The following is a 72089-nucleotide window of genomic DNA, read 5'->3' as shown; positions in this document are numbered from 1 at the left end:
AAATTTCACTTACTGATCAATCGATTTCTACCCACAGTACTTTCTTCACTTGAAGTTGTAGTCATATTGCATCTCTCTTCCTTATGAAATATTAAATATGGTACTGGCTTCAATAAAAACCCACTTTATAAATGTAATTGAGGGCAAGTAATGATACCAACCATGAAAACTATGATGAAATGAGGTATGGAGATCTGTGCATGGCCATATATCGGGAGGAAATGAGCTAGAGTGTCACATGATCAACAACAGATAGATGTTATCACCTGTCAAAACTTTCTTCTTGAGAAACCTTGATGGTGACGTGACGTGACAGGATGGCCACTGTGGATGTCACTCATTTGAAATGCACTGCAGAATGTTTTGATGGGACAGGTCATATGTGACATGATCCAATGGCCAGTGTGAATCCGTCTTTATGTGAACTTTAAAACATTGGTAATTTACAGACTAACATAGATTTAATATTACTGTTTGTGTTTTTCTACGGTTAAATCTGCATGCTTTCCTATTTTTTTGGATATTAACAATAGTATTTAACATATCACATATTCTGAAGAATGCCACCGACATTGTCAGTCAACGATATCATCTGGTACTATAAACGAAGTACCAATTGACACATGAGATGATAAAAATATATTACGAGGGTTGACTGAAAAGTAATGCCTCCACCTTTGTAACTATTCAACAGTTGGCAGCATTGGTATGCAGCAGGTATTAGCTTGTTCCGTAGCCTTTTCCCTACAGCTCCAATTGGCGGGAAGCCTTAGCAGTGAACGGTTGTGTTGTTACAGTGTAAAGTAGGGAAACCTGCACAGAACATCGGTCAATGCGATTTAAGCAATGTGCAGTCATTGAATTCTTGACAGCAAAAGGTGCCACCGCAAAAGAGATTCATCAGAGAATGAAAGCAGTTTATGGTGATTGTGGTGATGTGAGTACTGTGTCTCGTTGGGTGAGTAAGTTTAAAGACGATGAGGTGGGAACATCTGACCTGTGTGACAAACAAAGAGTTAGACGTCCCATGAAAGCAACCACCGAGTTTCACAAGCAAAATGTTGACAGATTTATTCAGGATGATCGTCGTATCACTCAGAGAGAAACTGCAAGCACAATCAGCATTTCACAAGAACATGTGGGTCACATTATTGCTTTGCTTGGCTATCGGAAGATCTGTGCATGATGGGTACCCCGGATGCTGACTCCTGAAATAAAAGTGCATAGACTTCAAAACTCTGAAACAACAGCTAACAAGAGTCTGAAAGGAAAAGGGAAATGTTTTCCTGCAGCATGACAGTGCCAAACCACACACTTCACGTGCCACCACAGCAGAACTCCAGAGAGTGAATCTCATCACCGTACAGCAGAATGAAAGCAGTCCAGATTTAGCACTGTCTGGCTTCCATCTGTTCCCAATAATGAAAGACGGTCTGCGGGGACATCATTATGCTTCTGATGAAGACTTTGAGAGAACTGTGGGGGTGTGGTTGTGGAAACAGAGTGTCAACTTCTTCCATGACGGCTTCAGAAAACTTGTTCATCGTTGGCAAAAATGTATCCAATTGGTTGGTGATTATGTGGAAAAGTGAATACTGGTAATTAAAGATCACATTCTACACATTATTTCTGCATTTGATTTATTAAAATATTCCCATCCAAACCCAATTAATGAAGGTGGAGGCATTAATTTTCATTCAACCCTCGTATTAAATCTATTCATTACAGCAAGCTGTGTGAGTCAGATGCATGTGATTTGTATGTAGTAACTTTAAAGGTACCGGCATAATGCTACTGAATAATGAGTGCTAAAGCTGACTCATTAACGTCAAAGTAGAAAAAGAGAATACGGAAAAGAGATTGTGTGAAATGAGGAAAAAATCAAGAAAACAATTATTCTCTGCAAAATAGGTGAATGAAGACTTTTTAAGACATGGTTACAACCAGTTAGTGATGACAATATGAAAGCAAGATGCAAGGCATGTAATAAGTGCTGGGAACAAAGGTGAGTTGGGGAATCACATTAGTAGCCAGACACATAAGATGAAAGTGAAAGCTAAGGAATATTTCTCGCATAAGAAAATGTCTTTTTTTAAAATGCAAACAATGGAAAATCTAGGATGGAATGCAACAAAATTGTGAAAAGGAAAGTTGCTACTCACAATATAATTGAGATGCTGAGTCGCAGATAGGCACGACAAAAAGACTCTCACAAATAATTGCTTTCAGCCAGTAAGACCTTCATCAGAATTAGACAGCAGACAGACGCATACACACACAAGCGCGTACGCATGTGTGTGTGTGTGTGTGTGTGTGTGTGTGTGTGTGGGTGGGGGGTGGTTTTTTTTTTTTTTTTTTTTCGCCTAATTCTGACGAAGGCCTTACTGACCGAAAGCTATTATTTGTGAAAATTGTTTTGTTGTGTCTATCTTCGAATCAGCATTTCCCCTATATGGTAAGTAGCAACTTCCCTTTTCACAATATTTTTTAAATTCAAATGAGTTAGACAATAGCAGTGGATGTTATTACTAATGTAATATTATTATTGAAGTTTATTTTATGAATTTTAAGTTTAAAGCTAGAATAAGGAATTTAATGACCTAAGAAACAATGAATTTCCCATTGTTACAGATAGTTCAGATATCAGCAATAGTGGTTCAATTAATGTATATGTTAGTGACATATGTAAACAATTATGCAGTCAAAACACAACTTTTTGATCTAATTGCCTTAGATGGAAAATGAAGGCAATGCTAGAGATCTGTACAAACTTTTCAAAAAATTTACAGAGATGTTCCAGTTATCTGTTGATAATGCTGCTGAGTTTTGCATCAATAATGCCCAGGCTATAACGGTGATAATGAATCATTCGTGGCCTACCTGTTAAGAGAAAAATTTGATATAATTATGAATGGTTGTTTTCGTCACTGGACTAAACCACAGCTAGTTTACAAGAAATCTCCAGCTGTGTTGAAGCTCTGATACGGAATATTAGTACTTACAGGTATTTTTTTCACTCTCCAAAATGCCAGTGTATTATAGCAGAATTTCAGAAGTTCATCCATTCTTATCAGAGAGATTAAGTGCCAGTAAAGCAAGAGGGTCAGCACTTTCGAACAGTGTTAATCATGTATTGCAACAATGGAAAGTTTTTGTTGGCTGTTTAGAGAAACAGCATTCAAGGATAAGAGTCCTGTATGGAAAACTATCTTTTCTGTACTTCAAAATCCTTACATAAAGGCTTACCTTCATTTTTTGAATCATGTACTGCCACTAATTAATCAGTTCAATGTGATGCTTCTCAGTTCAATGTGATGCTTCAGCCACAGAAACACTCTGTACAGGATCTATACCCAGAGAATAGAAGATTTAATAGAAGGATGAGAGGTTAGACAATTTAAATGTATGCCCCTGATGTGTTGCTTGGTACTGAAGAAGTTAATATGGGGGGAAAAAATAGTGAAAGTGCTGAAAGACCATGGTGAGAGGGACAAAGAGCTGAGCCTAGTTTGTGTGAAATTTGATAAAATGTGTGATAGTGATGTCTAAGAGAGGTTTCCAGTACACAACAATTAATAGAAGAACATGTCATTTGAGAATCCAAAAATTGCCCTTAGTTCCAATACAGACAAAGCCAATTTATGGCCCAGGTGACGCAAGCAGTCACTTGGGGCATCAAGCTGAGAAGGGTGCCCCAAATGATAAAATTTTTACACAGGCTGGATCATAATTAGTAGAAAAAACAACCCATTTCCACACTCAACATATTTTAATTTGAAAAAGGTCTTACGAAGAGCCCAGGGGGAATGGTAACTAGTGCATGAGAAGGGGTTGGAAAGGCAGGGTTTGGCGTGGGGTGAGGAGGGGGGGTGGCAATAAATTATTGTTTGTGTGGGAAAATGACAGACTGGGGTGGGGGAGGCATCAACTGATACGTCACTTGTGCAGAAAAATGTTCTCAAACCAGCCCTAGATATAACAGAACTTGTCGAGAAGCATGAAGGGAAGGCTGATAAATATGAAGCCCTCAGGGTGTTAAAGAAACTAAAGGTGCACTCTTTTGATATAGAAGAAAGAGGCTTTAGGCCCAAAGAATAGTGTCGAATTCTTGAGTACAGTAGGTGAAATAAACTAAATTCTGATGAGCAATACGTGTTCTCGAATACTGCCAAGCTAGTACAAATAATACCAGTGTTGCCGCATGCTACTGCAGATGTCGAATGGGCTTACTCCACGATGACAGGCATTAAAACTAAAACACTGTAATAGGTTAAACCAAGAGACACTAAATGCCTTGTTAGGAGTACAACCAGACATGCAAAACAAGCATCATTGTTGCATTTCCTACCTAATTACAGAGAAACATATCCTTAATTTTATGAATGGATCCACCTTCTTCAGTGCCAATACAGAGTATGTCCGACCTCCTGTGGGAATCTCAGAGTAGCTAGCATGGAGAAATGAGCAAGGAGGGTTAGGTTAAGTTAGTAATCTAATCTAACCCCTCCCCTTCCCCCTCCCGCACTTTATTAAATCTAATTTTTGATGACAGCAGATGATGATAAAATGTTGTGTACAATAAAATATGTGTGGTATAGACCTATATCTATGTCCTGAAAGTAGAAAATGTATCAAAATTCTGGCAGTCAATTTTATCAAACCTTCTTTCCTCACCAAGGGTGAGAAGTTAGACAGTTTAAAAATATACAGGTATATGACCTTAATGTGTCAAGCAAGATAAAAATATTTCTTGTTATCCCAGAATATCCTAGAACTGCATCCAAATGCCACAAAGCGATAAAAATATTGCTATATTTACAGGTTCATAATATTTCACTGCCTTTTTAAGAAACACTGAAACATCTGACACATTCACCTAACAAAATTCCCGTGCGAATAATTCCTCATTCCTTCACATGTTCAAATCCCATATAATGAAAAAAGTATCTGTTGCATGAAGCTACAATTATTATATTAACAGCAACCTTGTGAATGTCCCACAATCTTTGGAATTTGAGTATCCTCATAGTGGATATAATTTTCTTTTTATTGGCTTTATGCAGCCATGTATAGTCATTTCTGACTATACAAACGTAACAACAACAGTACACTGTTTCCGACTGGAAAAAATCTCCAATCCTGCTGGGAATCAAACAAGACCCCTTCAGTTAGCTATCTACCACACTGGCTGTACAGCTAACGTAGCAGACAGAAATAATTTATTTATTAGCTGATAATACTGGGCAGCACTGGAGACAATAATTGCAGTGCAAGACCTGCAGTGATCAACACAGCTGAGCATTGTATTTTCAGCAGCATTCCTAAAAAGTGGATCATAGGACAGCAAATGACTTACATATAAATGATTTATTGGTTAAAAAAGTGTATAATTCGTCAGTGCCTATTAATGTGTCCATAGCACAGAATGGAAAAATGGCTATGGTCGGACATAGAGAAGGTGCGTTTTCTGATAAGCCATGATCACAATTTATTGCTAAAAAAAGCAGTTTTGGAAGTACTTTCATTTATTGTAGTTAACCTAACAGTTAAATCATAAGTAAAGTCATTGAAATCCAAACAGTATGAAAGACGACAAAACTGGATAAATAGTTCATGTGATCCAGTCAGTTTCTTCAGCTCCAAAATAAAGTTTGATATGCTTTTTCCATATGATCGTAATATCAGAATCTATTGATTATGGCACTAATATCAACACAGAGAAGGGGAATCAGGAAAAACTTGAAAGAAGTTACAGATAAAGCATAAAAAATTTATTTTGAGGAGTGTGGCAAGAAGAAGAGAGAGTGACGGCAGAAGGATGTGGTCCTTCTTTCCATTTGTAAATGTCACTTAATCACAATGTCTTGATCCAAAAGACTATGGTATGTGATGGGCATTGCACGTCTTACTTATTCATTATTTATTTATTACAATGCGCTTTTCTTAGAGATACTGCTATAGGCATTTAAAGATTGCTGTATAGCACAGCTTACGCAGGATACGGTGGCCGATGCACAGTGACCAGTTTTTGTCCAAAGCTTTCTCCTCTTAAAATAATGCAGCATAACTAGTCTGTGTCGATGCTGCTGCACATGTGGCTGCTCGACAACTGACACCGTCTTATCAGAACCGTCACTTAAATAGCTGCTAGTTATCAGCCCGCTTATCAACTTCTGTCCTTGGATTTTTAGTGCACAGCTGAGAGGTTATTGCTTATCGTACATTTCAGATATGTGAGGTGTACAACAGAGATCATGGTACATCTTACTATATGTCTACAATGCCGTTGGTTCTTAGGACAAGGAATTATCGTAAAGTAAATGAATCAGAGTCTGTGTCCATATGGGTTCCTTCTGAATACTAGCAGCATCGCGCTAGAATGCCCAGTGGGCAACGCAAGGTAACTAGAATGCCGCACATAGTACACTAGCATATTAAAGATATATATCGTAGTAACTGGTAGCAAATGAATCTTTACTTATATATATAATCAAAGAGTCTCAGACCCCCCATTGGCATGGTTCCCCCTCTGAGGTGTCAGTGTCTGTTGGTGAATCAGTATCTGGATGACTTGGAATGGGTCATTTACATGACCCAATAGGTTTCTTTTTTTGCTGTTGAGTAATATTTTTTTTCTCAAGGTCAAATAAGGAAAGGACAGGTGCTTTATTTCAGTTTCTACAATAATGCGTGACATCACCAACAACTTTAATCTTTGCACAATTCAGTGAACCTTTAACCCATATGGACACAGACTCTGATTCATTTACTTTACGATAATTCCTTGTCCTAAGAACCAACGGCATTGTAGACATATAGTAAGATGTACCATGATCTCTGTTGTACACCTCACATATCTGAAATGTACGATAAGCAATAACCTCTCAGCTGTTAAATCATTTACATATTAATGATGGCAGTTACTTCCAATAGAAGAACAATGAGATTTGGTTCATTGTTTTCACACTTAATGTTGTTGTTGTTGTCTTCAGTCCTAAGACTGGTTTGATACAGCTCTCCATGCTACTCTATCCTGTGCAAGCTTCATCATCTCCCAGTACTTACTGCAACCTACATCCTTCTGAATCTGCTTAGTGTATTCATCTCTCTGTCTCCCTCTATGATTTTTACCCTCCACGCTGCCCTCCAATGCTAAATGTGTGACCCACTTGATGCCTCAGAACATGTCCTACCAACCGGTCCCTTCTTCTTGTCAGGTTGTGCCACAAACTTCTCTTCTCCCCAATTCTATTCAATACCTCCTCATTAGTTATGTGATCTGCCCATCTAATCTTCAGCATTCTTCTGTAGCACCACATTTCAAAAGCTTCTATTCTCTTCTTGTCCAAACTATTTATTGTCCATGTTTCACTTCCATACATGGCTACACTCCATACAAATACTTTCAGAAACGACTACCTGACAAATCTATGCTCGATGTTAACAAATTTTTCTTCAGAAACGCTTTCCTTGCCATTGCCAGTCTACATTTTATATCCTCTCTACTTCGACCATCATCAGTTATTTTGCTCCCCAAATAGCAAAACTCCTTTACTACTTTAAGTGTCTCATTTCCTAATCTAATTCCCTCAGCATCACCTGACTTAATTCGACTACATTCCATGATCCTTGTTTTGCTTTTGTTGATGTTCATCTTATATCCTTCTTTCAAGACACTGTCCATTCCGTTCAACTGCTTTTCCAAGTCCTTTGCTCTGTCTGACGGAGTTACAATGTCATCGGCGAACCTCAAAGTTTTTAGAATGAGATTTTCACTCTGCAGCGGAGTGTGCGTTGATATAAAGCTGGCAGAAGTAAAGCTGTGAGTACCGGGCGTGAGTCGTGCTTCGTTAGCTCAGTTGGTAGAGCACTTGCCCGCAAAAGGCAAAGGTCCCCAGTTCGAGTCTCGATCGGGCACACAGTTTTAATCCGCCAGGAAGTCTCAAAGTTTTTATTTCTTCTCCATGGACTTTAATACCTACTCCGAATTTTTCTTTTGCTTCCTTTACTGCTTGCTCAATATACAGATAGAATAACATCGGGGACAGGCTACAACCCTGTCTCACTCCCTTCCCAACCGCTGCTTCCCTTTCATGCCCCTCGACTCTTGTAACTGCCATCTGGTTTCTGTACAAATTGTAAATAGCCTTTCGCTCCATGTATTTTACCCCTGCCACCTTTAGAATTTGAAAGAGAGTATTCCAGTCAACATTGTCAAAAGCTTTCTCTAAGTCCACAAATGCTAGAAATGTAGGTTTGCCTTTCCTTAATCTATTTTCTGAGATAAGTTGTAGGGTCAGTATTGCCTCACGTGTTCCATTTCTGTGGACTCCAAACTGATCTTCGTCGAGATCGGCTTCTACCAGTTTTTCCATTCGTCTGTAAAGAATTCACGTTAGTATTTTGCAGCTGTGACTTATTAAACTGATAGTTCGGTAATTTTCACATCTGTCAACACCTGCTTTCTTTGGGATTGGAATTATTATATTCTCCTTGAAGTCTGAGGGTATTTCGCCTGTCTCATACATCTTGCTCACTAGATGATAGAGTTTTGTCAGGACTGGCTCTCCCAAGGCCATCAGTAGTTCCAATGGAATGTTGTCTACTACTGGGGCCTTGTTTCGACTCAGGTCTTTCAGTGCTCTGTCAAACTCTTCACGCAGTATCTTATCTCCCATTTCATCTTCCTCTACATCCTCTTCCATTTCCATAATATTGTCCTCAAGTACATCGCTCTTGTATAGACCCTCTATATACTCCTTCCACCTTTCTGCTTTCCCTTCTTTGCTTAGAACTGGGTTTCCATCTGAGCTCTTGATATTCATACAAGTGGCTCTCTTTTCTCCAAAGGTCTCTTTAATTTTCCGGTAGGCAGTATCTATCTTACCCCTAGTGAGATAAGCCTCTACATCCTTTCATTTGTCCTCTAGCCATCCCTGCTTCGCCATTTTGCACTTCCTGTCTATCTCATTTTTGAGACGTTTGTATTCCCTTTTGCCTGCTTCATTTGCTGCATTTTTATATTTTCTCCTTTCATCAATTAAATTCAATATTTCATCCGTTACCCAAGGATTTCTACTAGCCGTCATCTTTTTACCTACTTGATCCTCTGCTGCCTTCACTACTTCATCCCTCAGAGCTACCCATTCTTCTTCTACTATATTTCTTTCCCCCATTCCTGTCAATTGTTCCCTTATGCTCTCCCTGAAACTCTGTACAACCTCTGGTTTAGTCAGTTTATCCAGGTCCCATCTCCTTAAATTCCCACCTTTTTGCAGTTTCTTCAGTTTTAATCTACAGTTCATAACCAATAGATTGTGGTCAGAGACCACATCTGTCCCGGGAAATGTCATACAATTTAAAACCTGGTTCCTAAATCTCTGTCTTACCATTATATAATCTATCTGCTACCTTCTAGTATCTCCACGATTCTTCCATGTATACAACCTTCTTTTATGATTCTTGAACCAAGTGTTAGCTATGATTAAGTTATGTTCTGTGCAAAATTCTACCAGACGGCTTCCTCTTTTATTTCTCTCCCCCAAACCATATTCACCCACTATGTTTCCTTCTCTCCCTTTTCCTACTCTCGAATTCCAGTCACCCATGACTATTAAATTTTCGTCTCCCTTCACTACCTGAATAATCTCTTTTATTTCATCATACATTTCATCAATTTCTTCATCATCTGCAGAGCTAGTTGGCATATAAACTTGTACTACTGTAGTAGGCATGGGCTTCATGTCTATCTTGGCCACAATAATGCGTTCACTATGTTGTTGGTAGTAGCTTACCCACACTCCTATTTTTTTTTATTCATTATTAAACCTACTCCTGCATTACCCCTATTTGATTTTGTATTTATAACCCTGTATTCACCTGACCAAAAGTCTTGTTCCTCCTGCCACCAAACTGCACTAATTCCCACTATATCTAACTTCAACCTATCCATTTCCCTTCTTAAATTTTCTAACCTACCTGCCCGATTAAGGGATCTGACATTCCACGCTCTGATCCGTAGAACGCCAGTTTTCTTTCTCCTGATAACGACATCCTCTTGAGTAGTCCCCGCCTGGAGATCCGAGAGTGGGACTATTTTACCTCCGGAATATTTTACCCAAGAGGACGCCATCATCATTTAACCATACAGTGAAGCTGCATACCCTCGTGAAAAATTACGGCTGTAGTTTCCCCTTGCTTTCAGCCATTCGCAGTACCAGCACAGCAAGGCCGTTTTGGTTAGTGTTGCAAGGCCAGATCAATCAATCATCCAGACTGTTGCCCCTGCAACTACTGAAAAGGCTGCTGCCCCTCTTCAGGAACCACACGTTTGTCTGGCCTCTCAACAGATACCCCTCCGTTGTGGTTGCACCTACGGTATGGCCATCTGTATCGCTGAGGTACGGAAGCCTCCCCACCAACGGTAAGGTCCATGGTTCATGGGGGTAGGTCACAATATAAGGAATCAATCAGAAAATGGATGAGATTGTTGTAAAAAAATGTGTTTTTTTCATAACCACTCTGTTTTTCAGAATAATTCCAGTCATTCATTATGTTGAGTTTGCTAAATTGTTACTGGTTGTATTCAGATACTTCTGATGTGTCCAAGAGTTTCCAGATGGGTATAGAAATTTTGTGATCTAACCGGTGGGAAAATAGGGGAATAAACAAAGCTTAACAAAGAGCAGTCTTATAAAAGAACTTCTCTGTCCAATAAGTACATGTATCTCAATGCATCAGCTCCAAACTTTTTTCGAACTAAAGTTGTCACAGTAAAATATGAATTCTAGTGCAGTTTTAGTGAATGTGATCCTGTGAGGGAGGACAAAAAGTTCCTTCAAAAGAAACAGCTGTCTTGGTTCTTCAAGCATCAACTTCAGCAGAATGAAGACATTTAGTTGTCAAAATCCTGTATTTTATGTATTTATATAATATTTGGACACACTGTATGTTTAAAATGACAATAAGCAGCTGTAAACAAATCTACACTTTTCTCACAGTGAACTAGTTTTTGTAAAAACAGCAGCTTCAGGACAGCTTGTTGCATATAAATGTCTGGTTAGTATAGGGCTTGGCAAATGTTTTGAGTTTTTTAAGCTGACTTTACAGCATAAACTTTTCATATCATGGAGCCACAAAGATATTTCAAAACACAAAGTTAGCACAAATGTTTACAGTCCATAAGCACCAGAAATGCAACATCTGTTTTTTATGTGAAAGCACAGTAAATGGAAATTTAATTTAGATTTTCGCAACCTCACCAGGGTGAGGTCCAGGACTAAGCCTTAAGTGTCACTCTCATCGTATCTCATGGCTTCTGACTATGCAATTTTCAGCCAGTGCTGTAGTAATCTTTAATATCATCCAAATCTTTTCACTGTGATAGTTTAATGGATCCTTGGTACAGATTTGTTACTCTAGGACTGCTCCTCAGATGTTAAGAGATTTAGTTACTGGGGCACGTCTACAGACTGGTCTTGCTTGGAATTCTTTTTAATCTACATCATCTGTACTGCTCTGGCCTAATCATTGAATGTATCTGTATCCACTCCTCCAGAACTTCCTAACAGTTTTCCTAAATCACTGTTAGTACAAATATAAAATAGACCCCCAACCTAACAATGATGTAAAGGCAAGACAAGACAAGAAAAGAAAAGAAATTAAAGCTTACGCAGCTGCACTGGCATTTGTGACTCATGAAAATTATGAACTGTTAAGTGCAGAAATGGAACAAGTCAATTTTAATAAATTTTACAGACAAGACAAAAAACTTCCTTAGACAAAAAACCTAAAGCAAAATTATTCTACATTTTCCTAAAAAAGTGCAGTTGCATGGTGCTTTAGATGATATTAACTTGTATCCAACTTAATGTTACTGGTGTCTCCTGCCCCCTCCCTTTCTCTCTCAGCCTCCCCCCCACCCCCTCCCCCTTCAACTATTCTGTAGCAGCAACTGCAAACATATGAAGTGTGATTCCAAAACCCAGGTTATAGAAATGGCAGCTAAATATCAAAGTAAAATGTATAGATTAAAGTTTCACCCCACCCCACATGGAAAAATGCTAGAGGCAACTGATCTTGCTTTGGAAAAATTGATATGAGCACTGACACATGTTTGTTTCTCATGCAGTGGGATAAAAGGGACAACATAAAAGGTTCCAGTAACAAAAAATAGTAACATGAATAGCACTTCATAATAAAATTTTTAATAAGTTATTGAACATTTACATAGTTTAGATGTAGTGAAACTGATTATCAGAATTGTTTAAAATGTCTTCGACATCCTGTTTCATCTTCTGTGTTACTTGGAACTTAGGACCATGGCCAGGTACAACCCAGTCAGCCAACTGTAGTACTCTGTTCCTATTCTGCCGCTGCAGACCAGGTTCGTCACTGCCAGCAACATGTTGCCACAAATGTGGATCTTTTATATCTTCTTCTCTTTCAAACAAGTCACCTGAAACACAGTAATTTCCTTGAAATCATGATCGTATACTTCATTTTTAAGGTGGCCACTTGTAAAATGGATCAGTAACAGTATAAATATTTTCTTATGTGGAATTAAAAGATGATAAAAAAGATACATTACTACTTACTGCAGCTTTATGGATTAACTTATTGTTGGAAATGTACACTCTTCCACATAAAACATGGCTGCCAGCCATCTGTCACAGAGACAAATTCTGATAGTTCATGTAAGTGACCAATAAAACTGGCTGTCCCTCAGAATTCTATATCCGCCCATCTGAATGACCTGGCAACACCATACAAGTGGGATATGTCCATATAAAGTGTTGCATTCCACCTGATCTGTTACAGTGCTGTATCTGCTCATGGTCTAGCAGTAAATGATGCACCATTAAGATGTAAAGTCACGAGTTGGAGTCCACTTAGTCCTTTACTTTTTTATTATATTTCAGTTGTATGCTGAAGATATCAGTTTGATGAAGCCTAAAAAATAATTTTGTTCACTTTATAACCCATCAGTAATGAAAAAATCTTCAGCAAAAGAGCTTGCGGCTGCTTCAAGATCAGAACGGTTTATGCTCAAATGTTTCCTCGCTCTAGAGCAGCCACTGATCCCTCACCATTAGCCGCTTGACATAGGCTGCCATCCAAACAGGTGAATGCAGTGCCTCATACCTAAGGCAGATTTATTCTCTCTCACTGGCAAGCATAAAATTGTTTCTTATTGTAATTTGAATTTCTGCATGAAATAAATTTGATAAACTGAGAGAACATTATGCATTTACACAACCATAGATTAATATGTGGGCATTTATTAGTTGTCATTTTCTAATTGAAATTCTAGTATTTGTCTTGCACCTGAAGATTGGGTTTTCATAATTTAATCTTATGAATGTTGTTTAAGAGTTATAAAACAATTCCAAGTGCAGAAAGGTCTAACATGTGTGAAATTTTGTCTGCTTTGGGTGAAACATTTGCATCTTGTGTCGGATGAGTACTATCGTAGAAATCACCTCAGAAAAGGATTTTTCTGTTTCAAGATAGATCGTTCTGGCATGAATGAATTTCCACAATCAGGAAGCATCAGTAACCGACACAGGAGATGAAGTGCAACATTTTGAAAGTTGGTTTTAGGAGTAATGTATGCTCTGATTCGAAGCAATAAAGCAACACTGAATTTTTATTTGATCATCATCAGTTCACACAGTGAGCATTCCTATGAAATATTGTCATTGGTGATGAGTTACGATGCCTATATCTTCACTTGTTAAGAAGAAATTAATGGTTAAGCCCTAACAAAAGTCATCTCATCACCTCAAGCAAAGGGTAGTGAGAACAGATACCATTTTGCATCTGGTGGCACCCAAGAGGTGTGTCCCTCAAAGCTGGAATCTGTTACAAACAACTGAGACACCTTTCAGTCGCAATGTAAGAGAAACAACACCTCAACTACATCAAGTGTTGCTACTACATGGTAACACATCCTGCTGATTTCACAAACAAAACTATTCACAAATTTATTTGAGAAGCAATTCCTCACAGACTTATTCTTCTGATCTTGTGCCCTCAAATGTTCACCTTTCTTGCTCCTTATGAAACAACCACCAAGAAAATTTCTTTCCAGATAAAAATGCACTTCAAACCTAGCTCAATGACATCTTTAATTCTGAAGATTAGGTTTCTATAGTCAGTGAGCACAGTCAGACTGTTTTAGTTGATGTTAGAGAGCTTATTGCTGATGGCAGATTTCTCTCTCCTGGCGACTATAGTGTTCAATAAACTACTGCAAAAACACTATAAATACGTATTGCACTGATACAAATTTATTACAACTTACGGCAATAACCTTACGACAAAAATATATTTTAGTAAAATAAAGTATCTGTGATGTGCATGCCAGATCGACACAAATAAATAACATATCAGAGGCACTTTGGGCTTCGAGAAGATCTATGTTCACACATTGTCCTATGTCATCCCCAAGTAGCATGAAACAGAGACAGCTGAAGTAGATGCATAAACAACTCTGTTAATAAATTATTCGGTGCCACAAGTTCATAAAATTGAGTATATACAAAAATTATGTCAGCAGGAGAAAAAGGCACAATCAAGTGTTCAGTATCATAGGCCCTTCACCCTTACACTATGGGGTACTGGAAGGAATGAGAAGGCTTATGATTGAGAGTTTTTTTTAAGATTTCCTTATTGATTTTCTATCTGGCTGCTTGTAGCTCTGTCACATCATCAGACAATGCTAACCTGCAGTGAGATTTGAAGTAACAGCCAATCCAGCCTTCACTTTATAGTGTGACCACATTATCTTAGAGCTACTCAAGAGCTGCAGAATTCTTCTCTCCCTTAATGTCACAGTGATTGCCAGAAAAACTAAATTGCAATGCAAAAGACAGAATTAGTTGCAATTTCCACATGAAATGACCTTCCTGGGCTCAAAACCATAAACTGTCAACCCAATGTTACACTGCTGTGAATGTAGTAATTGAATGCTATTATTAATTCAGCCCAAACATCCATGGCAGCAGAAAAATGTTTCCTTGTTACAGTCCCTTAAAGGTAGCCACTTTACTATAACAGAATGTGGCAACACAGTAAGAAACAACTAATGTTTATTAAGAGAATGTTAAAAAAAAAAAAACATACTTTGGAGAATTTGAAGCACAGCAATTGATGTTTGAAACCTCATACAGTAATATGTAAATATCTTTGCTGTCTCTTGGTAGTCTATGATACTGTCACAATAACTTATAGCAGTATGCAGTTGTTCTGTAAACTAACCTAGTTCTCGATAAATAGCAAATGCTAAGTCGAAAAATACTCTTCAGAATACTGTACTGAGGTGATTGCAGGCACTCCAAGTACCTAACTGCTAGTTCATAACTGACTGAGTGTTTGCAGTGCTGCACATATTAGTGCCTCTCGTGCATGTCTGTGGAAGCAACGTAGTCTGCAATTTACAATTCTCCCAGTGGCGGCTACCCAAACTATCAGTGGACGTGTACAACTCTCTGGATGAAGTGGTGAGGAAGCAGGAACAGGTCTGAGTTTTGTGAGCACCACCTGGAGGATGTTGCCTGGAACTGAGAGATGCCAGACATGTGTTTGTTCCTGTGTGGTGACGGCCTCTCATGGTATTTGTTGTGTACCTCTTGCATGGTATACATCACATTGGTATTTGTTGTGTACCTTTTACATGGTATACATCACACATCTCAACTGAAAATCATTCAAATTACTCAATGGAAAACATAAAACATCTAGTGAATTTAGCAGGATAATTCTATGCACCCAGGAAGTAACTCGATGATCACACATTTGCTGAATGTATTCTGTGTTGTTGCCAAGCCTGTTCCTCGAGCAAGCTCACAACTGAGCTCAGCTAGCACCTCACACATGTGGCTGTTGAGGGCTGGAATGCTGAAAGTATATGCCAAGGAATTTGATTCCCATTTCTGTAAATAGATTTAGGGGATAGAGTGTAGTTAATAACAATATTCAGATGCAGCAACTGCAAACTAATCATCATAAATCAATCACTGTCACAGTTATTTTTGTTTCCCCATCTTAAAGATATTGAAAACATGATTTACAATCTTGTAGTGGCTACAGTGGTTATGTTGTAAACATTATGAGCAGGTAACACACCTTTTCACCATTATTGGCTTAGAAAATGTTTTTCTCATGCTTACAATCATTGGCGCTATCCTCAGTACAGAGGAACACAGCACTGATTGCAGAAAGTGAACATCCACAGAGAGACTTGCTTTAGAATTGCTCAACAGTGTGACAGTAACATCAGCACCCCACACACAACACAGACCGATGAACTGCCAGTTAATCACAACAAAATGCCATATGTTTGCATCTTTCTACCATTGACTTAGTTTCTTCCAAGCAGCCTGTCATGTTGTTGTGGAGGTGATAAACAAGTATTACAGTTTATCACATCATCCTTCCCATCAGAGTGCGTACCCATAGTGAATGTGTCTATAAATTATGACAACGACACTGGATGCTAATTTACATCTACTTTACCAGTTTCTTGTTGTCACTTTTTCTGACTCTGTGTTCTTTGAAGAAAAATACTTAAGTAAATATAAATATTCTGTTCAGCAGACATCTGATTTTCCATTCTTTTAGTGACACCATTCAAAAAATAGCGAAAATAAATGGCAGGAAAGTGCCTATGAACTTTAAAAAAAATATTGTAATAATTAGTGAAGCAGAGTAGGAAAAAACACTGACTTTAAATATAATTTTCCAGTGAGATTTCAATCCAGGGCTATTGTCACACTGGCACACAGCTAGTGAGGCACTGATAATGTAAACATTATTGCACTGCTGTATTGGTGGCTAAGATAAAAACAGACAGATTCCTCACAAAGTAAAAGCTGAGAGAAATTGTAATTTACTATTAAAAAAGCCTTCCTGCAGTCAAAAAATTTAATTTTCTGGATTACTGTCACTCATTATGCAAGAATTGTTCAGAACATGTCATTAAAATTATACATAAATATCTAGTGAACTTAGTAGGTTAAGTCATCTCTGGTCTTTGAAGTACATTGACTATCAAGTTGTCAAACATTTCCAGATGGCATTTTATATGTGTGTTTCTTTTTGACAAAAGAAGTAATTTGCCAACATTTGTCCTGTTATTTGTGTAACAGGACTGTAACAGCATCCTTTTCTTAATCACCATATTTTGATGGTGCCAATACAAGTCAAACACATGTGAATGACAGTTCAGCACCTGTCAAGCTGCTTATTTAACTAACAGTAACGCACAGGACCTATGTAGTAACTGTCATTTCAGTTGCATTGTGGACAGTAATGTTTGTAATGCAATTACCTGCAGAATTAATGTAATTACAACAATGAATTATGTGGTCATTTTTGTATAATTTACAGCTCACGAAGTGAGTACTTTTTTTGTTAGTTCAGGTTTTCAAATTGATGTCAAATACAACAGAAATTGTTTTAAATTTTATTCTGAGGTATGTTCTGCAAACTATGCTGCAGGATGTAACTGCAAAGTGACCAATGTTAAATCTGTCATATAATAAGTAAAAATGTTATTTATGTAACAAAGTGAATAAAAAAATCATTACACAAGCAAAAATGGTGCTATAAAAGGCGAGATAAAAAGTGAAGCAAGCTGCATTGAGTAATATTATTTACAGTAATTACTTATTCCATGAAAAATTACAGCTATAGTTTGTAAGTATGTATTTCACTAAGCAACACCATCTTCACACATATAAACTGAAGTTGTCTCCTGGCATCTGTCTACAAGTGCAGGCTAATCTCAGGAACTGCTATATGAGGAAGGTTTTTGTATATGATATACACGTACATCACACAGACTATCTTAATTACCAAGAATTAAAGTAACACTATAGGATTAAACAGCCAACTGGTTTAAGTGCAACCAGTCTGTTGTTTAATCCTATGTTTAAACTAGTCTGTGTTTGCTGAATAACAGCCATGTTCCAAACTGTAAGAATTAAAGTTAAATTGTGGCAATGATGTCACTATCACTTACCAAACAGCGGCTATAACTTGAGAGAGCAACAGTGCCTTAAGTTAACAAAGTGTGACCAAGTTCACATCTGGTTTAATGATCTAGTGGTAGAGCATTTGAATAAGGACCAGGAGATTGCAGGATCAACTGCCAACTGGATCAACTTTTTCACTCTGCCAAAAACCTAGCATTTACCTCTCAATGATGTGGAGGACCACCAGAAATGAAATGTGCTCCGGATTCCACTTCAACTGCAGCTCCTCTGCATAAAGGGCCAATGACAAAGAATTGTGGGAATGAGTCTCAACAATGCATCATGGTGTGTACTAAGATTCTGTTCACAGGAGTAGTGCCATAACAAGAGCCAAATATCTACATCATGCATATTTTTTCTTATTTTTCCTGTCTGACACACACACACACACACACACACAAACACACACACACACACACACACACACACACACACACACACACCACTCATGATTCACATACAATATTTACAATGGTTGCAAACTTATCACTCCAAACACCAATTCAATATGGAACACACAATATTTCTGGCATGCACTGCTTGCATTACGTAAGTTATATGAATGTGATGATATCCACTTACACTATGTGATCAAAAGTATCCTGACACCTGGCTGAAAATGATTTACAAGTTCATGGTGCCCTCCATTGGTTATGCTGGAATTCAATACAGTGTTGGCCCACCCTTAGCCTTGATGACAGCTTACACTCTCGCAGGCATACATTCAATCAGATGCTGGAAGATTTCTTGGGAAATAGCAGCCCATTCTTCAAGGAGTGCTGCACTGAGGAGAGGTATCGATGTCAGTCGGTGAGGTCTGACATGAAGTCGGCGTACCAAAACATCCCAAAGGTGTTCTACAGGATTCAGGTCAGGACTGTGCAGGCCAGTCCATTACAGGGATGTTATTGTCTTGTAACCACTCTGTGATAGGATGTGCATGACGAAAAGGTACTCTATGATGTTGAAAGATGCAATTGCCGTCCTCGAATTGCTCTTCAACAGTGGCAAGCAAGAGGGTGCTTAAAACATCACTGTAGGCCTGTGCTGTGATAGTGCCATGCAAAAACAACAAAGGGTGCAAGCCCCCTCCATGAAAAACAAAACCACACCATAACACCACCGCCTCCGAATTTTACTGTTGGCACTACACACACTGGCAGATAAAGTTCACCGGGCATTCGCCATACCCACACCCTGCCATTGGATCACCACATTGTGTACTGTGGTTCATCACTACACACAATGTTTTTCCACTGTTCAATCATCCAATGTTTATGCTCCTTACACCAAGCAAGGTGTCATTTGGCATTTACCAGTGTGATGTGCGGTGTGTGAGCAGCTGCTCAACCATCAAATCCAAGTTTTCTCACCTTCCCCCTAACTTTCATAGTACTTGCACTGGATCCCGATGCAGTTTGGAATTCCTATATGATGATCTGGATATATGTCTGACTATTACACATTACGGCCCTCTTCAACTGCCAGCGTTCTCTGTCAGTCAACAGACGATGTTGGCTTGTACACTTTTGTGGTGTACACGTCCCTTCACATTTCCACTTCGCTATCACATTGCAAACAGTTGACCTAGGGATGTTTAGGAGTGTGGAAGTCTCACGTACAGACGTATGACACAAGTGACAATCACCTGACCATGTTCAAAGTCCGTGAGTTCCACAGAGTGCCCCATTCTGCTCTCTCATGATGTCTAATGACTGCTGAGGTCACTGATATGGAGTACCTGGCAGTAGGTGGCAGGACAATGAACGTAATCTGAAAAATGTATGTTTTTTGTGGTGTCCGCATACTTTTGATCACGAAGTGTACTTAAAGTTGTTATTTGAGTTTTATTTGTGACTCCAAACAAAACACACTACACCAGTCAAGTTGTCTGGCCGTAGATACTTAATGCTACCTATGCGAATCTGGGCTGCATCACTAGTTTTACATAAAAATTGAGCCTTTTGTACATTGTTGCTCGCAAAACTCAAAAAGTAGTGACTTTGACACAATGTTTAATTTGAATGTTTTCCTATGCCTATTTTATGTATGTAACATGAAAATGATTATATAATGTATAATGTGGAAATACTGTTACACAAAATCTCAAAAAGTACTGGACCAATTTACTTCCAATTTTTACATGTTACTCAAACATTTGGACAAATACAGCTTTTATGAAATGTTTCTTTAAAAGTCTTGACAGATTTACTTCAAATTTTAAACAATATTCTATAAAACATACAGACTAAAGAATTTGGATTTGCAATAACAAAAAACACGGCTCAAGTTCAGAAAGAGGAGGGAAAGAGGAGAGGGACAGAGGGATGGAAGTAAATTGACACAGAGATTGGAAAGGAGGAGATGGACAGAGGTGGCAGGAAGAGATGAAGAGAGGAGAGAAGATGACAGACAGAGAAATCAGGGAAGAGTTGATGGACAGAGAGAGGGCGAAGGAAGGAAAAGAAAACAGTAAAATAGAGTGGGAGGAGATGGACAGAGATTGTGAGAGGGAAGGGGGGCAGGAGGAGATTAGGACATGCTTTCTCTTTTCTTTCTTTTCCTTTTAACCGTACTGAGCCACAGCAATTTGTGCTGGGTACAGCTGGTAACAACTACATTTTGCAGCTACACAAGCCCAATTTAATTTCATTTTTTACTAATACTCCATCGGAAATGTGTCATGGAATATTTATTTGCAATTTCTCATATGTTAAAAAACTACAGTTAGCGTAATTATAGAGGTGGTACGTAGATCTTTAATTTTTCATCTGTCAGTCTTTAGAAGCAGGAGAACAGTCAAATCTATACTTTCCAGAAAGGTAAGATGATTGAGTTAATGGGTTAAGTCAATTAGCTGGAAGCAATATACAGCTCAAGCCGATAGTCAGAATTTAACTTTGCTCTCATTGGCAAAAGCTTGCATTAATTACCATATTTACCTGAATCTAATGCTCCATAAACTGTTATGCATGCCCCAAAAATTAAAATCATAAGAAAGAGTATGTTCGCACATAACTGGTAGACTAAATTTGTTTTACACAACAATGAATTTATACATGAACTATTAAACAAACAGCAATTTTTAAGTGGTTGGTTGGTTTGTTTAAAAGAGGGGGAAAGGGACCAAACAGCTAGGTCATCTGTCTCTAGTTCTGAATAAAACAATGCCACAAGGGTGAGAATAAAACAAGCAAGACTGACGACACAAAATGGAGAGAAAGGAAAAAAACCACAAGAACGACGGAAGTGCAACAAACACTTAAATAGAAAAAAGGGGAGAAGGAAATCGCAGAGAGAAGCAAGAAACAGGTAGCAGAGATTAAAACAACAAAACAGATTACCATGGCTGGCTGACCATGCAAATAAAAATGAGAAGCCAGCCACTCTGCAACACATTAAAACCTCCACCCTAAAAGCACTAGGGTGGAGGATACAGAGGGATGAAGGACATGCACTAAAACTTACATAGAATGATAAAACCCACCCTCATGAACAAAACATAAAACTAAATCAGCCAATGAGGCATTGTCAGATAAAATTAATGGCAACGAGTCTGGTAACCGAAGATTTCGTTGCAGGGCAGTCAAAGTGGGACAGTGCACCAGAATATGGGCCACTGTCAACTGGGCGCCGCACCGATACTGAGGGGGGACTTCACAGCGCAGGAGGTAGCCATGGGTCACCCAAGCGTGGCCAATGTAGAGGCGGCAGAGAACCACAGAGTCCTTGTGAGAGGCCCAAATGGAGGAATGCCACACATGCATGGTCACCTTAATGGCATGCAGTTTGTTGTGAGTACTGAGACTATGCAGGTAAGATATTGGAATGCCACTTTCCATAAGTGGTTTCTGTGTAGCCTGTTGGGCTAGCCTGTGACCAAGTCTGTTGCCTGGGATTCTGACATGTCCTGGGGTCCGCACAAACACCACTGAATGACCGGACCATTCCAGGGCTTAGATGGACTCCTGGATGCTCACTACCAAAGGATGACAAGGGTAGCATTGGTCGATAGCTCGTAGGCTGCTCAAGGAGTCAGCACACAGAAGAAACAACTCCCCAGGGCATGAACAGATGCGCTCAAGAGCCCGAGATACAGCCACCAGTGCTGCAGTGAAAACCCTGCAGCCATCAGGCAAGGAATGGTGTTCAATATGTCCTCCATGGACATACGAGAAGCCGACATGACCATCAGACATCGACCTGTCCGTGTAAATCACTTCATGGTGTCAGTACATGTCAAGAATTGAGATGAAGTGACAGCGGAGAGCCGCGAGGTGAACTGAGTCATTTGGGCCATGTGAAAGGTCCAGGGGAAGCTGCGGCCTACGTGTACACCATGGAGGTGTACACGATTGAACCTCGAGTATGGGTGGTAAAGGCAAGTTCTTCATTTCAGGTAGAAGAGATCGGACGCGAACTGCAATTGTAAGTCCTGACCTGGGCTGCTGATGTGGGAGATGAACTGCCGTGAGTGGGAAAAGGAGATGGTAATTTGGATGCGCAGAATAACTACAAATGTGTGCAATGTAACTGTTGAGCAGTTGTGCATGCCTGACCTGCAATGGAGGAACTCCAGCCTCCGCAAGGATGCTGGTCACCAGACCCGTCCTAAAAGCTCCTGTCATTAGTTGCTGTTGCTTAGGCAGCAGATGGCATTGAGGTACTACTAGCACTTCCACTTAAGCTGACGAAGGTGAGAAGCCAAGTCAATCAAGCACCGAAAACCAGTCCTAAAAATCAATATGTCTCCGGTTCTGGATGAACCTTACGACGCTGACAGAAAAGCATAACACACGACTTTATGGCTGAAAATTGAAAGCTATGGGCTAGAGCCCATGACTGCACCTTGTGGATGGCTCCCTGTAAGTGCCACTAAGCAACACCAGTACTGGTGGAGCACTACGAAATGCAGAAGTCGTTTGCATATAGAGAGGGTGAGATGGGTGGCCCTACAGCTACTGCTTGACTGTTAATGGCCACTAAAAATAGAGACACACTCAATACAGAGCCCTGCAGGACCCCATTCTCCTGGATTTGGGGGGAACTACCGGAGGCACCAACTTGGACACAGAAAGTACGAAGCGACAAGAAATTTTGGATGAACATTGGGAACGGGCCTCGGATACCCCACTCGTGTAATGTGCCAAGAATATGATGTCGCCAGGGGGTATCATACGCTTTTCATAAATCAAAAAAGATGGCAACAAGGTGTTGGCGTCTGGAAAAGGCTGTTTGGATGGCAGACTTGAGGGACACAAGATCATCAGTGGTATAGCGACCCAGGCAGAAGCCACCCTGGCACGGAGCCAGTAGGCCACGTGCTCCAGGACCTGACCCAACCGCCAACACACCACCATATGTTCCAGCAGCTTACAAAGAATGTTGGTGAGGCTGATGGGCTGATAGCTATCCACATCGAGTGGACTCTTACCGGGTTTTGGTACTGGAATGATGGTGCTCTCCTGCCATTGTGACAGAAAGATGCCATTGCACCAGATCCAGTTGAATATCATAAGGAGATGTCGCTTGTAGTCAGACGAGATATGTTTAATCATCTGACTGTAGTTGTGATTGGGCCCAGGAGCTGTGTCAGGGCAATGTGCAAGGGCACTGAGGAGCTCCTACTCTGTAAATGGGGTGTTATAGGGTTCACTAAGGCACATAGTGAATGAGAGGACTTTCTCTTCCATCCACCGTTTGAGAGTGCAGAAGGCTGGGGGTAATTCTCTGACACAGAGGTGCAAGCACAGTGTTCAGCAAAGTGCTCCGCAACTGCGTTTATGTCGGTAGATAACACACCATTTATGTTAACACCAGGAACACCTGCTGGGGTCTGGTACCCAAAAACTTGGTTGATCTTTGCTCAGACTTCGGAAGGTGACATATGGCACCCAACGGTTGACACGTATTTCTCTCAACACTCCTGTTTCCGCCTTTTGATAATATGGCAAATGTGGGCATGGAGCTGTTTTAAAGTTATGAGGTGTTCCAGGGAAGTGTGCCACTTAAGCCGCTGTCGAGCTCAACGACGCTCCTTAACTGCCCCAACAACTTCTGGCAACCACTGAGGGACTGTATTTCGCCAGGGGCATCCTGAAGAACAAGGGATCGCATTTTCTGCTGCACAAATGATCATTGTAGTTATCTGCTCAATGACCACATCGATGCTACCGTGTGGGGGAGATTCAATAGTGACATCAGAGGTGAAAGTTTCCTCTAGGGCAAGCGTCCATGGGCCTGATGCTGGGGCAGTGACAGGAAGATGGGGAAGTGGTCACTACCACATAGGTTGTCACACGCTCTCCAGTGGATAGATGGGAGAAGGTCAGGACTGCGAACTGAGAGATCAATAGCTGAATATGTGCCATGTGCCACACTGAAATGGGTTGAGAGGCAGAGGTCAAATTGCGGCAGTAAATTTTCGACATCTCTGCCTCAGCCAGTAAGAACTGTGCCACCCCACAAGGGATTATGAGTGTTAAAATCTCTCCAAAGTGAAAAGGTTTAGGAAGTTGATCAATCAGTGCACCATCTGGAGGAAGATATATGTTGCAGACAGTTATTTTCTGCGTCGTTCTTATCCTGACAGCCACAGTTTCAAGAGGGGTTTGAAGGGGCACAGGTTCACTGCATACTGATTTGTTCAGGACAGACGCAAACTCCACCTGACATTCTACTATAGTCGTTACGGTTCCTGTAATATTCCTTATAGCCAAGGAGGACTGGGGTCAGCATTGCCGGGAACCAGGTTTCCTGGAGGGCAATGCAGAAAGCAGGTGTACAGCTTAACAGTTGCCATAACTCAGCCAGGTGGTGGAAAAAACCACTGCAATTCCACTGGTGGATGACGTAATCGAGAGGCTGGGAAGGCATGAGGCACGCAAGGAGGCAGGTTATGCCTCAGGGTCACCTGCTGCCTCCAACTGAATATTTGTAGCCATTTCTATGGTGGATGAGCCATCAGTGAGACCAAGGTCTGCAGGTGACGCTAAGATCGCCACTGCATCCTCAGATGCAGCAATGATAGGGAGGGATGGTGTTGGAGCCACCACTGGGTCCTGTTTCTTAGCAGACTTCTTCTTAGTTTGCTTGCTCTCTCGTTTCTCTTTAGGGGGCTTGCTGGGAAGATTTCTCTGAAGCAGCTTCAGGCAAGGAGGAAGACTGTGACGCTCTTCGTCCAGCAGCATTTGGCTCCTTGAGCCACTGGCGAGTGTCTGCCATGGCATTAGTGGAGATCTTGGAAGAGAGGAGGCTGTTGCTTCTCCGGCAGGGGGGAGGGGACTGGATGTCCCCTGCATTTGGAGGACTCTTGCTCCCAAAGTAGGTGTTTTGGGAGCAATGGAGGAAGATTTGCCCCCTACCACCAAGGGGGCGGAAGTATTCTGGTGGCCTGGAGGGCCCACTGTTCATGGCATAGAGTGAGGAACCACTGGCACTTGGGACGGCAATGGTGATGGTGATGTAGCTGTAGTGCATGTTGACATCAACCGAATGCAGTGTAATCTTTTGAATTTACGTTTAGCCTTTGTGTAAGTCAACCAGTCCACGGTCTTGTACTCCATAATTTTCCCCTCCTACAGAGTACTAGACAGTCTAATGAGCTGGGGGAGTGGTGCTCTTCACAGTTGATGCAAGTGGAAGGTGGTGCACATGGAGTATCTGGGTGCAGTGGACGTCCGCAGTCTCGACATGTGGAACTGGAAGTGCAGCAGGAAGACATGTGCCCGAACTTCCAGCACTTAAAGCACTGCATAGGGGGAGGAACATACGGTTTAACATCACAGCGGTAAACCATCACCTTGACCTTTTCAGGCAATGAATCGCTCTCAAAGGCCAAGATGAAGGCACCGGTAGCAACCCTGTTGTCTTTGGGTCCCCTGGAAATGTGCCAGATGAAATGAACACCCTGCTGTTCTAAATTGGCGTGGAGCTCATCGTCAGACTGCAAGAGGAGGTCACGATGGAAAATAATCCCCTGGACAATGTTGAGGCTTTTATGGGGAGTGACGGAAACAGAAATATCACCCAGCTTGTCACAGGCGAGTAACGCTCGGGATTGGGCTGGGGATGCTGTCTGAATCAAGACTGCGCCGTTTTGCACTATTGGAGAGCACTATCAGTTCTCCAAACTTATCCTCAAAGTGTCCAATGAAAAATTGAGGCTTTGTCGATAGAAAAGAGTACCCATTGGTCTTTGGTTCTGCTACAGACTAAAAACTGAGGCGAATATGCTCTCTCCATTCTGTAGCTCTACATTCCTCCCATGATGTAGCAAGGGAGGGAAACGATTTAGGGTCACACCTGTCGGCATTGTACTCTATCTTGTTCGTCTTAGAGACTGCTGCTGCCGTACGGTCATCAGCCAGAGATGACTTAGTCCGCTTCATTGCGAGTCATCCGCCCTGATGCCACCCACTCCGACTGGGGTCTCTCCCCATGGGCGCCACCCAGCCACAGCAAAGGCCAACTGGCACGATGGCTGTTGCCAGGAGTCCTGATGCCCCAGGAAGACAGGCATCTACTCCTTGGCAAACATGGGGAGTTTACAGCTCAGGCATCAGCAGTGTGACCCGTGTTGTCAGAGAGCTACCACCAAATGGGTACATTACGGCCCCACCACAATGGACTGGCTACCGTGCTGGGTACTGGGTGCAGAGAAATCCAATATTGTCAAGAGGGTGAAAGAGGACAGGAGACAACGGAAGATGACATACCCCGGAAAGTGTCCTCACCCAAAGAGTTGAAACGCAGGTGGAGATGCAAAGCCACGACAAGAGACTCAGGATATTGAATCTAAGGGCACTCGTGCACCACGAAAGGTGTCCTTCCCCATATGGCCTGCACTTTTTCTACAGAGAATTTTGAAAGTGGCAGGCAAATCATAGAATGGGACCTGAACTCATAGGGCCGAAAAGTGAGACTCCTTTTAGTCGCCTCTTATGACAGGCGGGAATACCTCGGACCTATTCTAACCCCCATACTCGCAGGGGGCAATTTTTAAGTGATCCTCTGTTAAATGAAAAAGTCATTATTAAAAAGGAACATCTAATGTAACTACCTACATGAAATACATACAAACAAACAAACAAACATACTGTAAATTACCAGCATTACTCATCACTATTCACTAATGTCATCATTACCGGTATCCTCAGAGCAGTCTACATAAGAAATATATTAATTTTGTCTTCCCCCTTCATCCTTGGTGATGTTACAGGGCACATCATCTTCAGTGCTGTCCAGGGATTTGAAATGCAGCATTTCTTGAATGATTTTACAATCATTGGCGTTTCAATGTTTTTCCAGGCAGCCAAAACCCACTGTGCAATAATATGGGGTGCAACACAATTTTTCCTGTTGGAGTCAGTTCACAGTTTGGTTTACAAAACCATTCTTTTTTAACTGTAGCCTTTGAAAGGTTTATTTATATTAACATCCAGAGACTGTAATACAGAAGTCACTCCTCCAGCAATAACAACAAGATCGCCGACTAGGCTGTGGATCTTCTTTATTATGTCATCAGTGAGATGATCACAAAATGCATTAAGACAAAACACTGATGTTAGTTTTAGTTCCCATGCGTTTTGGAGAGAGTCAAGCATTTAAGTTCCAGTTATTCTCTTGGTTTTGATCAAAAAGTCAACAGGTAACAACTTTTCATTTTTAGATGTCTTTGAGCATTTTTCCACATGAAGATTAAGAAAGGGGGATGTCTGCGCCCACCAGCTGTGATTCCCAGCATTACAGTTGTGTGCTATTTCTCACATCCTGTTGTTTTGATGGCAACTTCTTTCGTCTCCTAATCAACCATGTAATTATGTGCAAAATCAAACCAAATTGTTATCACATTAGCTTTGCCTATTTGGCCCATCAAAAAAGTATTCTCTTTTCAGTGTGTGTTGACATGTCTCTGAAAATCTTAACTTTTTTCTCAAAATCTTGTAGATGCTTTTGGCATACTGTTGTACAGAATCATAGAGATAAGCCTGCCCGTTTCATAAAATGATCAACCCATCCGCAGCTAGCCTTAAACTCTTGTTTCGGTATATTAAGAGCTGCAGCCACCTCTTTGGTTTGTTTCTTGTGGTGTCACTAGTCACAGATTACCCATACTACCTTAACAGGCAAATTCAAAAACTTTTACCTTGACACCAGGATGTGTCTGTGAGGGCCAGTGAATTTTTTTCTATTGGTGGGCACTGCAAATATTGCCCATTTCTGTATCTTCCATAAGCAAACGTTACTCTCAGCTAGCCTGACCTCTGGTCCAGCCCTCCTGTTACCATATTTTTCAGCAGTAAGAATTATTTTACAATTGAAAATAACATCATACAAGGTCCGTCTTTGATTGCCTTCCATTTTGTGATTGCCTAATGCAAACACACTACAAGTAAAAGGCCAACAATAACATAACAAATTTGAGAATTACAACAATGTGTTGTGATGTAAGGAAAAATACCTAAATTTTAATTATGCTGCTGGTGAACAACAGATTCAAGTTCATATTCGAATGTAATGTGCCACTGAATATTATGTTGCAAATGTTAGATCTCTTGCACTTCCAACTATTTTGTAACTCTTAAACCACATTCATAACATTAAAGTATGCAAAACCTAATTTGTACCTGCAAGACAAATACTAAAACTTCAATTATGAAAATTACAACTGATCAATACACTCATAATGTTTGCATGTTGTGTAGCTTCTCAGCATTCTCTCCGTTTATCAAATTAATTCCTCCCAGAAATTCAAATTACATTAACCAATGAGAGAGCCGAAAGGCATTTTGGTTTTCCTGGTCACCCGTTTGGATGGCCGTCTATGTGAAGTGGCTAGTGGTCACAATGAATTCTCCAAATCTCACCTTTTTTTTTTAATGCCACTGCACCAGGGAACTGGCCTGTCTTTCAGAACGTGTCCCTTCTACAAAGTGACTTTTTTAAGTGCATCCCTATCAAATCACAAAGACGTTGCCTTTCAGCATCTTACTGTGTGCAGTGTGCAGGTAAGTCCATTTAAAATGCAAAGTCTATGATCAATTCCAGATGATCTAATTTTTATTCTTGCATTCCTTTTTCCTTCATAAATTCAGTAGTGAGATTTAAATTGAAAAATCATTCCAGGCATGCCCCTTGACTTAAGCAACATATTTTGAAGTAGTAAATGAACTCCATATGCTCTTCGTTCATTTCAACTGAAAACTGTTGCAACTAAAAACAGAATAACAGATGCGACTTCAGAAATTTTACTGCTCGTACTACCAATTTCTTCAAGTGCTCCATGGTTGCAAATTTAGCACGAAGTACTTCTTGGTGCACAATGAATCACACCTGTCAACCACTGTAATTCTTTGCCATTTCATTGTCATCTAAAAGCTTAAATTCTTTCTGCATGGTGCTTAATGTAGTTGCATAGCAAATAAGTAGTACCCTTCGCTTATGCAAATTGAGAATTCTCACCCCTCTCTTTCGTCATTCCCATTCATTTTAAAGAATTGTGATGATCACTCTAGACTGCTTCTTCTTGTGCAAATAGCCAATGGACCTGTGAACATCCTTCATATCACAAACAAACAGCAGAGAAACTTCCTGGCAGATTAAAACCGTGTGCCGGACCCCGAGACTCGAACTCGGGACCTTTGTCTTGCGCGGGCAAGTACTCTACCAACTGAGCAACCCAAGCATGACTCACGACCCGTCCTCACAGCTTCAATTCCGCCAGTACCTCGTCTCCTAGAGCACTTACCCGCGAAAGGCAAAGGTCCCGAGTTCGAATCTCGGTCCGGCACATAGTTTTAAGCTGCCAGGAAGTTTCATATGAGCACACACTCCGCTGTAGAGTGAAAATTTCATTCTAGAAACAGCAGAGAGTAAGCATTACTGACCCCATGATTCTGCTGAACTCAGTGTTATGCCAACTGGATGATGCTGCACTGCAATGCTAAATGAAATATCACACTGTTCTGGGTACTTCCAACAAGGAGTGAGCAAAGTCAAGTGACAGGATGGGCCTTGGACTGCCCACAGCCTGCACATGCTGCATGCATGAACTTCAGCATACTGTGGCCAGCCCTGACCTAGAAGCACCAACAGACAGGTTTTGACTGTGAGAAATGTCTTAAATGTCACCCACTTTCATTTCATTGACTTCTATGGAGTTAACAGTTGGTCAAAGTAGAGCCCAACATGACTGAGTAAGCCTTATAGAACTGAGATGCGCCAAATGCCCTCGATGTTGCTCACTAATGATATTTCACCTCAACAGACACCATACAGAAAACCTCGAGGACTTTTTAGTTTTATAACATCCTTAAAACCGCAGCAGATAAACCTAAATATCCAGTTTCTCAACACAATCGTTTCCACCATCATGCTTAAATGAAGTCTCTAAAGTATGCCTAGAGGTTAAGGTAATGAATGACTAGTGATACTGACCAGTTCTCAGCTTCTCTAAACTTGTACCAGACAGGATTAGCAAAGGTCCCTAAGGTGTGGATGAATTGTGATCATTGCTTTGGTGAGTTATGTAACTCACTTATAACTTTAAATCAAAGTCACCACTGAACATGTGGAGCTATAGCTGAGTCGGCATAAGCTGATTCCTCGCAGTTGCAGTCAGCTTTGTGGGTCTACATCAACTAATAACGTAACATGATAGAAGTCTCTATGGCAATGCCTAGTTATTCTCCCAGCTCTGCATATGGCTACTGTTTTCTCCTGCAGCCATCAGTGCTTACAGTTGGAAGCTGACAACAGCACTATGAGCTGTCAGTGATCTTTTTAAGCTGTCTCAGCTGTAGGGCCACAAAATAAATTTTGGTTATTAGTTTATTACATGATGCTAAGTTGTCAACCATGGCAGCACCACACTTATAAAGCCAAGTTTTGAGTTATCACTATTCCGTCCAAGTAGCAGACACGCATCTATTTCTGTTCCAGTTCAATTACAGTATTGCTCCATAACATGAGGGAAAGGGGGGGGGGGGAGGGGGGGGGGAAATCTGAAGACTTATTTGCCTACATTAAATTCCATTAAAGTAAACTAACATTTAATAATAAATGATTGAAAAGTAGATTTATAACTTTACCTGTAATTGCAAAAATGCCATCACTTTTAGTTTTAACGATTACAGATACGTCACTGAGAGTGTGGCCTGGTGTTGGTATAACTTTCACATCTTCATCTATAATATAAGGTTCCCCTAGAAATTAAAGTGGTTTTTGTTAAAAGGTTTCTTAATACCAAGAGGAGAAATGAAATTGTTATCACACGTAACAATTATTATTTTTGGGATGTTGGTTTGTGGAATTCCACATTTTAATCTCAGAAGTGATGATAAAATTTTTCTGTAAACTGTGACAAGGTTATCTTGTGTTCATTAAAGTACAATTACAAAAAATAGGCACATAGTAATAAATAATAATAAAAATAATAAATAATAAATAAAATAATAATAATAATAATAATAAATAAAATAATAAATAATAATAAACTGAACCATTTGAAACCAAAACACACATTAAACAAGAGAATAGATTATTATCATTACTGTTTAATTTAGTTCTGGAAATAGCAAAATGAAACTCAATGTATAAATATTGCCAGAAGTCTCCAAACTAAAACTCGCCTTCATTGCCTAGCTTTTGCTGACATTCTAATCTTCTCCAATATCAGACCGGAAGCAACCCTTTCTGTAGAGAAAATCTATGAAATGGTGGCAAAAACTGGGACCAAATTTCATAAGAAAAAACATTATATGGAAGGGACCAGGTTAAGACTGAACGATCAACTTTTACTCAGTAATTTTGGCACACCCCAGCTAGACAAATTCTAGTATCTAGGAGAAATTATTGAACTAGTGGGACTAAATCAAGAAGCTAACAAAGAAAGAATTGCAAAACTATAAAAAGCACACAAATTTACCTGGAACAGATAAACAAAATATATATAAGAGCAAATTAAAAGAATTTCTGAATGACAACTTCTACTCAATAGATGAATTCTTAGATATGAAGTAGTAATGAGAAACCGCAACTGGTTAATAGAAGTTAATAATCGTAAAAGTGTGCATGAAGGGAGAGATACAAAGCATTCACTGAGAATTAACTACATTAAGAATTATGTAGCACCTTCCCCCAAATTTTTCATAGTTTATATAAGATATCTGTAGATGTAACTCTTATAACAAAAAATGTGTTAAATATGGCACAAACTTTAGACATCAAACTGCATCAATATCAATCCATTACCATTATATGTATTTCACATTTACATTTGTTGCCTTCAATAAATCATAACCAAAGTGTCGCATTCCTAACTAACTTAAGTCTCTCTTAATTTTATAGATTAGTTTGTCACAGCAATGAAGATTTCAGGTGGGGAGGGGCATTATCACACTAACTCTAAATAGTGTCACAACACAGCAATAGGTTACCGGTATTAGTAAGTTAAAGATTAAATTGTGACAATCCCTATGAGCACATGGTTGAAATATTCACTTTATTCCATTGAACATCAAATGCCTGATCATATAAAAACTTCATATTAGAGAATATTGGGGTAAGACAGAACAATCTGCAGACTGGTATTCTCTTCTTGCTAGGCTTTAATGCCTCGCTGCAAAATCTTCATGGATGACAGATTAGTTCAGTTTTATGGAAGGCACACACATTTAATAAAGGAACCAGCCTAGTGCTATGGTGCCTTGAATCCCCTCCCTGTCTCCTGCTAAACCACATACATACTTAATCAAACTGACCAAATCAAGATTTTTATTTCAAAGTGTGGCTCAACAGCTCAAACACAATTTCATGTATTTATGTTCAATATCTGGGCTCATTTGCAGTTTCTTCTGCCACTCAACATCTCTGGGTTATGGATATGTTTATCACCATGTAAAACAGTAAATTCTGTGTCTTGGTTGTTGCCAGGGTAGCTGAAACACTTTTTGTAATAAATATACTGAGAAATGCCCAGTCTGTCACAATACTACTACTACTATAGTCTGGGAGACGAGTCTTTGGTATTGACAGCTCGGTAGCGTCTTTCCGTTGCCTAGTGACCGCAGGCAGGCAGCCAATGATGGCCTGACTTTGAGCGGGTAGCAAGGGCCACGTTGCCGCTCTGAAACCCGGTCTCGCGCGCTTATGAAACTTACCAGTGTCTCGCGTGCAGGCGGTGCTGTCATTCGTCATTTGTCTGAAGTTGAATTCGCAGTTTATTTCGTTTTTGTTGTTTTTAGTGTTTCTTTGTTTATGTTTCGTTGTAAACAATGTCTAGTGCAGCGGGTAGTACCAGCCCAACACAAGAAGTGAAACGGAGGAAGAAAAGTGTGCTACACACCCAGGCCCGTGAATTCGTGTGCTCTGTGAGGGATTACTCAGAGAAAGAAAAGGACAAAGGTGGGACCTTGATTCCTGTTGTTCAGGTTGTGAAGAGAACTGCAGCAGCATTGAAAATAAGTAAGAACACTGTTGTAAAGATAGGGAAAGAACAGTATAGTGTAGATTGTGACGAGAGTGGCACAACAAACCTGCACACACCAGGAAAGAAGCGACCGAGAAATAAGCAAGTGACAGCTTTGGACGATTTTCAGAAAGACGCTATTCGTCGTCATATATACAGCTATTATAAGAGAAGGGAACATCCCACTCTATCTAAATTACTGGTGTCGCTTCAGAAAGACGATCTTTTTAAAGGGAGCAAATTTTCATTGCGTACAGTGTTGAAAGACATAGGCTTCAGCTATTCACTGTTTAACAGACGCAAAATATTAATGGAAAGGACAGATGTAGTTGCATGGTGGTGCAGATTTCTGCGCAGGATCATGGGTGTGGAATTCAAAAGTATAGTGTGGTTAGATGAAACTTGGGTCAATGCCAGCCATTCTTTACGTAGAGGCTGGAATGATGGAACGCCTGAGGGAGCAATGGCACTGCCTGTTGGCAAAGGAGGGCGTATTATTGTCTTACATGCAGGAACATCAAAAGGTTTTGTGCCAAACTGCTTGAAAATGTTTCGGTCAAAAAAGACGGGAGATTACCATGAAGAAATGAACAGTGTAGTATTTCAAGAATGGATCGAGACATCGCTTATGACGAATCTGACAAGTCCATCAGTGATTGTTATGGACAATGCGCCTTATCATTCCGTTGTTCACGATAAGGCACCAACCTTGGCAACAAAAAAAGACGATATCATTCAGTGGTTGAAACAGCGAAAAGTAGATTTCAGAGAAGATTTAAGGAAGGCGGAACTGCTCGAAATTGTGGCACAAAAGAAACCCCAATTTCCAACATATGTAATTGACGAGATTGCTAAAAGGCACGGGCATGAAATCGTTCGGCTTCCTCTATACCACTGTCACTTCAATGCAATTGAAGGAGTGTGGGCGCAGATAAAAAATTACATTGCTGCAAACAATAAAAAATTCACGATCTCTGAAGTGGAAACTCTCCTTCCAGCAGCTATCAATAAAGTGACAAGCGAGACGTGGGCTAAAATTGTAAACAGCACTGCAAGTGCCATCAGAGAGGCGGCCAAAACCGAAGGGGTTGTGGAAGAATGCATCGAAAATTTAATTATACATCTGGGAGAGAGCAGTGATAGTTCGAGTAGTGCTGAGCAAGGCAATGTCAAATCAGATTCTGACAGTGATGTGAGTGGTGTTTTTCCATTACAGTAACTACAACGTATTCAGGAATGTAAGGAGGGAGTTTGCTATCGATCTACAACCAGATCATCATATTGTGAGTACTTTCTTCAGATTATAACTCTTAATACACTGACCAATTATTCTGTAGCTTGTAGTAGAACAAATTAATAATGCTAATACTTAACAATGGAAACCAAAACTGCTAATGTTCAACAACTTGCGAAAATAGTTTTCATTTCAGTTGTGAAGTTTAACAAATAACTTTATTATGTTTCAGCATCTTAGATACTTGTACTAAATAGCTCTTATCAGTTTTCGAGTTAATATATTTCAAGCATCAACTTTAAATAAATTCACGCGTACCAATACGACTTGTATTTTGTCTCGCTTTTATTTCTGCTGCTAGAGAATGCGTGTAGAGGACAGGGCGCCGCGTGCTGTGAGCCACGTTCGGCAACAGCGCCGTCTGCCCGCCGGAACTGTCGGTACCAATCACTCGTCTCACGGACTATACTACTACTATTACTACTACCACTACTACTACTACTACTACTAATACTACTACGACCATCACCACCACCACCACCACCACCACCACCACCACCAATAATAATAATAAAAATAATAGTAATAATAAAGAATTATAGTCCCTCCAACAGGTGCCACCTTTGTGTGGTCCGGAGGAGGTGAGGGCCTCGAGTGCTCCAGAAAAGCTGAGAGACATGCCAGCAATAGTGCAACCTACTGGCAGTTTCAACCACAATGAAGAGGTCAAAGCTGAGGGGAAGGACTAAATGCACCTAACCGATTTGAACAAATGGAGCAACAAACCAAAAACAGGAAGCCACACTGGCTCAGGTGTCACTCAGGATAAAGAGGAGGACAGTGGCTGCTGACGAACCTGGGCAGCCGTTGGCTGGTGGCCTACCACAAAATGAAAAAACTCTGAAGCTGCAGAAATACACTATGTAAGACAACTGCAAAGTCATCAAATGCTTCTAGCTATCAGAACTTTATAAGAGTGGCTACCAAAAGCACATGTACCTACTCTGGAAACAAGAATATTCACACTCAAAGATAACAGAATGATGACTATCCAATTACAGACAATTTGGCCTAAGGAACAAAGTGTTTAGTCTAGTGGAAAACTTAGGCACAAAAGTAATACTACCTCCTGCTTGGGCACTAGGAAGAACTGGAGTCACTGAACAATGTCAAACTTTAAAAAAACCTTTAAAATGATGCAAGATCAATAAGAAGGTGAAAAAGAAGACCACTGATGAAATGCCTGATACACTGACTCAAAAGACAACAAGATCTTAAAGAGAAAACTCTGGATCATTGGCCATCTAATGTAAAAAGCAAGTGGCTGCCAACTTTGAAAACTGTCTGCAGTAAATAACTGGCTCCACTAATTAAGGACATCAAAGCTGCCCAAACAACGACAAACAAATGAACCAGCTTGAGTTCAGCAGTAACGGTAACAAAAGAAACGGGGTTACTGCAACCAAAGCCTACCAGAAGATTTATTGGGAAAGCTTGAATCTGGTGCAAGCAACTTTAAGAACATGAAAGAGCATGAGTTGAATAACAAGAAGACTGAAAATGTATTTGGTGAACACAGGAGAAACTGAAGAAGCTTTGGAAATTGTGAAACAACAAATAACTGCAATAGCCAGGGAAATTGAAAAATATGAGGCCAGTATCATCCAGTACAGGCCAAATCGAAGTTTCCAATCCAATGAAAGGCAGTTCTACCAGCACCTGAATCAGCAAGTCAACACAAAATTTGAAAAACAGAGAAATAGGCAGCGACTCCATTCTGGAAAGATCTCTGGGAGACTGAAAATGACTAGAACAAAAGTGCTGGGTGTGCAAAGGACTTAGAAAAAAGACTGCACCAGCTGTGGATAAAACATGAAATGGTTGAGGAAAGGATGAAGAAAGTTAGGAACTGGACACCTCCTGGTAATGACTTCTGATTCAAATATCTAACCAATCTGCATGTAAAAATAGCCCAACTGCTTAGTGCAATGCTGCAGATGGGTCAACCGAAGTTTGCAATACCACCTGTCTATTTCGACCTGTGACATCAACGTGTTGTGTGACATCATGGTGGCACGGTGTATTTGAAACTAATCATGTTTGCAGAGCATGTGGTGGCACTTTCTAGTGTGGGATTTTTTTGGTTTTTAGCAGATCACTGGACTTCTTGAGTGCTGTTTGTGAGAATAATATAGGAAGAATTTGTGATGCTTTGTTAGCAAGTTATTTTGATGTTGGCAGTTAAGAGCACTTGATTCATTTTTCAGATTTGTAATTATTAGTGCATGTTATTTTTAATATTTGGAGCTTTGATTTTGTGTGTCTTGTTTTTAATACTGATATGACAAGGTGGCTACCCAAACATTTTAAATATTTAAAAACAAAGATGATGTGACTTACCATACGAAAGCGCTGGCAGGTCGATAGAAACACAAACAGACACATACATACACACACACAAAATTCAAGCTTTTGCAACAAACTGTTGCCTCATCAGGAAAGAGGGAAGGAGGGGGAAAGACGAAAGGAAGTGGGTTTTAAGGGAGCGGAAAAACTTACCTTAGGGGGAAAAAAGGACGGGTATACAATCGCGCGCGCACGCGCGCGTCCACACACACACACACACACACACACACACACACATATATATATATACAGACACAAGCAGACATATTTTGTGTGTATGTATGTGTCTGTTTGTGTTTCTATCGACCTGCCAGCGCTTTCGTATGGTAAGTCACATCATTTTTATTTTTATATATATATATATATATATATATATATATATTAATTAATAGAGGGAAACATTCCACATGGGAAAAATATATCTAAAAACAAAGATGATGCGACTTACCAAACGAAAGCGCTGGCACGTCGATAGACACACAAACATACACACAAAATTCAAGCTTTCACAACAAACTGTTGCCTCATCAGGAAAGAGGGAAGGAGGGGGAAAGGCGCGCGCGCGCGCCCACACACACACACACACACACACACACACACACACACACACACACACACACACACATACAGACACAAGCAGACATATACAGAGGCAAAGAGTTTGGGCAGAGATGTCAGTCGAGGCGGAAGTGCAGAGGCATAGATGTTATTGAATGACAGGTGAGGTATGAGTGGCGGCAACTTGAAATTAGCGGAGATTGAGGCCTGGTGGATAATGGGAAGAGAGGGTATATTGAAGAGCAAGTTCCCATCTCCGGAGTTCGGATAGGTTGGTGTTAGTGGGAAGTATCCAGATAACCCGGATGGTGTAACACTGTGCCAAGATGTGCTGGCCGTGCACCAAGGCATGTTTAGCCACAGGGTGATCCTCATTACCAACAAACACTGTCTGCCTGTGTCCATTCATGCGAATGGACAGTTTGTTGCTGGTCATTCCCACATAGAATGCGTCACAGTGTAGGCAGGTCAGTTGGTAAATCACGTGGGTGCTTTCACACGTGGCTCTGCCTTTGATCGTGTACACCTTCCGGGTTACAGGACTGGAGTAGGTGGTGGTGGGAGAGTGCATGGGACAGGTTTTACACCGGGGGCGGTTACAAGGGTAGGAGCCAGAGGGTAGGGAAGGTGGTTTGGGGATTTCATAGGGATGAACTAAGAGGTTACGAAGGTTAGGTGGACGGCGGAAAGACACTCTTGGTGGAGTGGGGAGGATTTCATGAAGGATGGATCTCATTTCAGGGCAGGATTTGAGGAAGTCGTATCCCTGCTGGAGAGCCACATTCAGAGTCTGATCCAGTCCCGGAAAGTATCCTGTAACAAGTGGGGCACTTTTGTGTTTCTTCTGTGGGAGGTTCTGGGTTTGAGAGGATGAGGAAGTGGCTCTGGTTATTTGCTTCTGTACCAGGTCGGGAGGGTAGTTGCGGGATGCGAAAGCTGTTGTTGGTGTAATGGTTCAGGGATTCCGGACTGGAGCAGATTCATTTGCCACGAAGACCTAGGCTGTAGGGAAGGGACCGTTTGATGTGGAATGGGTGGCAGCTGTCATAATGGAGGTACTGTTGCTCGTTGGTGGGTTTGATGTGGACGGACGTGTAAACTGGCCATTGGACAGGTGGAGGTCAACATCAAGGAAAGTGGCATGGGATTTGGAGTAGGACCAGGTGAATCTGATGGAACCAAAGGAGTTGAGGTTGGAGAGGAAAATCTGGAGTTCTTCTTCACCGTGAGTCCAGATCATGAAGATGTCATCAATAAATCTGTACCAAACTCTGGGTTGGCAGGCTTGGTTAACCAAGAAGGCTTCCTCTAAGCGACCCATGAATAGGTTGGCGTGCGAGGGGGGCCATCCTGGTACCCATAGCTGTTCCCTTTAATTGTTGGTATGTCTGGCCTTCAAAAGTGAAGAAGTTGTGGGTCAGGATGAAGCTGGCTAAGGTAATGAGGAAAGAGGTTTTAGGTAGGGTGGCAGGTGATCGGCATGAAAGGAAGTGCTCCATCGCAGCGAGGCCCTGGACGTGCGGGATATTTGTGTATAAGGAAGTGGCATCAATGGTTACAAGGATGGTTTCTGGGGGTAACGGATTGGGTAGAGATTCCAGGCGTTCGAGAAAGTGGTTGGTGTCTTTGATGAAGGATGGGAGACTGCATGTAATGGGTTGAAGGTGTTGATCTACGTAGGCAGAGATACGTTCTGTGGGGGCTTGGTAACCAGCTACAATGGGGCGGCCGGGATGATTGGGTTTGTGAATTTTAGGTAGAAGGTAGGGGTGCGGGGTGTCGGTGGGGTCAGGAGGTTGATGGAGTCAGGTGAAAGGTTTTGTAGGGGACCTAAGGTTCTGAGGATTCCTTGAAGCTCCGCCTGGACATCAGGAATGGGATTACCTTGGCAAACTTTGTATGTGGTGTTGTCTGAAAGCTGACGCAGTCCCTCAACCACATACTCCCGACGATCAAGTACCACGGTCGTGGAACCCTTGTCCGCCGGAAGGATGACGATGGACCAGTCAGCCTTCAGATCACGGATAGCCTGGGCTTCAGCAGTGGTAATGTTGGGAGTAGGATTAAGGTTTTTTAAGAAGGATTGAGAGGCAAGGCTGGAAGTCAGAAATTCCTGGTAGGTTTGGAGAGGGTGATTTTGAGGAAGAGGAGGTGGGTCCCGCTGTGACGGAGGACGGAACTGTTCCAGGCAGGGTTCAATTTGGATAGTGTCTTGGGGAGTTGGATCATTAGGAGTAGGATTAGGATCATTTTTCTTCGTGGCAAAGTGGTACTTCCAGCAGAGAGTACGAGTGTAGGACAGTAAATCTTTGACGAGGGCTGTTTGGTTGAATCTGGGAGTGGGGCTGAAGGTGAGGCCTTTGGATAGGACAGAGGTTTCGGATTGGGAGAGAGGTTTGGAGGAAAGGTTAACTACTGAATTAGGGTGTTGTGGTTCCAGATTGTGTTGATTGGAATTTTGAGGTTTTGGAGGGAGTGGAGCTGGAAGTGGGAGATTGAGTAGATGGGAGAGACTGGATTTGTGTGCAATGAGAGGAGGTTGAGGTTTGCTGGAAAGGTTGTGAAGGGTGAGTGAGTTGCCTTTCCGGAGGTGAGAAACCAGGTGATTGGATAGTTTTTTGAGGTGAAGGGTGGCATGCTGTTCTAATTTGCGGTTGGCCTATAGGAGGATGCTCTGAACAGCCGGTGGGGATGTGGGAGAGGAAAGATTGAAGACTTTTATTAAGGATAACACGGGTGTGTTCATTGGCTGAGTTGATGTGTAGGTGAAGGATTAGGTGGGTGAGGGCAATGGATTGTTCAGTTTGGAACTGGTATAGGGACTGATGGAAAGAAGGGTTGCAGCCAGAGATGGGAACTTTAAGTGCGAGACCTTTGGGGGTAATGCCAAATGTCAGACAAGCCTGAGAAAATAAAATATGCGAGCGTAATCTGGCTAGGGTGAAGGCATGTTTGCGGAGGGAATGTAAATAAAACTTAATGGGGTCGTTGTGAGGGTGACATGGTATTAGAAGGTTGAAAGTGTGACATGAGGTTGAAATGAAAATGAAAATAAAAATAACTGGAAATCTGTTGTGAAAAAAGGTGAAAAAGTGTTGGATAAAGCTGGGCTATGTTGATCCTGTGGTGAACTTGGGTTGGTAGACAACGATGTGCACAAAGGTTAGGTGGTTGTGTTGCCGCCAAAACACGTTAAAGGATGGAGAGATTCGGGAAAATTTCGAAAAAACGGCGTGTAAGTGTATAAAAATGAGTGGTTTTGTGGTGGCAGATTATGAAAATGAGGCTAACAATTGTCTGGCAAGAAATAATGACGTTAAAACCTGTGGGAAGCGGCTAAAAATTATCAGTGATGTGGGAAAAACGGAAATGGAAATAAAGCGAAAGTTATCAGAACTAGACGAAAAAAAAAAAAAAAAAAAAATAAATAAATAAAAATAAATAAAAAAAATAAATAAATAAATTTGGTTATGGTTTGGAAGTGGGTGACGTATTATTGAGTATATATAGGCGGGATAAAATTGTATAGTAAATTACGGTAAAAAGGAGAAGGTGAATACAAAGTGAAACTACTGGCAAAAACAAAAAGAGAAAATAAGACGTGAGGATGGTGTCAAGTAGCTCCCAATACATAAACGGTGAGTGGGGGGAGAGGCAGCACACCACAATAATGACTTATCTTTCCTCTCAGTTGAGCTACATACCAGCCATAAGCAGTAGCTTAGTTGCAGTTCTTAAACACTGATAATGGAATTAAAATTGAGGGAGAAGAAATACAACATTCAAGGGCTGCCGATGGCATTTTAATTCTGCCAGACAGCAAACGACCTGGGAAAGCAGTTGAACAGAATGGACACTGCTTTGAAAAGAGAATATAAGATAAATATCAACAAAAACAAAACGAGAATAATGCAATGTAGTCAAATTAAATCAGGTGATGCAAAGAGAATCAGATTAGAAAATGAGACACTTAAAAGTAGTAGATGAATTTTGCTGTTTGGGCAGCAAAAAAACTGATAATGGCAAAAGTACAGAGGAAATAAAAGCAGAATGGCAATGGCATGAAGAGCACTTCTAAAGATGAGAAATCTGTTGACCTCACAGGTCGAAGTCAAAGCATTGTACCACAATTTTCAGCTTTAACCCAGACAGGAAACATCAATGAACAGCTAACAACTGGAAAAAATTATTTAAAACAGAAAGATGAACAATACCCAGTAATTACAGGTCACTAGCATCTTTGTCCAGTTCGTTAAAGTTTCTGAGAGGCACCATAACCATCAGAATTCAAGACTTTCTGGAAGAATACATAATCATACCAGTAGGACAAAAAGGTGACAAGTGAAAAAGCAAGAGGACAAAGACCAGCTGCTGATCAACAAAATGGTTCTGGAAAACTGCAAAAGCCAGAAAACATGTCTATGTATTATGACTGTGATTGACTACAAAAAGCTTTAGACTATAGAAAAAGCCTTTGACTCACTGCCACACAGATGGACCATAAAGCATCTGGAAATCATCAGGAGCAGCAAAAACAGGGAATTCACGGAGAAATTGTAGATACACTGGAATAGAGAACCATTTGTCAGATACTGAACTTACGGACTAGTCAACGTCAAGATAGGCACCTTCCAGAAGCACTCGTGTCCCCACTGCTTTCCGTCATTGTCTTGATTCCACTGCCAATGATATCACAGAAAACAAATGTGGCCTATCAAACAGCGAGAAATTCTCCATGGAAAACCTGAAACTGAAACCAGTCTCTGACAAATACAATCTAAATCTTCAGTTGTGACAACAGCACAGAATTCAGCTTAGATTAAGTATACCCCACTGGCACTAAAGAAGGGCAAAACTAAGAAAGTGGAGTCATTGAAATGCCTAATGAACAAATCATCACGTGCTACAACCCTACAAAAACCTGGGCATTCTGCAGCAGGATTACATCAAGCATGGGCATGTAAAACATATTGTCAGTAAAAAGTAAACCCAAAAGATCCACCCTTGACAGTGATGTCGGGTCGACAGAAGCGTCCGATCACACGCGTCGGCTTTGACCCGTGACGTAAGGGTGCTGTCGTGTGTGACGTCATGACGGCGCGGAGTTTGGTTTAAGTGTGGCTGTCTCCAGTCCTGTTTTATCTTATTTTATTTACTTTTCTGATCTGTTCATTCTATCTCGTGAGATTTTTTTTTTTTTAATTGAAAAACACTTATTACTTATTTTAATTATTTGTTTCCTCCAATTCCTGTTTTAGTTTATTATATTTATCTTTCTGATCTGTTCGTTCTATCCCGTGAGATTTTTTTTTAAAAAAGGCGAAAAACACTAATCAGCTACTGAAGCATCTTTATCTTCTATGGGTTGCAGGGGTTACGACCTCTGGGGAGGTGGGTGGGTATTCACGCATGGCTGTCTTCACTTACATGTTGTAGCAACGCAAGGCATCTAAATTTGTTTATATTTAGTTTGCCCCCCCACCCAAAACACCCCATTTCCCGCACTTGTCCCGTTAATGTCATTAGGCTTCTTCTGGAAAGTGTGTGTGTGTGTGTGTGTGTGTGTGTGTGTGTGTGTGTGTTTTTGTTTCCGCCATATTTGTGACATCATGGGTCAAAGCAGACGGGCGGGATCGGACGCTTCCGTATTTCCGTGACGTCAACAGGCTGTACTTGCCCACAAAAGCAGACACTGGAAGAAGAAAGGAATGCTTTGGCAAACTGTGTGAAAGATAGCAAAGAATCAACGCTGATTGAAGTCAACAACAGAAAGCTTCTCAAGATACAACAAACCAAGATTCATCACACAGAAAAGTTGTACTGCCAAGCCGGACTGACAGCCTATGCAATAAAGTGTAACAGTACAGACACAGCCAGGAGCCCAGTGCCATATTCAGAGCATGAGTCGCAGCCAGCTGATGCAGACATTTGACAGCTTCCTCAATAGTGACCTTTATCTCCGAGCAATGACCAGCCTTCAGGAAGTTTCAACGGCACGGCATGAAGCAGCCCTTGTCTTCTGCATTAACTATATACACCCTTGGGCCAACTGAGCAAGTCATCAGCACAGATGGGCTATGCATCAACACCTGCCACGGCACCAGGTGTTGATCTCTGCTATGGCATTACCAAAAATCTTGTGACTTAATTATCATTGATGCAGCTGGGCTGCGAACCAACAACTGCTGGTCACCTTCACTCTGTTGTCATCTCCATTAGACAGACAGCCATTGATCCTGACAGCAGTTTATGGGGTACTATGTAAAAACTGAGGGTCTTCTCACTCTGTATCACTGAGGTGATCTCTGCTGCTTCCAGCAGCAGTGAATCACTAACTGGTCAAGGAGTCGTTCCCCCATCACCACCACCATTTCCTACTAGGCTGGTCACAGGCCTGCCTCATTCTGGCCACCTGAGCCAGGACACTGTCATAACATCCCAACTCAGCAACAGTTGGCCTCTTGGAATGCGCAAGTAGCCAAGTCTGCTCACTACTGCGCTGTTTGCAATGGTGTGTCCACACTGGCATGCCTGGAGGCAGAGTCAACATCCATCAGAGGCACACTGCTTTATGTCTGTCTAGTGTTAACAATAAAGAACTTTTACAACACATGGATACCTTCATCATCTATGCCTCCATCCAACTCCAGCAGAGAATCATTTACTCATTACATTCTTCCTGGTGTCATTTCCAATACTGTTACACTTGGGTGTCAGAAGGTCTGTAGGATGTTGAAGAGCAGATCAGTTGAGGACTACAATGGTGATTCAATGTGTCCGATAACAGTAAATGTAAGTGGCAGCAAGTACATATCTTATACCATTCGTAGGGTCCTTGTATCCTGGTGTTTGTCCTCTTCCTGCTGTCCTCTTCCCATTATGTGATGGATAGTCTCAGTTATGGTACCTGGGATGGAGCTAAGGGATGAACTGATGACACAGACTACATATACACAATGTAATTTATCTGGGCATATAAACTCATGCTGACAAAAACAGCATTACACCACGTAATGCAGAGAAAACACGAGGCTAAGACAAGGAAGGCCATGGGCACCAAGAAAATTTAGGTCAATGTAAATAACAGGAAATTATGAGCATGAGTTGTAGATAGAGAAGCAGGAATTTAGCATATGATATTTCTATATAAACTAAAGTAAGTGCTATAAATGGTTACAGTGTGTTATAGGAAATAGGATAAGTATGATGACCACCAGAGCAAAAATTAAGGAATATTACTTAGTTTTAATAAGGTAGATGTAAACAGTAGTACAGCACTGCCAAAGAAAAGCACAGATCAAACGTCACAACAATATCATATGGTTAGGGTTTCCTGTCTTTTCATCACACAACACTGATTCAAGGCAGCAGTGCACTGAGATACCACAGATGCAAGATGAGCCGTTGGTCGTGACATCATCAATTCAAATACTATGTCCCTTGAGATTCAATGAGCATGACAACAAAAAATCCATCTGAGATATATCTGTCCCAGCTAAAAACACGAAACTGCAGGAGAATATATCAGGTATTCAGCAAAGTATTATGATCTATGATAACAATGACAGGCGGACTAAGGGCACACAGGGTAGCTGAAAAGTGACTATGACCCTCAGGTCAGTGACATTGTTGAGTATGTGCAGCACAATCTGCTGGACAAGTCTCTTGGAGTGAGAGGCATCACCAAATTGTGATTTTGTAGTAATGTCAGTATATGAGAACAATGGAATTTTGATACTTCCTCAGTCACTACATCCAAGAATATGACCATAGCAATGCTACCACAGACACCTTTACTTTGTAAATAAAGATCCTTATTTGTTATGACATAGTTATACAGCATTATATGGCAATATGCATACAGATAAGTTCACACAAGCCAACAAAGGCTTGGACTTGTCTTGAGTGCCGGATGAGCACCTAGTACTACTAAGGACAAAAGAGGGCACACATGTTCCTCATGTCTTCTTATTAGCTATTTGGAATCAAGTGACAATAAGGAAGACAATACAAAAATAAGAAAAATTTGTGGGGATGCATTGATAGGCGTCTCTTCCTACAAGGTGGAATGACAGCTGCTTACTGGACTAAAAACAAAAGAAATAAAGAAGGATAGGGCAAAACAGTACCTAAAGACTCCACTCCTGTCCATCACAGGAGTCAAGACAGTGAACATAGCACAAATGTAGAAAGGAAAAAGAATACTAAAAGGTATTGGTCACTCAAGAGTGGTCAGTCCGGCCTTGAGTAGCAGAATACAAAATGTAAACAACTGAAAAATACTTCTGTTACAGCCAGTTTCTCAAGCAGAAATTCAGTGGGTCGAATCATTGCTCACAGAGTGTAAATGTAGCTACACACATCCAGACAGGAGCCTGATGCCATATCAGGGCATGGATTGCAGCCAGCCAGCATAGCATTTCGCAGTATCAACAGCTTCTTCAATAGCAACTCAGTTCTCCAGGCAATGACCAGTGTTAGGAAGATTCAGTGGCACTGAATATATGTGGCAGTACTTGTCTTCCATATTAAAAAGCCTCCTCAACCACATATATCCCCTGGGTTGGCCAAGCAGGTCATTGGCATGGCTGGGCCATGTATTGACACCCGCCACGTGTTGGTCTCTGCTGTGGGTCACCGACACCCTTGTGAAGCAGCTGTCATTGATGGAGCTATCATTGATGCAGCCTGGCTGTGAGTAAACAACTGCTGCCTGTTGGCCTATCCATCATGCCAACTTCACTCTGCCGCTGTCTACACGAGACTGTCAGCCAGGGAACCTGCCACCACCTCATTGTCAGACATATAAACTGGGGTCCTCCCAGCTCTGTGCCACTGGGGCCCAACACAACCAGATGCAGCACCCCACCAATTGGTCCAGAGTTCCTTATCTGGATGTCACTGCTGTTTCCCACTACACTGGCCACCAGCCTCCCTCTCTCCATCCACACAAGCCCGGCAGTGTCAAGCCACCCTGACTCACCAACAGCCATCTGCCATGTGGAATGCACTGGTAGTCAAGTCCATTCACTATCAGACCGCCTACAGTGACTCATCCAGACCTGTGCTCCTGTTTGCAGGGTTCGACACCTGTTGTCTGCTTACTGCAGGTATGCTGCACTGTATCCACTTATGGTTGATAATAAAGAACTGTGACACCAACCAGCTGCCTTCATCGCCTATGCCTCCACCCACCTCCAGCACACAACCACTTGCCCATTCAACTCTTTCTGACTCCATTACAAAAGCGTTGCATGGGCAGATTTTTTTGCAGAAGACTGAAGGTAAAATCGACTGAGAAAATACCTGGTCTTGAGTGACCAACAGAAATCTGATTAAAGAAACTGAAAGACTAACTTTTGCTGCAAAGAGACAAGCAATCAGAACAAACGCCATTACAACCAGAATCGAGAAATCAGCAAAGAACTGAAAGTACATACCCTGCAAAAATAACGATGAAACAGCTGACTGTATCTTGAGATACAGCAAAATTATTGCTCAGACTGATTACAAGCAGAGGCACAACAATGCACGAATGATCTGCTGGAACTTAGCCAAAATTACCAACTGCCAGTGAAAAGGATTTGGTGGTATCACCAGCTACAAAAAGTTAAAGAAAACAAACATTGCAAATTAATGTGGTATTTTCAATTTCAGACAGATTGAATGCTGTAAAACAGTATACTAGACATCACAGTTGTGGAGAAAAAGTGTGTATCACTGATACTGTTATTCCAAATGATTGATAAGATGACAAATAACTTGAAAACACTCCATGTATGAGGGCTTGAAAACTGAGCTACAGTGGCATTGGCATAAGCAAATAAAAGAGTTCCCAGTGGTTCTCGGTACATTGGGAGCAGTACTAAAAGATCTTATTGGGCATTTTAAGACTGCTGGCATTGATAATATAGCCATCTGCCAACTGCCATTTTACTGGGATCTACACGAATTATCGCAATATATCGTGCAGTGCTGGATGTTTGGGACGTATTTGACTAGTGACTAAGCATGACATCCAACACAGAAAACTCACTGGCTATGTTTACTGTTACAACAACAATTGTTTACACCATTCTGCAAAAAGTTAAGCAGATGGCTGATAACCATACATTGTAAAGAGTATCACTCACTGAAACTTTCTGGCCAATTATCAGTGCACATTCCACTGTACAATGAAAATGCATTCCGCTGATATCACTTACTATTCGCTGTATCTTTGTAAAGTGCCAATTTTTGTTTATGTATTATAATCCTACTTTTGACAAACTCCAAAAGATAATGGAGTTACTTACCTGTTTCGAATGGATGAATAAAATATGTATTCTTGAAGGATACAGAAAACCCCACAATATGTTTTGCATTCATAAAAAGGTTGTTGTTCCCTATATGATCTGAATGACCGTGAGTACAAACCACATAGTCAATTTCTTCGCAGGTGACTCCATGGCGTGCTAGTCCTGCAGAATGAGTGATTTCAATTAAACTGCGGCAAAGCTCAACATTAAGCTTATCTATTATGAATATTGTACACTATATGGATATGTATTAACTGAATGCACATACTGATAATTGCATGTCCCACCTGAATAGGACGCTGAAGGGGCTCGAAAAGTGTTTTAAGAAAATAAATATTTTCAAATGCTTGGTCTTAGATATTTGTATTTAGGTCAAAATAAAAAAGGTTATTAAAAAAAGAAAGCAAGAAGCGTCATTCGTTACAAAACAAAAAATTAGAGAACCTTCGATTATAAGTTCCTTGTCCCATGCTGTCATAGTATCGACTATTATTTTTTTCGGTCCTTTAATTAACGTGCAACTACAGTTAGCTTCCATTCCATTCTCCGTCATCTTCGAGAATCCATCGTAAAGCACATGTACTTCATACGCCATGATTCAAGTAGTTTCAGATCATCCACAAAATTTCTTGCGCGACGACAATCAAATTTGAAAATCACGCACAGCTGATCAAAACATTGTCAAAGATTCCTCAAATTTGCTGACCAAAGATGTAGCTAGCTGTAGGTAGTCAAGTGAAGTGCTATGGACAGAGTTACAATAATACAACCATCAAATGAAATCCGTTTGTAAAACGTACTTAAAATACATGCAAAAATAAATAACATCTAGTTACAGACACTGGGCTTACAAAGTGACATCGCGAGTACAAAAATTCGTCAAGTATTGTTGTCCACTCTCATATCATAGACTCTAAAGTCAGCTGTCCTCTTATAGTCCGAAACACACACATTTGCCCAATGAGTACTTTTTATTTATTTTTTAATGACGCAAGTTTCTCCTCTCCAAAAAGAAGTAAATACACTTTTAGTAAGTCGTCACAATTTAAATCGTTAAACGGAAGATGCGCGCAGCTTGTCGAGTTTGGGTTGCCAGTGCTGTAGTAAGCAGTTGTGGTTTGTTTATGCTAGACAGCTGATTGTCTCCTTCAATAGTCGACGACTCTGCGAATGATTCGATCAGTCAAATTGGTTACAAGTGAGAATATTTCCTTATGTCAATTAAACTCATTAGCCACATCGAACAAAATTTTCAATTTGTTTACAATTCCTTCCAACCATATTCCTTATGATGAACCTTTTTCTTTACAGGTGTACAAAACGTACGACTCTGTGGTCGATGTGGGTTAAATAAAATGTCTATTAATTCAGAACCAGCTGCGAAACCGATTGAAACATCAATACGCCAAAAACTGTCAGAGAATTTGCAGCCACACCATATTCAGATTATTAATGAATCATACATGCATAATGTGCCCCGTGGTTCGGAAACTCATTTCAAAGTCGTCGTCGTTTCAGAAAAATTTGAAACGTTGCCTCTTATAAATGTGGGTTGATATGTAATATAAAGTTTTTCGTACTTTTTTCAGATCTTTGGTTAGAATGAACTGTCAAGTGACTGCATGAAACAAGTGCATTCTTTACATTTAGTTGCGTTGTGTTTGACACCCCCTGAATAATGATTTTGTACAGTTGATCTGAGAACTACGTTTAATGTGTAAATGGCCAAACGCTGTTATTCTAAATTATTCATGCCTTCCACGATTGCCCATACCATATTTGGTAGTATCTCACATGATCCTCTTTTTTCAGTAGGGCCAATAAGCGTTTCTGCAGATTTGAATATACTTAAAAGAATCAATGACCAGAAACTGGGCATAATGAAATCACCACTGATGCCAAGTCATTAGTTATTAGTGTTGGCCTGGAACAACGGAGGGAATGTTCCAAATGCTCAAACATTTTTAAACTTTTACTTATTCATCTAAAATTCAAAAACATTATTTGCTCTTTCTAAGGCAGTAGAAAGCATAACTGTGGTTACTGAATTTAACAAAGGCAGACATTTCAAAAGTAACATATATGGGTATTGTTTAGTAAAGAAAACTAGTATTATTACATGCTGAAAATTTTGTCATTGTGCATTAGCTTATGATAAAGGCTTTAGTTTTATAATTTTTCTGTCATATATTTTTCATTCTGTAAGATTTTTATTTGTGTCAGTATCTGTTGAATTTTCATAATCCATTGGGTACCATAGACACCATAAGGACTGAGAACCTTGTGGGATGTGGGAAGAGCCAATGTAGACACACCAGTACACAAAAAAAGACAGAACTTAATCAATAAACTATTACTACATTGGTAAATACTATTTGTGCTTACACAAGCTAAATGTAACCTAGTAAAATGAAAGGAAAGACACCACTAAACAAAAAGTTGCAATTTTCTCAGTTATATGCATTGTCCACCTATGGAACACCTTTATACCATCTATAGTGTGTTTAATCAAGTCCGTTAACATTTCAGTAACATATAATTTCAGCAATTTGCCATGTAATTTAGTCACTATGTGCAGTGAGTATTTAATATTTTTCATTTTATTTCAGAGGCATCGAATAGTAAATGAAATACTGAAGGATGAACTGAAAAATGGTGTTCATGCCTTGTCAATTGTGGTAAGTGTACTTAAAATAAGAACAAGTACTTACTACAGGGCATAATGTACGCTGTACAATATTCTCTTTATATCTATCATATAAATTGTGCAACCAGAATGTAGAGAAATGGAGAGAGCAAATGCATTTAAGACACATTGTGCTACATCATATGTTAGGAACTTTTGAGAGAGGGAGCATCCATGAGCATATGCTCAAGTTTTAGTACAACCAAATACATATTTCAGCACCAGGTAATATCCTAAAGTAAGCTACACCACCTAAAATTATACTCATGCAATAGTTGTTCTGAATTCATTATTTTCTGTATATGTCCAAAGAAAGTGCAAGAGATGTGTGCTCTCATGAAGAGTGACTGACCAAACCAGAGGAAAAAGTGAAAATATTTTTCAGAACAACTGTTTGTGTACACTCCTCTTGAAGAATGGTATTCAGCACACTTATGTAGGGTGTTACATCCACATCATATGAATAATTCTGCTTGACTTCAGTATATAAAGAGTCACAGTTGGAAAATGTGTATGACCCTGCAACAACACCTCACCTGACTAAAAAACTTACTAATTCTACGAGTTGTGCAAATTGCTGTATTTTGATGGTATAAAAGTAGATCACCTTTCTTTGACTTCATACATTGTACTTCTACATCCACATCTATACTCTCCAAGCCACCATCATTGTGCTGCATTATGTGATCAGAAGTATCCGAACTCCTGGCTGAAAATGACTTAGAACTTTGTGATGCCCTCCATCAGTAATGCTAGAATTCAGTATGCTGTTGCCCACCCGTAGCCTTGATTACAGCTTCCACTCTTGCAGGCATATGCTCAATCAGTTGCTTGAAGATTTCTTGGGGAATGGCAGTCCATTCTTCACGGAGTGCTGCATGATGTCAGTAGGTGAAGCCTGGTATGAAGTCAGCGTTCCAAAACATCCCAAAAGTGTTGTATAGGATTCAGGTTAGAACTCTGTGCAGGCCAGTTCAATACAGGGATGTTGTTATCAAGTAACCATTCTGCCACAGGCTGTGCATTATGAACAAGTGCTCAGTTGTGTTGAAAGATGCAGTCACCATCCCCGAATCGCTCTTCAACATTGGGAAGCAAGAAGGCACCTAAAACATCAATGTAGTCTTGTGCTGTGATAGTGCCATGCAAAATAACAATGAGTGCAAGCTCCCTCCATTGAAAACACAACCATACCATAACTCTAGTGCCTCCGAAAGTTACTGTTGGCACTACACATGCCTGCAAATGATGTTCACTGGGCACACCCTGTAATTGGATTGCCACATTGTGTACTCCACACAATATTTTTTCAAAGTTCAATTGTCCAATGTTTACACTCCTTACACCAAGTGAGGTGTCATTTGGCATTTACCAGTGTGATGTGTGGTGTATAAACAGCTGCTCGTCCATTAAATCGAAGTTTTCTCACCTCACCTTCCCCCTAACTTTCATAATACTTGCACTGGATCCTGATGCAGTTTGGAATTCCTGTATGATGGTCTGGATAGCTGTCTGCCTATTACATATTACGACCTTCTTCAACTGTCAGCGGTCTCTGTCAGTCAACAGACGAGGTCGGCCTGAAAGCTTTTGTGCTGTACACGTCTCTTCACATTTTCGCTTCACTATCACATTGGAAACAGTGGACCAAGGGATCTTTAGGAGTGTGGAAATCTTGTGTACATACGTACGACACAGGTGACACCCAATCACCTGACCACACTCGAAGTCCGTGAGTTTGTGGGGGGTGTCTGGCTACTTTTGATCACATAGTTTATGTGTGTTGGAGGGTTCATCTGGCAACAATATATACCCCCCTCCCCCATTTTTCCATGTTCCATTTGTAAATGGGAAGAATAAGTATGAGTAAACCACTGCATGAACTGTAATTTCTTTGATTTTCTCATCATTGTTACTGTGGGAGATGTGTGTGGAAAAACAATACATTGGTCTACTCTTGTTGAAACAACGTATGCTCTCAGAATTTTAACTCTCTCTCTCTCTCTCTCTCTCTCTCTCTCTCTCTCTCTCTCTCTCTCTCTCTCTCTCTATACCTACCTACCTATTTTTTATCTTTTTAACTCTATCTTTTCCTCTCCCCCCCCCCCCCCCCACTTTTTTTTACCTTTTCCCCCTCCCCTTTGTGTTGGTCCCAGACTGCTGAGCAATACTCAGGACTCTAACTTAAAAATGTTTTGTAAGTTACTTCTTTTGTTCATGAATTATTTATTAGACTTCCTTATGATTCATTCAATGACTGTCAGCCTGATATCTGCATTTCCTACCATTAGTTTTAAGTTCAATTTAGGTCACTCATGACAATTACTACTAGGTACTTTACAGTTGCTAAACAAACAGTAAATTATCCTTCAACTATTTATGCACATTGTGCTACATTTGTTAATGTTAAAGGTCATCTACCTGGCCCTGTAACACAGCTTTTGCTGTAATTTGCTACCATATTCTGGAATTGCAACTTTCCTGTAGAAAACAACATTGTCTGTGAACAGGATCATAGTACTTCCAACGTTATCCACTACACCATTTCCTTGGGGTACTCCCTAACTTACCTTTACATCTGCCATTTTCAAACCTTTAAGAACCACACTTTGAGCTCTACATCTATACTAATAAGGCAAAACATTATGACCAATGCTCACACGACATTGGATGCTGCCTGGTGGCATTGCCGACACGTGACATGCTAACAAAAGTATGTTAGTGGAGCATGGATCTGCTAAGGGATCACCATAGCACAGATATGGACTTCAACTGGGGAAATCCATAGACGTAAGTGACTTTGACAAAGGACAGATTATTGCTACACAGAGCCTGTGAAGGAGTATCTCGAAAATGGCGAAGCTGGTCAAATGTTCACATGCTGCTGTTGTGAGCATCTATGAAAAGAAATAGAAGGGCAGGGAAACTACCAGTAAACACTAAATGGAAGGACGTCCATGACTTTTCACAGAATATGGGGTTTCGGAGGCTTATTTGTTCTGTGAAGTGCTTAGATGGTGACCTATGGCATATCTGCCGAAAGAGCACAATGCTGGTGCACACCTAAGTGTTTCGGAGCACACCGTTCATTGTGCATTGTTGAACATGGAGCTCCACAGCAGACCACTCCTGTGTGTTCACGTGTTGACCAAACAATGACTCTCCAGTTGCAATTGCAGTGGATGCAGGACCATCAAGGATTCAGCTATCGATTAATGGAAACATGTCGGCTCTTCAGGTGAATCACATTTTTGCTACACTAGGTTGCCGGTTGTCTCCACAAATGCTGTCATCATTGTGAACGGTGGCTCAAATCATGCAGTGCGCCATAGCCGCAGGCTGGTGGGAGCAGTACTGTGCCATGGGAGACATTCTCCTGCACTTGCATAGGACCTGTGGCACTAATCAAAGACACACCGACAGCTGCAAACCACCTGCATCCCTTCATGCTAGATGTATTCCCCGACGGCGATGTCATCTTTCAGCAGCATGATTGTCCATGTCTCAGAGCCAGAACCATGCTGCAGTGGTTTGAGGAGCATTATAATGTACTCATGTTGATGTCTCAGCAGCCAAATCACCTGATGTAAATCCTATGCAGCCCATCTGGGTCACTATCAGGCACCATCACATTGTATATAAATCGGTGGCCTGCTATTTACACAAATTACATGACCTGTGCATAGACATCTAATGCCACATACCTCCACAAACTTACCAAGAAACTGTCGGACCCCTGATACACAGAATCTGTGGTGTATCTTGTTCCAAAGATGGACAAACAAGCTTTGAAAAAGGTCATCATAATGTTTTGTCTCATCATTGTACACTCTGCAAGTTACCATTAGTTGCTTGGCAGAGTGTCCATCTCACTGAATGCCTCTGTGCACATAGTAATTATTTTAATCTTATCCTCACAATCCCTATGTGACCAGTACATAGGGGAATTAGTATATTCCTAGAGTCATCATTTAAAGCCAGTTCTTGGAACTTTGTTAATAGACTTGACCAGGATGGTTTATGTCTGTCTGCAAGAATCTTCCAGGTCAGTTCCTTCAGTCCAGTCACAAATTTCACTTGATACGCCATATGATCATACTTTTGACAATAAATGAAGATGTGGGACTAAGTCAAATGCTTTTTGGAAATCAAGAAATACTGCATCTATTTGACTACCTTGATCCAAAGCTTTCAGTATGTCATGTGAGAAAAGCGCTACATGCTGACAAGTCCTGGAGCCAGTCACAAATCTGTCCCAATACTCAGTAAGCTTTTCTTTTGTGCACTAAAGAACAGTGCAAATTTATCTAATACCATCCAGACATTAAGAAAAACAGCATCTACTTGGACAACTTTGTGTTTGACGCTCTGAATTTTTTGGCTGAAAAGAGAAACCTGAGTTTTACAAGATCTTGGTTTATCAAATCCATGTTGATTATTATAGTGGGGAGTTTCATTCTCAAAAAATACCATAACACTTGAGAATAAAACATGTTCCATAATGTTATAACAGATTGATGTCAGTGACATAGGCCTATAATTATGCGCATCTGTGCAACAGTCTTTCTTGAAAAAGGTAATGACCTGCACCTTTTTCCGACCACTTGGTACCCATCATTCCTCTAGAAACTTTCAGTACACTCCTGATAGAAGAAGAGCAAGTTCTTTTACATAATCTCAGATGCCTTCCCAAAACACAATGGCATAAAGCAGCTAGTGAATCATTAACATACAGCAATCAAGCTATCAGTGCACTTTATATCATTCGTATATTCCTAACTTGTTTTTGTCTTTATTGGCATTTGGATTCTTATTTTCTTTAGTGTTTTCCATTTCAGGGCTACTGAGATTTAGAATTAATCACACAACCATTATGAACATTACTCTTAAAAAAGGGGGAGGGGGGTTAAACATCTGCAACTAATGAAGCTGTATTGCATTTCCACAAAGTTTTTGTATCATCTTAGAACAGGTTTAGAATACTTAAAGGACCATTTTCATGTAATTATACTTCTGCTCTGAGTGTCACCAACATAAACTGAAAAAACAATTAATTCATGTCAGTGCTGTACGTGACACGATTTCTAGAAGTGATTTCTGTCAGCCAATTTCTATACTGTTAAGTGTGCATAGCCATGATCTTTATGAAAGAGAGACTACTGTAACTTCATTTATTATTTGCTAATCTGCTTGCTGATGGTAGCTCCTTGTAAAACTGATAAAAAGAGGTGAATGTGCAATCTGTAATGCTTGTTTACCTATATGTGACAGTTTCAAAGAAGTCTCTTTAATTTGTGTCATTTAAGGCAAAAACTCCGAAGCAGTGGGAAGAGTCAAGCAAGGAAGTGACGTCTAGTCCAGCATGTAAAGGTGGTTTTGGAAAATAAATGTTTCATAACACATCTGAAAGCATATTTGAAAATAAAAGAAGTATGCCTCTGTATCATGTAAATCAACTGTCTTGAGTATGTATTGTTATAAACTGTAGGTTTCATTAAAATAAAGATTCTTTCATGTCAAGAAACATTGTTTTGCTTCTTTTTATCTCCCCGTCAAGTTCGTGATTACATCATCTGCTACCTGGTGAAATGGGAAATAAGTTATGCAGAAAATTTAATCAATTATTTTAAGTAAGAAAATGAACTTAACTTCAGTTTAAGATCATGTGTTAAAGCAGAAATTTATGTTTATATTTGGAAGAAATTATATTAAGAGGTGCAAAATTCTGTGTCAGGAAACAATGGTAAAGAAGATATATAGCACAGGTGACAAATATTTTTATTAAACTAAGTATTGTGAATCAGTGACAGTTTGTCTTCTATAAAGGAATTTCTGAGCAGAGGAAATGAGTAAAACCTGTACAGTGAAAGATTGCTGATTTGGACTAATTGAGGTGAGTTTCATGCCAAATTATCCAAACTCCAAATATTTTTCAAAATGTTTATATGAAAATATAAAATGAAATGCAATGAAATGAAGGTATATAACATGTGAAGTATAACAGGATGTAACAGTTAGATGCAACTTGCTAAATTTTTGGCAATGTAGCTAATGATTTGCAGATGCCGAGAGAAATTTCAAGAAAGTCAGGTTAACATGATGCTCTCTTCCAGAATTACATATTTATTGCATAAAACTGTAACAAAACTGGCTCACAAAAAACTGTCAGAAAACTGAAACCCTGAGTGATTGATATGCCACTGTTTGTATATATTTCGAACAGTCACTGCTTACATCATTCATTATTAGAAGCAGAAAATTTATGGCTTTCAATCAAAAACTAGCTGGTGTATGCTGACTGATCAAATCCAAAATCCAATCACACATTGCAACATAAAGTTTTAGACAGCTTTTGACTTTTAGTATTGAAATTCACAAAATATGTTCAGTAACAACGCTTATATCATGAAGATTATTAGTTGGAAAATGTTCCTGACATTTGCATGAGTTTATTCCATAAATACTAACAAGAAGCTGGTTTCACTTTTTCTAAAAGATATCAAGGAATTTCAAAATGAGAGTTGTTTATGTTTTATGTTCAGCTATCGATCAGTAACAGTCTAACCAGCACATAGATATTTGTATGCTTTCTAAGATCAAAACAAATTGTCAGAATATGAATCAGTATAATAAATTGAGCTCTAAAAGACCAGACAAATGAAATAAGATTGTTACAAAAAATTTTATAAGCCTTTAGATGTGGCAGCCTGATACTTGAGGTCAACGTGTCATGTCATACTTATTCTAACAGTCATATATTGGTACATTTCATACATTAGCAGTTAAGTAAAAACTAGATGAACCATAATATTATGAGAAATACTGTATAGTTTATTTAAATTAATAGCAACCAATGTAATGATATCATAATAATTACAAATAGGACAAACAAATTAAAGTTACAATATACTTTGAAAGATTATGTTAAACAAGCTTGATATATACACTACTGCACATGCGCTGTATTGCAAATTTATATTTTACCATTTATTTGTTGGAGTCATCTAGCTCTATGACCCATGATCCATAGCAGAGGCACTACTACATCATGACGATGCCATGGCAATATTTTCATTCTCAGTACCTATTGATAATGGCTTAAGTTTACACAGCACTAACTACGAGAGGTCAGGTTTGAGTCACTTGCTCGCTTTCTGGCTAATTCGCCTTTTGTACAAAAAAGGTCCAAAGCTTTATTATGATTTTTCTTAATACTGTAACAATGAACTTAACAATCCTAAACTCTGAAGCACTATCTTGGATTTTATCAAGCACTCTCATTTTATCTTATAAACTTAATGATTTGTATTTACTCATAATACTCATCTTGGTTACTGTATTGTACTGTACAACATTTAATACACTTTTAAGTGATCACAAAGACAGAATTCGACACCACTCGTCATGTGGACAGCAGCAAACAAACTGAGCAGGATTTGATTTTGTTGTGTGCGTATGATCAATAATGATACATATGTTCCTCATTATCAGCCACAGCTGAAGCAAATGGGAAAGGAGAGGATGCTTTCAGCATTTTGGAGTGAATAAAGTTGATGCAAATGAGATCGGGTACAGTAAGATGACATTTCATTTTGCAGTATGAAGCAGGAAGCAGTTCAGCTTCTGGGAGGCCAGCATCTGCCTGTCACAAGACAGAATAAAATGGATATGATGAAGGTGTAATACCTTTAAAATCCTAAGTCATCGCTGTCTGTCTGGTAGTACCTTGTAAGGATCTCGTGCATGGATGTCTGCAACAAGGGGGTGAGGTGGCAGGAGAAGAGGGAGAACTTGCTCTCTCTTGGAATCTATTGTATTTTTATTCATTACAGAATTCTTATACTTTTCTGGAAATGATCGTCTGAACTATAGATCTAACATTGCTGAATGCAGCAGGAAACACGTTGTCTTTCGCAAGCACTGCATGACAGGTTCATTTGGTTGTCTAGCTGTCCTGTACACTGTACCATTTCCTTGATGCAGTTGTTTTTTGGCATTGTTTTGCTATCATGGAAATTAAGAAGCTTTACAAAATATTGCTAAAATAGTCTCCAATATTTGTACGTCACATTCTCGTACAGCCATTACTGACCTGCAGTTACAACAACCAACACAAAGTAAACATGGCATTCCTGATATTTGTCCCAGTTCACAGGGACATCCAGTAGCCTACTGCATAATTCAGTCACAACAGTGCTTTAGTGTATGCCTTGGGGGGAGGGGGGGCGGAGGCAATGAAGACAAGACAAAGCTTCCTTAAACTACACTGAGTTTCACGAGGCAGAGTCATTGTAGTAGAATCTGAAGAACACAACCATGTACATGACTGTTATATATCACTACCTTATTTATTGGCCCAAATACTTCACTGGAAAAAAAAGAAAGGATATCATTTTATGAATTAGAAAGGAAAAAAACAAATGTGAAATTTCTAGGTCATAATTATGTCCTCTTCAGGAAAGTAGACTGTCTCAAATAGTGCAACATGCAGTCACAGTGTTACAAATTCTCCAGTCTATTTGGCATGGCCACAGATTGTGTGTCAGACTGGAGAGATGAGGACCATCTTGGTTCATCCTAGACTGTTAACGGTCTATTTCTGCTGGCTGACTTGAGTATTGTTTTGGGAGATTTTGCGTATCTACTCTTAAAACATTAGCCCAGGCTTACATTTTACCCAAAGAACCCCAAAAAAGGTAGCTTCCAAAATATTTTGTTCAACTTTTATTATGCAAGTTAACATTAACAAATAAAAGATATGAAAACAATGAAATAAATCCATTAATGTGATCATATGTGAAGTTTTGTTTGTGAAATTGGTGTTACAGATGGTACCAAAGCTGAATAAGCGTTTTTAAAAGTTTGTTTTTTGTATCTTCAATTTGAGGAGTGTCGGTCAGTGACAATTTGCTGATTGTTTTGTTGGTATCCAACAAAGTTTTCTAATTGATCTGACTTCTTTTCAATATTTAAGATTTTAATTTTCAAAATCAACCTGAAATAGTTGATATATTCCAAGTAAAATATATTTTGTGAGTATTTTCTAACTTTATTTCCTAGCTTGTTGGGTACAGTGGATTTAATCATACAAGATCAGCTTGGTAAATGAAAATACATATTAACAATATAAAAATATTAACTTCTTGTGTACTACTGAAGTACCTTTTTGGTATCAGAGTAATCCATCTTCAAAAAGTGAGACAATCATTGTCATATTTGAGAAACTCTACGTATTCTTGTACTGCCCGTTGAATTTATTTCTCGGAGCACGACACATTTTCAAACTCACTAATCAGTTAATCAAAAAAGGTAATTTCAGATTCTTGTTTAATTTTAGATTGTTGGATAATTTTTGTGGACACTCATTGTCTTTTCTTCACAGTTATGTAGCTAATGGAGCCAGGAAATTATCAACATAATTCAGAGAGAGAGGAAGCAGCAATCCTCCGTGCTGAGGCCAGTACAGAAAGAAACTTCATTCTGGAGGAAGGCAGTAGTTCGTTGAGTACTCACAGTTGATGGAAGTCACCTGGCATAACAACTATTATTCTACCTGTAGTACTGTGGTGTGTAAGGAAATGGGAAACCTTCCTTAGTATTTGCAGTCTGCTAAAAATGTATTGACAGTCTCCTGCTGGGTAAAATGTTCTGGAGGTAAAATGCTCCCTCATCTGAATCCCCAGATGAGGAGTACTACTGGATGGAGCTATTAGACGTACAATTATTCCATGAGGCTCAGTTCACTGATCCAAGTCTTCAACTGGATATCACTTTGGTGACTTTTGTGTCCCTAACTTACCTCAAAATCCTACCAGGGAAAGGGGATATAAAGTTCAATGTGGAATCTGAATCATCTGACATTCCTGGTTAAAGGCAGGCTGAAATATTCTATACTCTGACCAGGATTCCATCACTGGTCTTTCATTTTCCAAGCATGAACTTTACCACTAAACCACCAGGCCTGTTGGTATTAGATATCAAAAGAATTCTATGCTGGCTGAGTACATGGAATATTATAATACTAAAGCAATTTGCTTTACTAGAAGACCTAAAGATAGAAATGAAAAGGATGCAGGTAGATTTTGAGGAACCAGAGAGACACGATGGACAGGAGAGTGAGATTTTTGGAGTGGGGATCATACAATTTTTCAGACAGGGTTAGGCAATGGTAGAGCAGAAATAGAAATAATAATGAATAAGGGCATTGGAAATGAGTAATTATGTGCATCAAATGGAAGGAACATTGATTATGAAACTAAACAGATATTCCACAGGCATTGTAATTATACAGGTATTATGCAAATTATAGCTATGACAGAGAAATTTGAGAAGTGTTTCATAGTATTAATGAACTTGTAAACTATATATATCGGGTGGGATGAGAATTTAATAATAATGAGAAACTGAAATGCATTATCAGTGAAGCTAGGGAACAGACAATATAAGCTTGATGCATCAATGTTACTTACTATGAAGAAGACACATCTCGATGTTTCCATTGTTTGAACTTGATACATTATATAATGGCCAAAACTTCTGCATGGAAATTATATGAGACTAATTATGCAGGGAAAATTCTTACACATCAGGATCTGTATCTGTGTTTGATTGATACATTTCATAGCTATGATTTTCACTCAAAAAAGGTTACAGTTCAAATGTCGTTTACTGCAAGACCAGTCAAACTATAGTAAACAGATGTTTACAGCATTTTCTAAATTCGTTAGTCTACTGATCAAACTGACATTTAATCATGTGCAGACGCTACACAAACAAGCCGTACAGAACAGCAACCAAGTGCTAATTTAGTTGCAATATAATAAAAATATTTAAGTGGTTGGAGAAAGAAATCATTGGTAAATAGGTCCCAATTCTGGGAGATATATGAAATAAAAGGATTGCTGAGTGTACCTCAACCGATCTCATTGACATTAAATCCTTGTTTTTTCATGAGTTTCATCCATTGATTGCTTGTGTTGTTGACAGATAAGGTGATTGTGCTGGTTAAGAAAACATTCACTCAGCTTACAAAGCATCTGGACAGACGTCAGTTGTAGGACGCATTGTCCTTTGGAAACTTGTATTTAGAATATTCTGTAGAAAACACATCAGGCTGACACTGTGCCTTGGTCTGAGAAGACTGATAGCTACCCACATTACAAATCCAGCAGACAAGCTTCATGGTACTCCAAAACCCCAGAGGAATCTTCCAAACTTTCATTCCGTGTTCATAAAAGGTGACACTAAAATGAGCATTACAGTGTTTCCTTCGCATTGCACATATCTTTCATGCAACACTATGACAAAAGCTGTTACACTTATTTGACACCACCACATGCACTGATGTCATAGAAATTTGCTGTGTGAATACACTGAACAACTGTGAGAAACACTGCGTACAGGCTTACCAGTTAGTAATTGAGTAGTTTGCAACTTGTTTACCAGCAAACAGCTGTTACTCTACACACTAATAAGTGATCAGGTATGCATCTTGAGTTGGTGCAGCACACTAAATTTATCTCACTGAGAGACAGTTTCACAAATAAAATCTCTTAGGAGGTTACAATTAGTTTATGTTCCCAAGGGATGCGAGTTCTGCTTGTGGTAGTGTTTATACCAGAATATTAAAACTTTTTGCTGACTTGATAGAATCCAATTTACTAGGTTACATTTTGCTGGTGTAAACACAAAATAGTATTATGCAAAATGTAATAGTTCCTTGTTAATACATTGTACAGATTAAGTTTTCACCAATTGCTTGTCTTTTGTTAATGTATTCTTGGTTTGTTCCACACCTTTAAAGGTTCTCCTTCATGAAGGGATCTATAGAAAATGATTAATAAATTAATAACTAAAGGAATGAACAAACATTTGGAAAAGTTACGATATATAAAGTTATTGAAGTTCTGCGAAACAATGGCTGTAATCAGATGACAATTCAGTCATTCATCCAGTCATCATGTTCCATACAAATTATCAAAGAAGTGAACCTTCAGATACACGGAACGAATCAAGGTCTACACTGAAAAAAGACCAGGAAACCATACCTCTTGATATAGTATATCTAACACTATGTCTGCATTATCTAGCTATCTATACATACACAGCTGGGAAAAATGCAGCACCTTCAATGGCGATGTCATTTTACTGACAAGTGACAGGTAGTTCATAACTGTAGGAGTACATGATAAATTCTGATCAAATGACACACACATCACAGTAAAGGATGCCCACCCAGTGAGTCACATCGGTACATAGTTTGTACCCCTCTGCCCACAGTACATGCATGAATCTCACATGCAAAGAACCATAAAGGTGTCCAATGCTGTCTTGAGAATCTTGCACTTTTTTTCAATTTGGCAATGATTCTTGCAGGCCCTGTAGATCAAGTAAGTTCCAACTTCATCATGTCCCATATGTGTTCAGTTGCAAGAGATATAGTGATCTTGCTGGTCAGGGCACTTGTATACCATGAAAGCACTTTGTGTAATGGCAGCCGTATGTTGACGTGCATTGTCATGCTGAAAAAGCACATCACCTTCATGTTGAAGAAGTGGCAGTAGCACAGAGATAAAAGCCTGTGCATTGTAGTGGGCCCTTGTTACTTCACCCTACAGAAACACCAAATGTGACTGATGGCCTCCACATTTCGAAGCCTAGGGTGGGGCCCCTGTGTCAAGCAGGTCTACACCATATATGTGTATGTCCACCACTTGCATACATACAGTACTTACTCTCATCACTGAAGACAAAAAGAGTGTCATTCCATTCTCCACTCAGCTCTTTCACAACACGAGAGTACCTTTCCTTGGAGGTATTGTGATGCCAGCATTGGTGTGGGAAGAGGCACACATGGGCATAGTTCTGCTGCAAGTAGATGATTGCCAATGGTTCCTGGTGACACAGCAGGTGCAGCATGTGCCCCAGATTTCTTCCACAGATGATGTTTGGTCAGCCACTGCTGTTAGCACTACGCACCAATCTTGACGTATGTCTGTAAAACGCAGACATCCAGGACAAGCTCTACAGGTGTGGTAATGTTCCACAGACCATTGCTGTAAGCAGTGACACACCACCAATACATTGTGCCCAACATGTATGGCTATCCTTTGATACATCTAGCCTGCTTGCTGCTGGCGCACAATGTGACCCAATTCAAATGGCTGAAGCTGTTCGTTCAACAGGAGCATGTACTCTTGGTGTAGCATGGTTACCCTATAAGGGTTGTTGCAAACACTGTTCACCTCTAAGCTTAGCACACTTCCTGCCTGCAGAGTCAAAACACTTGTGATGAAGCAAGCTGGGATATTTTTACTTCCCCCCTTGTTTTGCCATCTGCCTCCTTAGAATTCATTTTTTCACTTCTAACTAATTACCAGCAACAGATGCGAGTATAATCTGCATTTTCATAAAAGAGAAAGGTTGGCCATCAGTTCTAAATAATATAACACCAGATCAAATTTTGTGCCTAGTTTTATGTATGTAATTGATTTTCTAATTTATTTCAACTGTACCTAGTTAGTATCTTTTGTTATAGGGTGAAATCGGTAATTGTCTTGTAACTTAAATTCTATTGTTGACTTAGAAAGAAATATACATTCTGTACTAATGGAAAACATTTGGAGGAACAACTAATAGTATTCTTAAAGTATTTATTTGGCTCTATTCAAAAACATGTTAACAAAGCCAGCCCTTAATTAATTCCAAAGTAATTAATAATTTTGTGAAAAGTATTGTTTGTGTAATGATATTTGTTAATTTCATGATTTAAACAAATAATTCAGTCTAACTCTTTTAGTAGAAGAAACTGTTAAAAAGAACCAATTTTTCAGTGTATTCAGTTAATTTAATGAGTTAAGTTTTAATTGTACTTTCTGTAAATTTAACTTCGAACAATGTGTAGTTCCAGTACCTATTATTGTGAGGATATATAACGGCCCAGTTTTTGGTCCTGAGACAGTCAGTCTGTGGCCAAGTTTCAGATGAGAAACCTTTGTTGGTTAGAACTACAACAATGCATTAACTTAACTATGAAATAAGTGTAACACAATTATGCCATGTGTTAAAACGACGACAGTGTCTATTCCATACATACCTGATTATTCCAAAAGAACTGTTGACTATGTGGTTATGTTTTTTTCTGCTTGTACATGTTCAACAGTAAACTATGTGGATGTTCACCTGCAACCTATTAATGAGGCTTATTGAAAGTTAAAAAATAGTGCACTGGGCATATAACTGTAATATTGAGGGGGGGGGGGGGGTTGCGAACAGTGAAAGTAAAAGACTGTGAAATGTAACTGTGCATCTGTCAGCTACATCATTTACAGTTGTCAGTAGTTGCACTTCCACCTCCTATTTTTTTCAGCCAGTAAATCGACACAGAGTATAATCAATGAAGAGATAAAAGCAGGGAATGTTGTCACACACTGGATGCACATACAGCCCTCCTGAGGATCATCTGATAGTCAATGATCAACATAAATGAAACACTAACATTATAACTTCTCAATATGCACATATTATATGCTGTGCCACTGAACATAGTCCTTGAGTGTGTTGCATCATTTTCTTTTCAGTGAAATTTGGTGCACATACTGCTTGTCTCACACAACGCACTGTCAAGGTTAGAACCTCACAGGTCCCACAGGAAGGGAGGTAGGGGCAAGAAATGGTTTCTCAGCTTGTGACATGACTGCCCTGAACAACAGACATGATGTATTGGGATAGACTGGCCTGCCTTATCAACCTGCTTTGCAGAGCAGTGCAAGAAACATTTTTCATGTTCCAAACATTTAGGTTGCCCTGCATGACAGGAGTGTAGTAGGAGTTGAAACAGCTTACTTCATCGACCCATTTTCCAGGGAGGTACACGTGCGGATGGGCACAGCTTGGGGAAGGTTGAGATGGATAGAGGAGGGGATGGACGGGGGGGGGGGGAGGTGGAGATGGACAGACAGAGGGGGAGTAGGTGATGACAGAGATAAGGAAGATGAGGGAATGGACAGAGAGAGGGTCAGAGGATGAGATGGGCAGGGAGAGCACGGGAGGAGATGAGAAGAGAGAGATGAGAGGAGGAATAATGGGGAGGGACATGGGGGGATTAGAGCTCAATGTCCCACTGACATCAATGTCATGAGAGACAGAGTATAAGCAAAATGCATTAACAGGTCATTCCAGTTCAGCATTCACCCAGAGCAACTTCCTGGTACCTTGCGGCACATGTGAATTAATCCTTTGTGCTGCTGACTGCAGTTTAGACTTTACAGGTGGCCATCTCCCCTAGCTCGTATGTTGTCCCCTTAAGTTCAACTCTATATTACCTGAGGTCAGTTTTGGCATGCTGTTTTGTCAGAAACTCCAGTCCTAAGATCATGCAATAACTATCACTTACTCAGAGCACAACTTCTATGCTTTGCCTAAAATACTGCATCCCCACCTGAAAATTCCGCATATTATCTCCAACTGCACATAAATTATACTGTGGAGAGTTTAATAACCTCTGACACACAAGGTCCACACTTGCTACTGTAACATGCATTCCTGTGTCTAATAAAAACTTGTGCTTTCTGTCTTTCACTATTCCCACTATACTGCAACCCCCCTACAACCCATGAATCTGTATTCATTGGATCAAAATTTATTGATAGCTTCATATGGTGGGTTTGAGGTTCCTTTTGTGTTTAATACCTGCTTATTTGACCCCTGTTTCCCCTTATCATTCCTACAATCATGTTGGTGGCATCCAAGCACACCACACCTACTACAATGAGATTGGGAACATTGCCTCTGCACATCTGTTCTACCACATCTGTGACACCTCACATCAGTGAAAAATACTTCTCTCTTATCCCTTACTCCTCTTACTACATTAATTTCTTGAAATTCCATGGCTAATCTGATCACAGAATATGAATCCTTTGGGGCACATGTTCTCACCCATCTAGATATATCAGACAGCAAGCCTCACAAAAATTTGTTCAATCTTCTCTGTTCCACTTTGCAATGTATGATTGCATTTCACGCATCACTTTCCCCTAATTCATATGTCTGCACATTCACTTTCCACATTCTACCAACTGATTGTGATAAAACCTCAGACGTTTCACTTCTCGTATCTTTGTAGCAGGCCTTTTTTCTATTTTTTCAATTCATCAAATTTCTGGGCTCCTTTTAGTCCTTCTGTACATCTGACATGTCTCGGCTTCCCCTACTAACTGTAACTTTGGCACCTGTAATAACGGGTCCTCTGACCTCCCACCATCCTATTAGCTACTAACTGCAGGTCATCCGAAAAGGACATTATACGTCAGTCGGCTTTCCAGAGAGGGACATGATCAAACTGGCTGTGGCTGGGTCTAATAAATGACTAGGTTGCTCACCTAAGTCCAGTTCTTCCTGCTTAGCTGTAAGACTATTATGCAAGTCTACATTATATGCTTTCAACTCTGCCATACTATTAACCAATGCTTGAACAACCTTCCAACTAATGATAACCTGCACTTGAGAATCTGCTATTGCTGAATCTTAGTCTCCAGTATACACTAAGGGACACAAAATTCACACACGAAAGGTCATATGACTCCATTCACACATATGTCTTACAACTCATCATCATCATCCATTCTGACGCTGTGCACTACTAACTGTACGCTTAAGGTGATGACAGTTAACACAAATTATTTGCACTGAAACTGTATATGATGCAGAATGCTCTCACAAGTTACACTGACCACATCTCACAGGTCATTAATAATGTTCCTCTGTATGACCACAGAACTGCGAAAGATCAGCTGGATCCCCTGGCTGTACAAACACAATACTCAAATCCCTATGCATCACTCACTTAGTCTCCATGCCCTTTGTACATAAAACATGACATAACAACCCTAAAAACCAATAGTGTGCTCACTTACCCCACTGATTGATGAAAATGTGTTCTGTAGTTGCAAAGCAGTGCTGCATGGAGATCGATTGTGCTGGCACCAATTGCCAGACGAGGCTCACAAGTACTTATGGCACCACTCTATAGTAAACTGGGTGTGAGCAGGGCTGCTATGGTGTAGAGGTGGTGGAGTGATGGGTTGTGGATGTGACGGTGCTGACCAGGGGTGAGTAGGAAAACTCTGCTTCAAGATACCACGTATTTTATTTGTCTTGGTTTACAATGACAGAGTGATGTGATATTCTTGGATTCACCCTCTGCAGATGCATGGTCCACGTGTGATGCCAATGGCATTGGAAGACAGCAGTGGTGAGATGGCCATTTGACATCTGTATCTCGCTTTGCATACACCATTTACCAAAACTCAGCTGTGCATGTCTGAGGCAGCACTACGTAGCTCCAAATGAGCATTGCCAGTGACATGTACATCTGCAAAAATATCCATAGGTGGCCAGGGCTAGATGGTAGCAGCACCACCCTGGTTGCGAATTGCTTCCCTCCAAGGCAAAAATTCAGTACTGCTATGGTACCTGGGTGATGTCTTCACATTGTGTCACCTATGTCCATGGAGCAGACTTAGAATCATGATCTGGTCTGGTGGGGCTGGTTGCCCAGACCGGCTTCAGCTGCTGGCTAGCCCATTGCATGTTGGACACTGATGTAGATGCAATGTCGTGGAAGGTGGTGCCAGGCTGCATGCAACTGTACTAGAAACAGAGGACATTTATACTGATTAGCAGCACCCATCATTGCATGTCCTTTCTATAATGTCACCATGACTGTGCAACTCAACCTGGGTGCTTGTGCCTGCCTGCCTGTCTCTCACATGGCTGCATTGGAATTGCTTTAATTCAATAATGCCTAGAATTCATTGATGGCATTACACTACTGTGCAATGTGCAAAACGATCCAAGTCTGGCATTCAAGAGTTGCGGCACTGTTATTTAAGCAAGCCCATCCCTCACAGTGAGGTCATACCACACTGAAATGGAAAAATGTCTTTAATTGTCGTGAAGCCAAAAAAACATAAAAAGCTCCAATAACATTGGTTTTTAATTGTCCCGAGGCCAAAAACTGCATAAAAGCAACAATGAAATCAGTTTTTAACTATTCTGAGGCCAAAAGCAGCATAAAAAGCAACAATAAATTATATTTTTAAGTGTAATGAGACTGGCACAAGAGATGCTCAATATGCTGTCCAGCATTTTTGGTCACAAGTTGAAATCGAGAAACAGCATGTTACACAACAGATTAGTGGGTCTCAGGGGGTCACATTTGGAATGCATGCATTGTGTGCTTTCTGTTCAGCTATGTTTGTAATCAGAGCAGTGAAGACAACATCTTTCAGATAACCCCAAAGCCAAAAGTCACTTGGAGTAAGATTGGGTGCTGTGGAGGCCACGCAATAGGGGAATGATGGCTGATAATTCCGACATTTCCGGGATGCCTCTGCAGCTGCTGCTTCACTGGCAGTATAGTATGCAGAGGAGCACCAACTTGCATAAAAATGATCCTACACATACACCCATGCTATTGAAGGGTTGGAATGATGTTGGTGTGCAAAAGACTCTCATAGCATTTGCCAGTGGCAGTACTGGTAACAGAACCTGCAGGACCCACCTCCTCGAAAAAATATGGCCCTATGATAAACAATGCTGTCAACCTGCATCATACAGTTACCTTTGCAGAATGAAGCAGTGCCAATTGATATATGAGTGGACCTTCCATTGGCCATATTCTGCAGTTCTGTGTACTGAAATGTCATTGGAGATGGAAATGGGCTTTATTTGTCCACAGAATGTTCCATAGCCATTCATTGTCCACTTCCACATGAGCAAGAAATTCTAGAGTTTATGTTTGTCTTACTGGCAGGTCAACATGAAACTACTCCTGAACATGGGTAATTTTGTATGGATAGTAATGCAGGATGTTTCATAGAATTTTATGCACTATGCTCACAGGCACATCCAAACTTTGGGTAGTTTCCAACACACTGCATGTTTGCACACCACTTCCCAACTACTGATACAGTACTGTGGCCACATCTTCTACCGATGCCAGATCAATTTTTTTCCTCCCTCTGCTACATTGCACTTCAAACAAACCTGTATTTTTGAGTTTTGTAATCGTATTCTCCAGACCCTTGGCAGAAATTGATCCAATGCTGTTTTTCATACCCCTGAGTGTCCAGAACTTCTGAAGAGCTACTAGTGCACAGTACAACTTCTTCTAAAAGAGCTTTATCAACAGTGCATGATACGGAATTGAGACATTTATATATAATGTTTCCCCTTCTATAATATTCCAATCAAATCTGACACTATTCTGAGCAGCAATCTGTTTTAGGGAGCTAGGGGACTCTCACTGCCCCCCCCCACCCCCACCCCACACACACAGCTCTATTTCTAGACACTAAGTGCTGTGTTTACCAAGGGTGGTTGAAATCAGTCGACCATATCTTCCTTCCCCTATCTCTGTCCATATCATCCTCCCCTTTTCCTTTTCCACATGCCCAATCCCCCTCTACACCCACCACCTGCCTCTTGCGTCTCTCCTTCTTCCCCCATCTCTCTGCCAATCTCCTCATTCTGACCATCTCCTTCTTCCCCCTATCCCTGTTAATCTCTTCCTCTTTTTCTCTCTGACTATTTCCTCCTATCCTCTATCACCAAACAGCTCTTCCTCTCCTCCCTCTGTCCATTCCCTCCTTGCCCCTGTTTCTGTCCATCTCATCCTCCTCCATATTACCTCTCTCCATCTCCATCTCAGTTCTTTGCACGAGGTAGCACAGTGGTTAACACAGTGACTCGCATTTGGGAAGGCTACAGTTCAGAGCTGTGTTGAGGAATCCTGGTTTATGTTTTCTGTGATTTCCCTAAATTGCCCCAGGCAAACACCAGGATGGTCTCTTTGAAAGGACATGACCAATTTTCTTCCCCATCTTTTAAATATTCTGAGCTTACGCTCTGTATCTAATGACATTGATGTTAGTTGGACATTGAGCTCTAATCTTCTCCCCACCCTCCGCCCCCGTCCTATCTCTCCTCTCTCTCTTCCCATCTCCTCCCTTCCGCTCTTTCTGTCCATCTCATCCGCTGCCTCTCTCTGTCAATTCCATAATCTTCCTTATCTCTGTCCATCACCTACTCCCCCTCTGTCTGGCCGTCTCCACCTCCCCCTATCTCTCTGTCAAATCTATGCGTTTAGTGCATCTTATTAGCAGTGAGAGGGTTAAGATGAATCCAAGGTTGATACAGGCAGTACTGGAATTCCTGGTCCCTAGTAATACCAAGGAGTTACAATCCTTTTTGGGTTTAGTGAATTATTAAAGAAAATTCATAAAAGGATTTGCAGATACATGACTATTAAAAAAGGAGGTAAAGTTTGAGTGGAGGAAGGAATGCTGAGACATGTTTTAAGAATTAAAGAGAGTACTGACTCCAAGTCCAGTACAAATTTTACATGCTATGAAAAAGAGTTTATCTTGTCAAGTGACACTTCCAATCTCGCTATTGAATGTTTTCTCAGTTAAGGGGGTTAGAACGTCAAACAGTCAAATGGGCCGACTTGGAGCAGGAGAGGCATTGCAAGACATTTTAATTTCCAGTGTCTATACTTTTACAAATAAATTCATAAAACTTTGTCAGCATCATCAGGAAGGATTCAGGGTTCACACCCATTGCAGTGCAAGTTCAAAAATATAACAAAATAAATTTTTTTTATGTGCAGAATTTCATCATTTTTTCACTTACTAATGGTTGCATTTGTTGCTATAGGTACACTTTTCTTCATAAGTTAGAGAGATTCTTCGATGAATTTTGCACAATATACATACCATACTCACAGGTGTATGAAACTCTAGAATTTATTTAATTTATGAAAAAACGAATGGACTGTTATATTTTAAACTTCATGTTTAGAAAAAACACAAATTTTATAGTTAATTACCTCAATTTTTACCACAGTTTTTAATAGATTTGGAAAATTCTGGAGTTTCATACACCTTTAAGTATGGTTTGTATGTTGTGCAAAATTCATCGAAGAATCTCTCTTACTTAAGAAGAACAGTGTACCTATAGCAACAAATGATGACATTAGTAAGTGAAAAAAATGATGAAATTTCACATGTAAAAAAAATTACTTCGTTAAAATTTTCGAACTTCAACTGCAATGAGTGTGAATTCTGAATCCTTCCTGGTCATGCTGACAAAGCTTTATGAATTTATTTGTAAAAGTATAGACAGTGGAAATTAAAATGTCCTGTGGTGCCTCTCCTGCTGCAAGTTGGTCCGTTTGACGTCCTACCCCCCCTTAAGGAGCATCTGGAAGTACGTGCTTCTAGGCATTTGAACAGAACAGAGAAAAACTCATACAGTGTAGGCTTCCATGGCTGGTGTTGTCTTCAGTTGAAACTTCCGGGCTGAGAGGCCATGGTCGATGTATGAAAGTTCCACC

General features: G+C 40.2%; 2 protein-coding genes across 2 annotated transcripts; one reads left to right on the top strand and one right to left on the bottom strand.

Moving 5' to 3' along the window:
* Positions 1 to 12184: 12184 nt before the first annotated feature.
* Positions 12185 to 48711, bottom strand: LOC126475451 (metallo-beta-lactamase domain-containing protein 1). Its single transcript, XM_050103325.1, has 4 exons — positions 48448 to 48711; positions 48001 to 48165; positions 31130 to 31243; positions 12185 to 12457 (listed from the first exon to the last, which is right to left on the bottom strand). Exons 1-4 carry the CDS (start codon positions 48596 to 48598, stop codon positions 12234 to 12236), a joined length of 654 nt encoding a protein of 217 aa, XP_049959282.1. The 5' UTR covers positions 48599 to 48711; the 3' UTR covers positions 12185 to 12233.
* A 339-nt stretch (positions 48712 to 49050) lies between these two features.
* LOC126475456 (bolA-like protein DDB_G0274169) lies at positions 49051 to 56213 on the top strand. The gene is made up of 4 exons (XM_050103338.1): positions 49051 to 49201; positions 49315 to 49550; positions 50613 to 50681; positions 55996 to 56213. The coding sequence occupies exons 1-4, from the start codon at positions 49174 to 49176 to the stop codon at positions 56074 to 56076; spliced, it is 414 nt and encodes a 137-aa protein (XP_049959295.1). The 5' UTR covers positions 49051 to 49173; the 3' UTR covers positions 56077 to 56213.
* Positions 56214 to 72089: the final 15876 nt, after the last annotated feature.

The sequence above is a fragment of the Schistocerca serialis genome, chromosome 1, assembly GCF_023864345.2.
Source record: "Schistocerca serialis cubense isolate TAMUIC-IGC-003099 chromosome 1, iqSchSeri2.2, whole genome shotgun sequence".
Classification (NCBI taxonomy): Eukaryota; Metazoa; Arthropoda; class Insecta; order Orthoptera; family Acrididae; genus Schistocerca; species Schistocerca serialis.
This window is presented reverse-complemented; position numbering and strand designations above follow the sequence as displayed.

Bases quoted from the DNA above. Each gene is read 5' to 3' on its own strand.
- LOC126475451 (XM_050103325.1), bottom strand. From the start codon at position 48,598: ATGGCGTATGAAGTACATGTGCTTTACGATGGATTCTCGAAGATGACG. The intron at 48,166-48,447 runs GTTCTCTAATTT...CTCATTCTGCAG, and splicing joins CAAGGAACTTATAATCGAAG to GACTAGCACGCCATGGAGTC. The intron at 12,458-31,129 runs GTAAAGTTATAA...ACTGTGTTTCAG, and splicing joins TGGCATTTTTGCAATTACAG to GTGACTTGTTTGAAAGAGAA.
- LOC126475456 (XM_050103338.1), top strand. From the start codon at position 49,174: ATGATTCGATCAGTCAAATTGGTTACAA. The intron at 49,551-50,612 runs GTGGGTTGATAT...ATTTTATTTCAG, and splicing joins AAACGTTGCCTCTTATAAAT to AGGCATCGAATAGTAAATGA. The intron at 50,682-55,995 runs GTAAGTGTACTT...GTGTCATTTAAG, and splicing joins TTCATGCCTTGTCAATTGTG to GCAAAAACTCCGAAGCAGTG.